At 33.2% G+C, this 62,550-nt stretch overlaps 2 protein-coding genes across 2 annotated transcripts; one reads left to right on the top strand and one right to left on the bottom strand.

Annotated features, from left to right (window-relative positions):
* Window positions 1-3,267: 3,267 nt before the first annotated feature.
* On the bottom strand, window positions 3,268-8,866 carry LOC132729614 (uncharacterized). The gene is made up of 3 exons (XM_060715419.1): window positions 8,851-8,866; window positions 4,067-4,273; window positions 3,268-3,497 (listed from the first exon to the last, which is right to left on the bottom strand). The coding sequence occupies exons 1-3, from the start codon at window positions 8,864-8,866 to the stop codon at window positions 3,268-3,270; spliced, it is 453 nt and encodes a 150-aa protein (XP_060571402.1).
* A 2,461-nt stretch (window positions 8,867-11,327) lies between these two features.
* On the top strand, window positions 11,328-47,400 carry LOC132729615 (phosphopentomutase-like). Its single transcript, XM_060715420.1, has 18 exons — window positions 11,328-11,445; window positions 15,706-15,805; window positions 16,661-16,728; window positions 23,040-23,128; window positions 23,669-23,702; window positions 24,083-24,205; window positions 26,303-26,326; window positions 26,783-26,952; window positions 27,624-27,747; window positions 28,816-28,881; window positions 37,876-37,970; window positions 39,952-40,046; window positions 40,361-40,443; window positions 41,031-41,254; window positions 41,935-42,037; window positions 42,890-42,976; window positions 45,835-45,968; window positions 46,452-47,400. Exons 1-18 carry the CDS (start codon window positions 11,380-11,382, stop codon window positions 46,555-46,557), a joined length of 1,791 nt encoding a protein of 596 aa, XP_060571403.1. The 5' UTR covers window positions 11,328-11,379; the 3' UTR covers window positions 46,558-47,400.
* The last annotated feature ends 15,150 nt before the right edge of the window (window positions 47,401-62,550 follow it).

Here is a 62,550-nt window from a genome sequence, read left to right as displayed (position 1 = left end):
TTAATCAAGGTAGACAACTCTTATCGGCCATTTTGATGCCAGGAAATAAACAAAGTAGTAAATTAATCATTTCTTGAAGTATAAACCTTCTTAGTGTGCCTTATATAGTCCTAGAGCCTCAGAATGTCCTATATTATGGTCTTAATTCCTTCATTTACCAGAAAATTATCTAAACAAATAAATTCAGCAAATATGAATGGCTTAGGCAAGTTCAGGAATCCTGGCAGGTAAGTTTTAAGCATTAATGACTGAACAATATTACCTCACTTGTCAATAAATTATGCTAGTTTGATGTTCAAATTGTCATAAAACATATTTTGTTTTCAACTGATATATTCATTACAAAGTCCTGAAAGTAAATTATTTGATAAACATCCTAAGTCCCTTACAATATACAGTGCGGACAAACAAATTTCGATAACTTTATTTGACCTTTTGTGACATCCTCCTTCATTTTGGGCAAGCTAAATCAACTTAACATGAACATCATTTGTTCCAAGTTATATCAAAATCCCGCCATTTATGTACATTTGTAGAAGTAATACTCAAATAATTTGTTATTTGACCTTTGACCCTGAAGTAAGACGTAACCTTTGCCACATACACCTGAATGTTTTCGTGCGCCACTCCGCCTAACTATGGAAAACATTTGTCCCAAGTTATATTTAAATTCCGCCACGCATGTAGACATAAGTTTTGCGCTGATCCTTAAGTATGACCTTACCTCCATCATGGTGAACATTTGTACCAAATCATATTGTAATCCTTCAACGAATGAGCAAGATATAGACCGGACAAAAACCGCTCAGCCGGTGCCAGGGGCGTGAGGGATGATACACTTTTTTATTATCCCTTATGTACAGGCTCAATCAAACCGAGTCTGCAATTTTCATGTAATGTTGCTGTTTTAAATGCTTCCCACTGATCACTTTTTTCCTGATATTGATACATTCATAAGGTCATTGACTTCAAACCACTTGCCCCTCACCGCTGTGGGTTGGAATCCCGACAGGGACTTTGGAATCTGTCTTGTGAGGAAGCTATCCAGCTAGCTTAACTGAACGTCAGTGGTTCTACTCAGATACCCGTTCGTGCCTGAAATAATGCAAGGAAGGGCACCTGAACGTCACGATATGACCTTTACTGTGTTGATGTGACGTAAAAACCCAAAACAAGCAAACAAAAAATTATGTCTATGAAATTCGTTGTTTGTATAAGACCCAAATATATTGTTGTGATTAATTTTAACAATTTTGAAAGCCATAATTGTTCGTGTCAGATATTGTTTTGCTCACAATCATAATGTTATATGACATATGAGTTTAAATCTGAAGGTATTATGTCCATGAAATATGTTGTTTGTTTAAGACCAAAATATATTTTTGAGATTCATTTTTACAATTTTGAAAGCCATTATTGGTCTAGTCTGTTTTTGCATAACACATAACGCTATTGTTAGTATTTATTGTTATTAATAGTGATTTGTCTAAGTGGATGTCGAAGTATGTATGTTAATCCATGCCAGTTCATGTTTGAATGAAACTTTTTGTCCAGATAGAAGATTTCAAACTGTAACTTTTCTGATTTTTATCTTTTACAACAATATTATATTTCCCATTTATGGTGCTCAGAAATACTGCAACATGTGCTGAATAATAGCTATTGTCAAACATTGTTTATATGCTCCCCGAAAAATTTCGGCGGACCATATAGTCATTGGGTTGTCTGTCCGTCTGTCTGTACGTTCATACGAACCTGAATTCGTGTCCAGCCCATAACTTTGTTATTTCAAGTTGGATTTTAAAACTATTTCACAGAAATGCTCACCATATTGAGACGACCTGTCGCCCGCAACATTTGGGTCGCTACCTTGAAGGTCAAGGGTCACACCATGACCTTGAACAAAATCATGTCCTGCCCATAACTTCGTTATTTGAAGTCGGATTTTAAAGCTATTTAAAAAGTAATGATCACCATATTGAGACGATGTGTCGTGCGCAGCATTTGGGTCGTTACCTTGAAGGTCAAGGTCACAGCATGACCTTAAACAAAAATTGTGCCGGCCCATAACTTGGTTATTTGATGTCGGATTTTACAACTATTTCACAGAAATGATCACCATATTGAGACGATGTGTCGCACACACACCATTTTGGGTCAATACCTTGAAGGTCAAGGTCGCAACATGACATTGAAGCAAAATCGTGTCCGGCCCATAAATTCGTTATTTGAAGTCGGATTTTACAACTATTTCACCGAAATGATCACCATATTGAGACGATATGTCACATGCAACATTTGGGTCATTACCTTGAAGGTCTAGGTCACAGCATGACCTTGAAGCAAAAATGTGTACGGCCCATAACGTCGTTATTTAAAGTGGGATTTTACAACTATTTTGGAATTATCACACTTTGAACTTTGTCTGGGACATAACCCTGAAACTTCAAAAGATATACTTTTCTGTATCTAGGATCACCCCGGTGCAAACCGGCTCTTGTTTTAATTGATTATTAAGTAATATGAACAATTCATGATAGCATCATAACTAAAAGAGTGGAAATTTATGAAAGTCAAATATGTATAGAATCAGTTGCTAATAAAATGTGTGTAAAATTTATCTCTTTTTGGTGGAATTAATTTCTTTATTTTACAAATTTATCAAATTTCATTTTATTCTACTGATATGTTTGTAATATTTCTTTAATTTTCTATTGAAAAAATGTGTTAAACCAATATGTATTTGTTTTCTTATAATTCAGCTAGTTTTTATTATTCCAATGTTTGAAAAAATTGTTCGCCAGAACTTTACCAAAATGTTTGCCAAAATATCGCCATAACATATTTGCTGAAACTGGCAAATATGCAAATGAAGTTTGCCGCAGTGTTACCAAAAGCTTCTGGCGAACATCCGCAAACTTACTATGCAAATGAAGTTTGCTGCAAATTTGCCGCAAACTTTTGGCGAACATCTGCAAACTTTTACCATGCAAATGAGGTTTGCGGTAAATTTGCCGCAAACAGAAGCTACCTCCCCCTATAGTTAGCGGCAAGTTTGCCGCTAACCTCATGAGTTGCGGCAAATTTGCCGCAAACCTCATTTGCATGGTAAATAATTGCTGAAAGCAGTTTGCCGCAAACTCACCGCAATGTTTGCGGCAAACTTGCCGAAATGTTCAACAGAGAGCCTTTTTTTTTTTGGTAAGGGTGTACATTTCAAATAAATGTGTTAAACTAATTGTTCTTCTGTTTTTACAAAAAAATTATCTATAAAATTGTACCTGGAAGGCTTATTGTCAACGTCGGTGTTTCTGCTGCAGCACTAACGGTAAGAGTAGATGTTCCAGAGTCATTGTTATCATAAGACGTTGTATAACACTGTATAGTAATAGAGTAAGTGGTTGCAGTCATACACCCGTTACTGGTAGAACACGCTGTACATGATGGACAACTACCGCAGCTTGTGACCGAGCATGCTGACTTGTAGACTGTGTTCCCTTATAACAAATTATTAAATAAGATACTACTTATAAAGTATGTATGTATGTATGTATGTATGTATGTATGTATGTATGTATGTATGTATGTATGTTTGTTTGATGTAGGTATGTGTTAGTGTGTGTGTGCGTGCGTGTGTGTGCATGCATGCATGTATGTGTCACTTGCTGTGATAACTAGCGTTCAAATGATTACAACATTGGCAAATGCATTTTTCCCACGACTCGCATATGCATTTGCACACAATATAAATAAACAAGAAATGCTTGTCGTATTTAAATTATCTATTGTAAATTAATGAAGTTGAAATCGTGAATTCATGAAGAACTCGTGAATGCCTAACAAATTTGTGTTGATGTTTACACTTAATGCAGTAGTATTACTCCCAAAATGTTATTGATATTATTATATAATCCATCAGAACATATCTTTAAATTAGGTCAATACTAAACGTTTTTGTATTTGTGTTTGATTCTTAAGATATTACATAATATGATATATAAAATACATAATATGTATCGTATATATGTTATTAAACTGTTAAACTGTGAACAAATAAACTGTTTACCTGACAGGTAGAGAAGTCCTGGGGCTGTGTTTGAAGAAACTGTACACGTCTCACATGCTACTGTATGAGAATTTGTTCCAGTCTTCACTCCAAGAAAGTATGTATTAGTAGAGGGGTAACACAAGGCAGAAATACTCCACAAGGTCCTTGCACCGTCGTAATTTTCATTGAGGTACTGCGTCCCGGGGTTGTTAAATGATGCCAACTCTGTAAAAAACAATTGTATTCTTATTTTATGATTTTCATCACAATATATATGTTATGTCTATCTGATGAAAAAACAGTATAATGGCATTAGCGCATTTAAATTGTTATATGTCATTTTTGCGTCAATAGATTACATAATACGAATGTGTACATATACAAAATGACCATATCAATGCTGAACGTTTCGTAAGCAAATCAGAAAGAAAAAATACCTTTTCTTCAACCATTTTGGCAAATTTATTGACAACAGACTAAACAGTTTTACAAGTTATAATGCTGAAAAGGCATCGTCTAAATTAGTCATGATTTTTTATTTAAAACAAGAAGAACATCCTGATATTAAAGTAAACTAAATGGCAAAAAAAAGGACAAACCTGTATATTGAAAAAATAAAAAATGTATTAACAGTAACATCAACATTTTCCTTTACAGTGTTGAAACGAAAAATGAAAAAAAAACAGGTATACTAAACGAAACTAAGGTAAGTTCCTTCTTGAGATTCATCTATCATGAAATCTATTTTGGGGAACGGCATGACTAAGTTCGCTTTTTAACTATTTATCTACTAAGTATAGTATTTCTATTCTATTGTATTAACTGAAACAAATGACATTGTGTGACTTTTGAAATTATAGTAACTGCGCAAATCCGTTGAAGTGTCCTGGTTTACTTTAGAGTGGGTGTATAAAACAAGGTATGTCGTGTTCATTCAGTACAAATACTTTAGCTGTTCCTATTTTTAGAAAATACACTTTCTATACTCAGTTCTTATAATATTACGGATTCTATTATATCACAGTATTTACATGGTCTGCGCCTGCAAGGAAAACGAACACTAGATTATGTGTTTTATTTTCTAAACTGCTCATATCATAGGAAGGTACCATTGCATTTGAGTGTTTTATGTATCTTTTCTTATTTGACCAGTTTTGTTTCCAATAGTTACAAATGCATGAGATAGAATATTTGTTGTACACAGGTTGATATGCAGTTGTGTTAAGTTTGGGGAGAAACGTCAGGATGAAAGAATTATCAGCAATGTAAGAAATATTATAAAATGAAGTGTGTTATATATTGATCCATATATTCAAAATATTAATATACCGTAATCGTAACGTGTTTAAAATTCTGTTGTATTTTTAAAATGTGAAATAAAATTTTTAAAAATCAGTGCAATGTAGTTAATTTCTAAAGAGTGGAACAAAAATGAAATAAAAAAGAAACATAAAATAGAAATTTTTAAGATTCAAATATATGTTAATTCAAATGATCATACAAAAGACCAAGTGAAAAAGGGAGAAAAACAACAACAACAACAACAACAACATAGTAACATGGCAGAGCGAAGGGTTCAAACATATAAGTGCAAATCATTAAAAGTTACTGTGACGTTGATTTACCAAGTGAGTTTCTATACGATGGTACACATTTTTTTAAATTAAACTATATATAGTTGTTGACACTTTCAGTCTCAAATAATATGTAAACTTGCCCTTTATTGGACTTTCCCAAGTACCGTTAAGACCAAATTATCATCACAGGACAATATGGACAATACACGTTTAATTTCTATATATATTCGACTTATTCTACTTGAAAAAGAAAAGGAAATGTGATGGGCTAAAAGAACAAACAATAGATTAAACTTGAGCAGCACGCCAAATATGACACTGGTAAGACTAAATACATGTATTTGCAAGTCTTATCATACCTTTACAAAAGTAAGAAGTGGGCCGAAAAGTTGCGATCATGCAGTCAGGCAGACCTTCATCCGTGTGAAAATTCGCTATCAAAAGAGATACCTTGATTTCAGCTACATCTACCCTTCTTACCGTAAATTACAGCAAAACATATACAATGCATACATAGAGACTTTCTTTTTCTTTCTGAATAAAGTAAGTTTTCACCAAATAAGAAAAGAGTTTATGACAGAGCTTTATTTATACATGTATTCTGTATTGTAATTCTCTTCAATCTCCTACGCAGTGACTCCCTTGATCAGTAAAATCTGCCAAGGGAGGTAATCACTGTAAGGAGTTTAAAGTATCTGGTATTTTATCGCGGCAAAATATGGTAACTGATTTAAATCTACTGTAAGCATGCACTTCAGGTCAATGAAAAAGCTAACATACCAAATTTGGAGTCAATCAAATTAATAGTGACCAAGTTATGCTCTGGACAAGCCTATTCAGTAAGAAAATTAACAAAGGGAAATAACTCAAAAATCATGAAGTGCAGATTACAAGTTATTGTGCACTGCAACTCATCTCAATGAGATCATCCCATGAAGCTTCAAGTCAATATAGCGTTTAAAGTGGAGAAGAATTGGCCCGGGCAAAAAAGAAATAAAGTTAACAAATGTCAATAAAAGTACATGGTACCGGTTCTTGTGCACTGCACTTCTTCTCAATGAGATCTATATGAAGTTTCAAGTCAATAGCTTTTATAATTTATGAGAAATGGCCCAGACAAAAATAAAGTATGAAAATTAACAAAGGGCAATAAATAAAAATATAAGAAAAGCAGAGTACCGGTTCTTGTGCACTGCACTTCTTCTTAATGAGATATGCATTTAAATTATCATTCTATAAAGTTTCAAGTCCATAGCGTTTATACTTTATGAGAATGTCTGGACAAAAATGAAATATGAAAATTAACAAAGGCCAATAACTAAAAACAAACAGGAAGTGCAGAGTACCAGTTTTTTTGCATTGCAATTTTTATCAATAAGATCTATTATCCTATGAAGTTTCGAGTACAATAGTTTTTATAATTAATGAGAAATGCCCTGGACAAAAATAAAGAAAAAAAATAACAAAAGGCAATAACTAAAAAAATAAGAAGTGCAAAGTACCGGTTCTTGTGCACTGCACTTATTCTCAATGAGATCTATCATCCTATGAAGGTCCAATAGCTTTTAAACTTTATGAGAAATGGTCCTGACAAAAATGAAATATAAAAATTAAGGAAGGGCAATAACTTAAAAATTAAGAAGTGCAGAGTACCGGTTTTTGTGCACTGCACTTCTTATCAAGGTATCAGCCATTTGCCAAAAAGCTGAGAAACAGTTAGATTAAGTAAATTCCTCTCTGTATCTACCAGACTTATCAAATTTAAATCTTTTATCAGGTCAAACTTCAATTACTGTCCCATAGTGTGGCATTTCTGTAGTAAAGCTAACACTGACAAACTTGAAGAACTCCAGTACAGGGCCTTAAGTATTGTTTTCAGTGATTTCACATCATCATATGAAAGTCTCCTTGATAAGGTTAAACTATACCCACACTCCATTTAAGTAGGTATCGAGACTTTCAAATGCTTACACAATATATCACCAAAATATATTTAAAACTTGGCCAAGTTTAAGACCTCTGTTTACATTTGCAGGTATGATTATACACTAGAAGTGCCTACAGTACGAACCACAAGGTATGGACAGAACTCCTTTCTTTTTGAGGCTTCCCGGGTGTAGAACACCGCCGACGAAAGTAACACCTATATGTCCCTTTTTTCAAATTGCGGACGAGTTAAAGGACGAGTTGACCACGGGACGGATTTAACATGTTAAAGGTACCGAGTAGACCTAGGGACGAGTTGACTCAAAATCTGTTAAATTTACTCTACTTAACTAGATCTATTAAGAAACCTTTTGTAAAAAAAAATAAAAAAGGAACAAGTAGTAATACATTAATAACTATAAAAATGGGACCAATGACAAGAGATCAGAATAACTTGGGACCAGAATGACCAATTTGGGACCGGAATAATTTGAGACCGGAATGACTTGAGGCCGAACCGATTTGCACCGCTTTTAGGTAGTTACTATGACCTTGACCTGTCAAATAGAATGTCAGACATTTCATTTCCAAGACATTTCACAGCAAGACGGTTCATACCTAGACGTTTTACTCCCTTTTTGTCAATTGTATGGACGTTTCACTCCCAATTTTTAGAGATGTTTACTAGGAAAGTTAACAAATTTTATTTTCATTAATATCAAACAGTGTAAAAGGAAATTCAATTTAATGTTTCGTTTTGTTGATTTCAATGGTACTGTTAATACAAATTATTAGAATATTACTTATTTAATTATGGGTTGAGTGATAAGAGGTGTAAATGAAAGACAAATTTCTGAGATATCACTTTTATTATAAGTGAAAAAAAACATAAGAAAATTCTATTTATAGTAAATTAAAAAAATTAATAGAATAACATAGAAAGAACAACATTTTAGACATATTATAGGTATCAGTTTAAAAATTGAAATCACTACCAGTAAAAGTAATTAATATTATTCAAATAATAAAAAATATCAATATATTAAATATATTGACTATATAATGATTATTTTTTGTAAGTCTTAAACAATGAAATGCGAAACATGTGTATAAAATAAATTATTTTTTAAAATTATTTTCTTCATCAATTTATTAAACAGTAGCCATTAAACAAGCTTAAGTAATTGTGGTGTTTTCCATCGCCTAATTAGTTGTATAGACACTGAGACAATCAACTAACAGTTTGACACCACTAAAAAAAGGTAAAGGTCTTGTTTATTATATAGTGTGGGTACCTACTGAAAGGACCAGCCATTTCTGACTTATGAAACACCTAAAGTTTGCTTGCATACTTTATTTCATTGGTTTGAAAATGTTACCAATCGATATATTATATCAAATTTTTTCAGACAACATGTTTTTATAATTATAATATGATTATTATTACGTTTGATTAGGAAAATAAGATATATCGAGTGCTTTCCGGTCCTGCTAAGGTACATGTACTTTACCGGATAGCAATATAGTTTATCAAAGTAATACATGGAAACTTTATTTTATTGATTTGAAAGTGTTACCAATCGATTTATTGTATCAAAATTTTCCAGACAACATGTTTTTATAATTGTAATATGATTATTATAACGATTATTTAGGAATGTTAAATAAATTGAGAATGCTTTCCGGTTTTGTTAAGTATATGTACCGAATAGCACTCGAATTTTCCCTAAAAAAACGTACAACCTTCATTGTATTGAATTGAAAACGTTACCAAGAGATTTATTAGGAAGAAATCTCTCAGACATTATTTTTTTATAAATAATATTACGAATAAAAAAGTTTAAAATAGATATATCGAGTGCTTTCCGGTCCTGCACATTCCATTATTGCTTTCCGGTCCTGTGAAGTAATAGTAATACATCACCGAAAAGCACTGGTCCTCTTACCTCAGACAAACAGATGGTATATAAATATTTAAAATGTATGTACCTTGTCTAATATATTAAGATATAAAGTTCTATGAGATTCCGTATATATCCGTTACAAACATTTCTTTTCATGAGTGCCGTAATAATCTTCATTAAACAAAATTAATTTTTATATCAAAAGAGTGTGTAGTTAATTGCAATTTCTAATTATCTAATTTAATGTGCATGTAAAGGACAGTGTCTAATTAATGCAACTTTGATGTGCAGGTCGGTACTCTCAATTATCATAATTGTGTACAAATTGATTAAATCATCACCTTTTGTGCTACAATATACAAGGTCTTTAATCAGCAAGGATAAGCACGTGTGATAAACAATACAACAACTACTGTCCTCCACTGATGACCACATTGCTTTTCGGTACACATAGTATGGTAAAAATAAAGACATAACTGAACGAAAATTTATAATTTTTTCTTTATTTTACATGATATAAAAATATAATAATAAAAAATATGGTTCGATGCTTTGAATAACTTATTGGTACTTTTTACACATCCTCTTTCTGTCCTTCACACAACCTATAAAATATTAGAAATATGATGCATTGATCTATGGTATGAGCAATATTGAAAAATCGTGTAACTAATCATAATATTTTTAATTGAAATAAGTTCAACTTAATTAATAAATTTATAACACTTTCACATAATTAATATAAAGGATTAGTGTGATTTATATAAATATTCGAGTGCTATTCGGTAAAGTATATGTACTTTAGCATTACCGGAAAGCAATCAATACAACTTTGTAACAACTTTGAAAATCGCGTTATGAAACATAAAATATTTATAAAAACGTCATGATATACAGATCTTCAACTACTAAATAGATTGGTAACACTTGCAAACCAATAAAATAAAGTTTTCATGTATTAATTGGATAAACAATATTGCTATCCGGTAATGTACATGTATCTTAGCAGGACCGGAAAGCACTCGATATATCAGTTTTCCTAAATACTCGTAATAATTATCATTATATATTTATAAAAACATGTTGTCTGAAAGATTTTGATCTAATAAATCGATTGGTAACACTTTCAAACCAATAAAATAAAGTTTTTATGTATTACTTTGATAAACTATATTGCTATTCAGTAAAGTACATGTATCTTAGCAGGACCGGAAAGCACTCGATATATCTTATTTTCCTAAATAAGAGTAAAAATAATCATATATAATTACAAAAACGGGTTGTCTGAAAGATTTTGATCTAATGAATCGATTGGTAACACTTTCAAACCAATAAAATAAATTTTTCATGTATAAGTTTGATAAACAATATTGCTATCCGGTAATGTACATGTATCCAAACAAGACCGGAAAGCACTCGATATATCTATTTTCCGAAATACTCGTAATAATTATCAATATATATTTAAAAAAATGACTTTTCTGAAAGATTTTGATCTAATAAATCGATTGATAACACTTTCAAACCGATTAATTAACGTTTTCATATGTTTTATGAAAAATTTGAGTGCTTTCCGGTATTTCGGTGCTATCCGGTGCTTTCCGGTTTTTCTATGCACCCTGAAATGATAGAACTTTTAAAAGTATTGAGTTTTAATTAAGTCATTGACAAAAAAGTGAAAGTCCCCTTTTTAATTTATCTTTATTAAATTTAAGATCTTTTTTAGTTCAATTCAATATTTTAGGTCAATTTTAGTATATCATAAGTATCAAAATATTTTTGTATAAAAAGGGAGTGAAACGTCTTCAAGACGTTTCATTCCCATTTGGGAGTGAAATGTCTTGGTGTGAACCGTCTTGGTGTGAACTGTCTCAGTAGTGAAACGTCTGTCTACAGTACCTGTCAAATCGTGCATTTGCTGATAATGGCAGAAGAAATAACAAACGCTGCACTTAAAGAGAAGATTTCTCAGTGGATGTCATGGAGTAAGGTGAGTTTAAATAATTTATTGCAATGTAAATTTAGAGTTGCCATTCGATAAATTTATTTGGAAGTTTGTAGACAGGAAAAAAATAACGATTCGTTCTATATATGATTCGACCCATTAATGATTACAGAAATGATTTCCAGCAATTATTCAGTTATAAATAGTTTAATTGTAGTATGTGTATTAAAACATTGCCATTTGAAAATTTTAAATTTAAAATAGGTTTTCATATAAAATATGATTTGAGTATAACATTTTGCTAGTTTTTAATTATTTTTTTGCATATGTTGCAAGTAATCTTCTGTTTTCATTTATAGTCCTACCATAAGTTACTATGACTAGAAGGTTAGCTTCTAAAACCATCTCTATAACATTTTGCTAGTTTTTAATATATGTTTTTTTTTTTGGCAAATAATTTTCTGTTTTCATTTATAGATCTACATGTAGTCTTTATAATACCAATAATTTACTAGGTTAGCTTCTTAAGATACGATTTCGAGACGTTTCGGCCCCAAGACGTATCGGCCCCAAACTACCCAAGACGTTTCGGCCCCGGACGTTTCGGCCCTTTACCAAATCGGCCCCAGAATAAGTACTGTATTTTAAACTGATATATTGTTAGCATTTCAATAAATAATGAATCAATTAATATATATATTTAATCATTTTGTATAAAAACTAGATAATAATAGTAGTAGGGTTCCAAAAGTAATCAATACAAACAGAACAGAACATTAACTTTATTTGAAAAAATATAATACACAAACAAACAATTATTTACAACATATATAGATAATATTTTATTTGAAAGATTAAGAAGCAAGACACAAAACAATACACGAGACAGACATTAAATTATCATCAACAACTATTTAACAGTGACGAGTTTGATGGAAACGAAAACAATAACAAATGAACTATCGGTGCAATATATTAATTTTTTGGGAAATCCTTTCTAAATTAATATATTCAAAACTGACCTACCTGTATCGCATACCTATATCGGACATTTCATAATATTTACACTTAAAATCCGATTGTAAGTATTAAATCACAGTTAATATCCAGCAAATAATTTCTCTAATTTAATTCTATATGTAATGCAATTATTCCAACAATTATACACACAAACACTTTATTTTTTCAGTTTTTCAATGAGATAATAGCAAACCGTTTTTTTAACATATCAAGCAATATACTAAAGTGGGGCCGAAACGTCTCGCGGAAAAGGGCCGAAACGTCCAGGGGCCGATTTTTCGATAGGGGCCGATTTGGTTTGGGGCCGAAACGTCCTGTTTGCTAAGATACTATCTCTATAAGGAAGGTTATACCATCTTTCAACCGAAATGTTAGATTGGCCAGAGAAACTTTATATTTTACACATAAAATGGTGTGCAACAATGGAAAGTTTTGTAAAGTGATATAGTATAATAGTATAATGGATTGCAGTGGATAATTCTTCGAAGCTTCTGATACGTACGCTCTGTTGGAAAACCAGGAAAGAAGAGACAGGAACGCTGCAATGTCACTGGCGCATCACTTCCAGTTGATGTCAGCCACCACTATTCACGACTTCGAAAACCTAGCTAAACGCCGTTTTCCGGTACTTTCTGTACATAGCTCTGGGGAATTCACCTACATTGTAATAGAGTGTAATAGCGAACTCGATGTTTTCGGCCTTTTTTAAAATTAAATTGAAATAAAACAGTTATTTCTTTATAAGATTTAATAATTGAATATCATTGTATGAATAATTCCATACAAAAAAATAAAATAAATACACAAGTTTACACAGAAAATAACCTTATTTATTGTGGAAGATTCCACTACGTCTGTTTAAATTTTATTGATTTTCATTATAAACAATTTATTTTTTACAAAAGTTTGCAATAGATATTAAAGGAATATTGATAATTTTCAAAAACATCATTTTTTTCACCTTAAACGGTAAATAATAATAGAAAAATAGAAATATCATGTAACTGTGTTATGTACTTCATTTGGTGTAATTCCCCAGAGCTAAATCCGCAACGTACCGGAAAACGGTGTTTTAATAGCTAGGTTTTCGAAAAGGTCTATTGGGATTGACGAGCAGTTACCACTACATTCCTCCCCTTCCTATTTGAGAAGTCTGGCCATCCGATCAGACTGTGAGAATCTGACCCTGCACTCAACTTGTGAGGCTACAGACCTACTTCCTGGTTTCAAACCACTACTGGCACTCTACCTGAACGTATTGGTACAATGTCAAGAGAGTGACCGATATGAATCAATCACCCCAGTCTCCGAAGAGACTTAAACGGGCGCCCCCTCTGGAGACATTGAGAGCACTGGCATTGGCAGAGGCGACTTGAAGGGGTTCACTCCAAGTTTCAGAATGTGCCTTTGCTATCTTGGCTGCAACCCAACCAATCATATGTGGTGTGGATAATTACAAGAAGGGGAGTAATGTAGGGTGCATCTGTTTCCAGTAATAACCAAGACTGATCAACCAGGCATAAGGTCTCCTGGTATTTACCTGACCAACAGGATATGGCAGTGAAACCTATGCAAGTGTTAGGTAAAGTACCTATCAACCTCTTTAAATTGGCTGGTGTCCCTGGTAAAGCAGTGCAATTGAATCAACAGTTAACTGAAGGATGTGCAGTAAGCAGGTGAAGCATTATAAGTTAGAATCGCTTCATCACTTCTGTAACTATAATTTAATTTGATAGTGGAAAATTTTGTTTATATAATTATATCGGTGGTTTTGTATTTGGTATCTTATAGTAAGCCTTAGAGTTTTAAATTATTTGTTTTCAGGCTTGTAGCAGGAGTCCAGAGGCAGATAGGGTTGGGGTGTCCAAACACTGATACTGCCACCTGTGGTATTAACAAGTAGCAAATTCCCTTCAAACTTCGTACAAGTAGCAGATAATTATATGATTTTATGTTTTTTCCCATGTGCACATTTCATTATAGAATTGAACTCTGGTATTAATAGCTGACCTACATGTAGATTTTTTTTCAATGTTCACTGTACTGTGATGTACTCAATATTGTATGTAATTTAGAGTATTTTGGATTTATCTAAAATCTATTAATTACCGATATAATACAGAAATTTTTATTGGTTAATCTGTTGGGTCATTTTTTAGGTATTGGTATTTTTCGGGTCACTGATTTAGTTGTATTCCTACGCGTTGTTATAAATTCAGTCATTTTTTCGCGGTCTTTACAGTTCTTAGACACATATCGGTTGATACAGATCTTTTTTCGCCTCTCCCTCCCAACCCATTTTATTTTTTGTTTGCTTATTTTTATAAAGTCAGTAAGACTTTCTTATCTTTGTTTAATTTTTGTTTAAACTCTAAGTCTACTATCAGCTGACAGAACTAATAACTGACAGAGTAAACTATTTGTTCAGAGACTGGTTGGAGTGATTGAACTCTGACACATAGATTATGCTGACACTTGGTTAATTTTTTTTGGTTTTAACTTTTTTTTTTCAACAAACAAGCACAGTCATTCTCACGCAGTTATAAAGGAGGACAGACTGAGATGATCTTATTTCATTTGGTAAACTTTTAAATGTGTTTATGTTGGCCTCAACTTTATGTTACAAAAACTGCTTTAACTAAATCAAAAGCAAACAATTTACCTGTATGATTACTGTTAGCCTCCAATAATTGTACATATGTTCCATGGTATGCATGTAACCTCCATGATGGGGCATCTTCCCTTAAGTTAGCTATCTCAAAGTGAACGTGGAATCCCTGGCTGGGATGTAGATGCATTATGAAGATTTATTGGAACAACAAAGTAATTTTTGCAAAACTGGAACTATTATAAGTGGTTATTGTCAAATAAAATTTAAAAATTATAAACATTTACAATAATATAATATAAATTAACCATATTATTTCAAAAATCAAAACGTTACTTTGTTTGGTGTTGTTGTCAGATGGTTAACAGTACTGATAGATAATGCCTCTGATTAATAATGTAAGGATTGCTAGACGTCTGGCTTCAAACCCCGTCCAAGTCAAGCCGTTGTTTCCTTTAGCAAGAAACTTACACATATTGCTTGGACTTGTTTGTTCATGGAATGGATTAGAGAGTGTGCCTGTAAGCTTATAACTTCCTAACACAATCAAACTGAAATAAACTCTATATGAACTAAATCAGTTTTTGAAGATTTAAGAGCCTATAGTTTGGGGAAAAGGCATTCAAATGCCAATAATTCTCTGTAAAAAAACTGCTCTAAACCAATTTATATTTCAGAATGAGAAAGACAATGCTGAAATAGATGGACTTGTAAAGAGTAGAAATGAAAAAGAACTTGGATGTCGTCTACTGCAACGTATGGAGTTCGGAACGGCAGGTCAGTAAAATATTTAAATTGTTTTTAACTGTATGACATTGTGTTTATTGTGTATGTGCAGGCTTGTAATTTTTTACCAAGAGCCCTAATTACCTTAAAGGGACCAGGGGCCCTCAGGTAAGGAAATTTCAAATTATTTTGAGAAAAAAAGGGGCAAATTTTGTCTACGATTCCCATATTGTTAAGTATTACATATTCTGTTACACAAAAAGCAAATTTATTAAGATTCTGTAGATGGTCTTTTGCTTTATGCAGTTTTTAAAATAATATTTTTATGCCCCAGGGCATATAGTAATTGAACTGTCCATCTGTACAAACACAGAGGTACAGGCCTTGACAAAAATGGTGGTCCGTTGGTCTGAGACCATCAGATTTTGGTAAGGACCACCTTATTTTACAATCAACTGTGCATGCTTGCATCCAAACTTGTCCATGCCATTATCTTCTGTGTGCATGGAGGAATTCTCAAATAACATAAATTGAGTTTTTTAGGCACAAATGTTCATCATGAGGCTTTGTGACCAGGTCATCAGGTCAAGGGTCAAGGTCACCTATGATGATGCAATGTCAAGATTTTGCCTTGGGTATAACATGTATAAAGAGGATATGTTTTGCACATCTCACCTATGTATATAATTATCTTTCTCCTTGATCTGAAGTTTGATCTGAAGTTTGAATTTAAACATTCTTCCCGTGGGCATGTTTGTAAAGTAAAATATCCATTCTGTTAACTTTAAAATATTTCTCCTTGGCCCTGTTATTGTACTATAGTGCATTGAAAATATGGTCAAATTTAATACTATGTCCTCATGCTTTACTAAAAATTTCTAAATAAGTTATATATTTATTTTTAAGGGCTACGAGCAAGGATGGGAGCTGGTTACAATATGATGAATGATTTAACTGTGATACAGGCTACCCAGGTAGGTGATATTCTGTTTATCACAATGATATATTATATACTATGTTTATCTAAATGATATACTATATGAGCGCCGTCACGACAAAATGACCCTTCGGGCAATTTTCTTCGATTTTTTGGTTTCATAATTTTCATAGAAACCAATTATTACAGATGATTTTACTTTTTATTTGACGAAAAAATCTTGAAAAATATCAAAGATATATATTTTTATGTACATAGACCAATGTGTTGCTTCGACGTCGGCGACGACGTTTGTTTAAACGTTGAACGTTTTTAAGAACGTCGTAGTTTATTGCTGAATTGCTTTGTTTTAAGAATGGATTTTGTAAGAATCAATAAAGACAGTAACTCCACGTGAATTTATTTTACAGTCCTATGAAGTTACAAACTTCAAATTCATAAATATTAAAAGATAACAGAAGAAATCACATAAACGGATCAGCACTAATGTGCCCAGTATATTGGTTAATTTATTACTAACGAAATTTTAAAACTTGCAATATATACATCATTCTTATATCAAATAATATCTAGTTTATTGATAACAAATCTAAGGACTAAACACACAGTCAAAGATAATGCATGTATACATTAAAAATTTGTACATTCAAATCTAAATTGTCATTCTTCCCGTAACGGTGGGCACGTCACATCACGGTACGCCTGACGTACAAAAGGTCGTACATTCTTGTACAGATATTGCTGCCTTGCGCGGGAAAGTCCACCCGGTAGCAAAACTGCAGGGAGAATATCTGCTGGTACTGAAGCATTTCTCTTCAGGATTGTGACCCGCTGCTCTACGTCAGTTGAGCGTTCTTTCACGTATATAGCATCCTTCGTAATACGGAAAGCGTGATAGCGCTGTATACCCCGTAATGGTAAAAAGAAACGCGGCAGAAATGTCTTCCAGTCATACCTGTAATATATGTATTACGTAGTTAATAATATGTCAGTCATAAATTACTTGATATTTTACAATGACAAGCAGGTATTAATACACGTACAAGTAATATGCCAGCATTTATGCCGAGGCCGAATTAAGCTCTCTATTAATTTGTTTTGCTGTTTTATTGTACAAACTTATTTAAATGGGGTGTAAATTTTAGAAATTCAAATATTTGTAATAGAATACCAAGTCCAATTCTGACATCCATCCTCCTTGCGGAAGAGCACGGGGAAATTGCTTGAAGCAGACTTTCTCACGACAGATGCCACCTGCGAAATACTTTCGCAGTCCGTGCGCCTATACAGCTTCTTGATATGTCCAAATCCTCCATCCACAAGACACCTGAAATCGAATAAAAAACTATATATCAAAAATGCTTATTATAGTTTATGTTGATTTTATTTTTATTTATATAGGAACATAATGATTGCAAGTAGATTTGTTCTGGAATAATCGATTTGTTCGACAGTGTTTTAATTTTAATCTAATGGCCAGATTGTCTAAAACACGCACGCTGGTGTGCAAGCACATACATATTTAAACACATAAAAAATAGCAAATGCTCGTTTTGTGCCGAACAGAATTATTGTAGAGGACTGTCATAAACTAAAATACATAAGTTTGCATTATACGAGTATAAAATAAAATAAAACTTAAAAACATAAATTACTTTGTATGACCAGGAATTTCCATCAGGAGTGTTATCTCATCATGGAGCCCCATATGAATTCGCCATGCCACATACGCTAACATAAAGCGATTTTTATTCTGCGCTGTAATAAAAAATATATTTTTATTTCACCATTTGAACTAAAACTTATATATTAAAAATTATGCTTTGTAAAATGTAGCATTTTGAATATAAAACGGAATGTTCAATGCTATACTATTATTTAATTAAAAACACAAATACGGAAAAATACTCACAACCACAGTTGTCGGCGTGCATGACGCAAGCTTTCTCTCCAAATCCCTGGTTTTCGAGGCAATGATGTAGCATACTTATAACTGAGTTTGGCCCGTGAGTTCCTGTACCATCAGCACCTGTTAATTTACATTAATTCTAAGTATATTTCATATTTCGACAACACACATTTAAAATGACATTTTATTTATTATATGTTTATATGAAATTAATATTTTACAATACTGAAAAGCAAAATATCTCTATTATAGACAATGATAGAAAAAAAGCTAAATTTATTTACTTATTTATTTATTTATTTATCTATTTATTTACTTATTTATTTACTTATTTATTTAATTATATTTATTATTATTTATTCATTTATTTATTTATTTATTTATTTATTTATTTATTTATTTATTCTTAACATACCAATTGATTCATCCTCGTCTATAAGGTAATTATATTGTTGTGACACAGAATCAACACGGACGCCAAAAATTTGTATTTTCCTGCCAGTAACAAAATACAAAGGGCCCATTTGATTTCACCATAAATAAACTCATTTTTTAACTGAAGCGCTCAAATCATCTGTCAAATTTGACAGCAGACGCAACATCTTAAAAAAAATTAAAAAATCTAGTTTTGCTATTTAAATCTTTGTATTTTTTGTTTTTTAAATCATAAAAAGATACAAAAATACCTGAAAATCATTCTTCTCAGACATGGTGTCTAAATTCCGCCTACAAAACACGGAAAATCATGATCTAGCGACAACAAGGTACTTGAAAAGCCGTCATAAACTGCGAACAATTTCGCGGACTTTTAACCGGTGTTTGAAAAACTTGTCCGAAGGTACAAATTGTCATGACGGCGCCCATATGCTATGCTTATCACAATGACATACTATATGCTATGTTTATCACAGTGATATATACTATGTTTATCTAAATGATATACTTTGTTTATCACAATGACATACTATATGCTATGTTTATCACAGTGATATATTATATACTATGTTTATCTAAATGATATACTATAATACTATGTTTATCACAATGACATACTGTATGCTATGTTTATCACAGTTATATATTATATACTATATTTATCTAAATGATATACTTTGTTTATCACAATGACTAACTATATGCTATGTTTATCACAGTGATAAATACTATGTTTATCACAATGACATACTATATACTTTGTTTATCACAATGACATACTATATGCTATGTTAATCACAGAAATATATTATATACTATGTTTATCAAAATGATATATAGCTTTACTCCAACGATATGAAGAGCTTTTGTACTCGCCCAGGCCTATGTGTGATTGTCAGCATCACACTTAAGTTTTTGCATGCAAGTTTTTTATCTCAAAACTACTGAATGGAATGGGTTGAAATTTCAACACACTTATTCAATGAGAGCATTGTAGAGCTATTTAAACTCATACCTCATTATTATGGCTGTTGGTTTACTATATACTCAAGCATGCTGTCCCACTGGCGGCTCTTGTTAAAAGAATTATATGATTTTGTGTTAATCACATAAGTGTTTTGTTTAATATGATATCACATTGTTTCTATGTCACCATGATATGATGTCTTATTATTTATTTGTCCCTATGACATGATGCATGATGTCACATTATTTCTGTGTCACATAATCCACATTTATCAGGATGAAATGATGTCACATCAGAAATGCCTAAAGATATCTATATGGTTCTTTCTGACCACATTGTCCCAGAAGTTGAATACAAAATTCCCAAAATAAAGACAGCTTATTTTAGATAAAATTTAACTCACTTCATAGTTAAATCAAACAAAACAAAATTTTATAATTCATAAAAAAGTAATTTAAAAAAAAAATTGTATATCATAGTATATATTATTTATTTTTGTATGAAAAAGCAAAGAAATTTGTAATTGTGTATATCTGTCAATTTGTTAAAATAGACTTGTGGGACACTGGGTAGAGAAATTGTTCACTGATTTATATTTCTACTTCTCAACAACAGAGTTGTGGGTTCAAGCCATACTGGAATTACAACCATGTATATTTATATGACACCTGTACTGGGTTAGTCCAGCACTGGTCACACTAGTACTGGATTAGTCCAGCACTGGTCACACTAGTACTGGGTTAGTCCAGCACTGGTCACACTAGTACTGGGTTAGTCCAGCACTGGTCACACTAGTACTGGGTTAGTCCAGCACTGGTCACACTAGTACTGGGTTAGTTCAGAAGTGGTAAAATAAGATTCAAACTTGTATCACAATTGAGGTATAACAAAAATGAACTTTATTTATTTACCTTTGATTTGAATATATGGTTAATAGAAACGTTTTTAAAACAAACTAATCGATCTATTTCAAATTGATTTAGTCTACCAAACCATTATTCATTATTACCATTGGTAATGAACTGCAATAAAATGCTTCAAATATTTGTATTAAATATAAACTTTGGAAAATTGGAGCTTGCATAATTATTACAATACATAATTCATAATTGTATGCAATTGTCACGGTTTAGAACTGTTCACTATTTAGGGAAGAAGGTATGTAAGCAGCCACATAGCAGTTGATCTGCGTAATGGCATTCTGAGGGTCCTGGGTTTGAGTCCCCGTCAGGCTGCACATTTTTCTCACCCTTTGACACAATTAAGTTGCTTTGGCATAACTTTTATTTTGCCATTAGTTAATGTAAGCTTATTGCTAATGATCTATTGAATTCATCAGAATTCAGTTTAAGTTTAGGGCAACATAAATAAAAAATTTGTTCCTCAGAGATTATCATGTATTTGATAGATGAATTATCACGATCTGTGTGAATTTTTCAGGTTCAATTTCAGTATCAGTTTGGTTTATTTCTAGATCGTATGTTATGGTAGCATTAATAAACCTTGTAAAGAAATATCTAAAAAGTGTTAAGTAAATATTTATTATGAGACATAGAATAAACAAAGATGAAAGAAACCCTTTAATCAATGAAAGAAATCCCTTAATCAATTTCAATGACTTTGATTAAAAATCTTATACGAAAGCAAAATGTTTTCCTTATCAAACTTGTCATTCATTTGACCTAATTGCTGGCGGTGAAAATATCCTATGTAATAACATAACAGTTTTTAGTCGGTGCTGATGCCTTTTATATTTTATAGAATTAAATGTAGAATGATGAATGCAAGTTATATTATATTCATGATGTTATTTTTTTTTCATACAGGCATAACATTTAACATATTTGCATTCCAACAGCCAAAAATATGCAAACAATAAATTAAAGTTTAAAATATGCATTAAATGTGTATTTTAAATGTCAGTATGCTTTAGAAATGTTTTGATAGAGTACAACCCCTGAACTGAGTCTCCCTCCATGCAGCAATGATCTCTTTACAACAATATCAATTTTTTCCAGAGGAGTAATTCACTATAAATGTAGAGCAACATTTCACAGCAACAATTAAAACACTTTTTTAATTCTTAAAAGGTGTTGCTCCTGCATTTCATAAATTTCATAATTATACATATGAACCAAGCAGCATATATTGAAGTATAGTACAAAAAAGTCATAGATGTAATTAACTGAGCTGCTGCAATAAAATTTTATATGTATTATTGTAAAAGACATATATGTATGTTTGTTATTTATAGGAAACATGTTTGTTAATTACAAGAAATAAAATAATACAGGTAAAAAAGATAGTATGACACAGTGTTTTAGTAGCTTTTTAGCTTGAACTGAAAGCGATAAACCTTTGCCATCACTATAGAGCCTGGCCAGCCTGCACTTCCATGCAGTCTGACCAGGCTCTATATTGTTTGAAGCTTGATTTTTAGCTTGATTGTTTTGAAGGAAATGTTGATCTATTACAATAGCTGCACATTGTCTTCATGGTTGTGGCCATCACTGTCATGTTGCAAAAACGTTATTGTAGTTCATTATCAAAATATTTTGAAAAGATATCATCATGAAACTTGGCATAGTCTTGCTCATCATGACAAGATGCAGATGTAAAACAAGTGGTATGATTCTGAAAGCTATATTTTTGAAGTAATACCCCTTTTTAAAGGCACATTATGCTCCGGAGACAGAAAAGTATTTCATTCCTTTGAAAGGAAAGATATGAAATTAATAATGTTTATAATTGTTTCTGAAAATGTTATATGCTAGAAATTAGTAACTTTTTGAAAACTGTAACATAATAAAGATAAAAAATAAAGAGCTCTAGGGAAATAAATATGGAAGTGTTTCTGGGTAAAATGGGCCTTTAACAGATGAGCATTAACACCCCATTCAGTGCTCTTGCTGCATGTATTTCAATATCAATATCCCTTAAACTTTCCATGGACTGACAATCCATAGTCAAAGGATTGAAAGTTCATCAGGTTATGGGCTAATATTATAATCAAATTTTATTTTTCTTGTCATCTCAGGGTCTTTTTAAGCAGACATTGTCAAGCTTTCCTGAGGCAAAAGAAATGGGTGTTTGTGTTGGGTTTGATGGAAGATATAACAGTAAGAGGTAGGTATAATGAGCCTTTGTCATGACAAAACCAACATAATGGGTTTGCTACCAGCATGGATCCTGAGTGAGACTAGCCTGTGCATCTGCACAGTCTGATCAGGATCCATGCTGTTGGCTTACAAACCCTATTACAAGTAGAGAAACTGTTAGCGAACAGCATGGATCCTGATCAGACTGCGTGGATGGGCAGGTTGGTCTGGATCCATGCTGGTCGCAAACCCATTATGTTGGTTTTGTCATGACACGGCTCATATTTTCTGCAGCATATCTCCTAAAAATGTTTCCACCAAATTTTTTCTGTCCTGTTGAATGAATATTTCTGAAATATTTTTTTTCCCATAACCTGATTAATTTGCCAGTTAACAATGTTATTCATATAGAGGTGAAATTGTGTCCATCTTGATTAAACTCATGCAGTTATGAAAAAAAGGTTAACATCTTAGCCATTTAGATGCCTTATTTAAGAGAAATTAAATGTTTTTAGTGAATGTTTATACAATGTACATTGTTATTACAAACAAATTTGTTTATTTTCAGATTTGCTCAACTGACAGCTACAATATTCCTACATGCAGGTGGAAAAATTTTTAAAAATTTTAAAATTTTTTTTATAATTTTTGAATTTAAAAAGAGCTTTTTCTAGAATTTAATTCCCCGATGTAACTGTTTATGCATAGTTCTTTGTATTGTTTATTTAAGGCTTCATTGAAATGTCATTTCATTAGGGTCAGTGAGTTTAGTCATATATATCATTTGTTTTATTTAGTCTACCTAATTGTTGATTAAATTTGCCACAGCTTGGTCGGATAAATCACATACAATCTGTTGAATTTCAGAAATGGACTTGCCCAATTTTTAGTTTTGAAATCAAAAAGAATTCTTTATCCCAGAAGTATAGTATACCCATCTTGTTGGAAAACAGATAATACTGTTAGTGGGTTATGTACGCAGCAAAATGTTTACAATATTTGTTGTTGTTTTTTTTTCCAGGCATACTGTACGAGACATTATAAATGTGCATGTGGTGTTATGGTAACTGCCTCACATAATCCTAAAGAAGATAATGGTTATAAGGTAAATATCACACTGTGATAAAATTACAAATACACATTTGTTTTAGAAATAAAAATTAATTATCCCTTGGTTAATTTGTCAGAGGAGTGAATACTCAGATGTTGTATGTCATTTCAATAGTACAAATTTTAATATTCACTTGATATATTTTGATGAAATTCAGTTTGCCTGTAAGCTTGAGCATTATATTAGTTTAGGGAAAATATATTGTTAAAGTTAATAACTGTGGATGTGCCACATACTATAAAATATTTGTGAGATATTAAATTTTGCTAATTTCACAAATTGCAGATTTTAACTTAAATGTTTTTGAATATTACGGTATCATGTAAATTTAACAGGATAGCATAGCAATTTTAAGAATATTTTACCCCACCAGTTAGTTGGAAATGTTGATTTCACAAATATAACTGATTTTACAGCAGATTTGTCAAGTTTTTCAAGAGTTATTGCCCCTTGATAAAAAACAAAACAGAATATATGATCCTCAGTGACAAGGAGAACAGTTGGATTTTTCCTTTGATAAAAATTGTTACAGAAATGTTGTCTGATATATTAAGAATATCCCAAGTATTTTGTGACATTTAAGTGCTTGAAAATGAAATATTTGATGGGGGTATTGTTTTATTAGCTCACTTGTCACAAAATGACAGGGTGAGCTTTTGTGATCGCTTTTCGTCCGGTGTCCGTCGTCCGTCCGTAAACTTTTACTTTAAATGACATCTCCTCATAAACCACCAAGCCATTTTCATCCAAACTTCACAGGAATGTTCCTTTGGTGGTCACCTTTAAAAATTGTTCAAAGAATTTAATTCCATGCAGAACTCTGGTTGCCATGGCAACCGAAAGAAAAAACTTTAAATATCTTCTTTTAAAAAACCCAAAGAGCTAGAGCTTAGATATTTGGCATAAAACATCTTCTAGTGAGTGTCTACCAAGTTTGTTCAAATAAATGCCCTGGGGTCAAAATTGGCCCCGCTCCAGGGGGTCATTGGTTTTCCCTTATATGCATATAGTAAAAACTTAAGAAATCTTCTTTTAAAGAACTCAAAGAGCTAGAGCTAAGATATTTAGCATGAAACATGTTCTAATGAGTGTCTACCAAGTTTGTTCAAATAAAAGCCCTGGGGTCAATATTGGCCCCGCCCCGGGGGTCATTGATTTTCCTTATATGTGTATAGCAAAAACTTAAAAAAATTTCTTTGAAAAAACGAAAATAGCTACAGTTTAGATATTAGGCATGAAACATCTTCTAGTGAGTGTCTACAAAGTTTGTTCAAATAAAAGCCCTAGGGTCAAAGTTGGCCCCGCCCCGGGGTCATTGATTTTCCTTATATGTGTATAGTAAAAACTTAAAAATCTTCTTTGAAAAAACCCAAATAGCTACTGTTTAGATATTAAGCATGAAACATCTTCTACTAAGTGTCTACAAAGTTTGTACAAATAAAAGCCCTGGGGTCAAAACTGGCCCCACCCCAGGGGTGTCATTGTTTTTAACTATGTGTGTATAGTAAAAAATTAAAAAATCTTCTCTTAAAAAACCCAATGAGCTAGAGCTTAGATGTTAAGCATGAAACATCTTCTTATAGGTGTCTACCAAGTTTGTTCAAATAAAAGCCCTTGGGTTAAAATAAGCCCTGCCGGGGGGGAGGTGGGGGTGGAGGAGGTCATTGTTTTTCATTATATATGTATAGTAAAAACTTAACATCATGAAACATCTTCTAATGGGTGTCTTCCAAGTTTGTTCAAATAAAAGCCCTTGGGTTTAAACTGGCCTCGCTCCGGGGGCCTATATACAGGTGAGCGACCTCAGGGCCATCATGGCCCTCTTGTTTAATTAGCTCGGTTGTTGTTGTTTTTGAGGTGTATTTTTCCCCCACAGTTCTGCTAGTGTGGCATTGTGCATAAATGCACATTGAAATAACTAGTAACTTAAACACATGATAATATTTAATAAATCTAAAGGACAACTATTTTATATAAAGATTATATAAAGTTTTCTTCATAATTTTATTATAGGGCAATCATGAAAATACATTAAAATTATTATACATTGTAATCTGATTATTTTTATATATCAGACTCATTTATTTTCAGGTATATTGGTCAAATGGAGCACAAGTAAGTCTCAATAATATGTTTATATTCAATTCAATACTTAATGTAATGCCACACAGTTTAATAATTGACTATTTCTGGTTTCATGATGCTTAAACTACTCATTGGTGATAAAAGTTAACCATATCACTCCATTAAAATAACATTTTATTAATTTCACTTTTCAACCCATTGTTGTGATGAAATGTGTCTAAAGTTGAGAGGTTGTAGATTATTCAAAGTAAAGAAAATAGCTTTTCATGCCCTGAAAAATACAAGTTACTTGTATTTTATAATTGACATGATACTGCACAGTAGCCAGTTGTAACCTGGCCACAACCTTACCTTCAGGAAATAGTTAGGAATTTATTTTGTAACAGCAAACTTATTGAAAACGGTTGGCCACACTCTGAATTTCCATCATTCTTTTTTGTCTAAAACTTGATGAAATAATTTTCGTTTTGTATGATCTTGTTACAGATAGTGTCCCCAGTTGATAAGCACATATCTAAATGTATAATTGAGAATCTCGAGCCATGGCCAAACTCGTGGGATGTCGACTTTACAGACACCAGTCCTCTGAGAATAGATCCGTATGATGATATACACACCAAATATCAGGAAGATGTGAAAAAACTTTGCTATTACAAGTTAGTTAATGACATTTGCTGTCATACTTTTGCTTATTTAGTTAAACTTTTTGTGATTTACCATGACTTTTGGTCATTTAGGTAAACTTTTTGTAATTTACTGGGATCATGGTTAGTTAGTTACCTAAACCTTCTGTAATTTACCATGTGTCACTTTAGTGCAGTAATGGAATATGTTCTTCTAAATTTTATAGGAGTGTATAAGTTATTGCACTAAGATGACGCATGATGATGATTGTTGGTTATTATGATAAACTTTTGGTAAATACAATAAACTTTTGGTGAATAACCTTGTCATTTTCTTTCTGTATTTCCATAAAAATATGAACATAACAAAGGGGCCTCAGTGGCTGAGTGGTTAATTTATTAATCAGAGGTCATTAACTCCAAACCACAGTTTGCCCTTCAACACTGTGGGCTCGAAGCCCAACAGGGACTTTGGAATCTTTCATGTGAGGAAACAATCCCAATAGCTTAATATGGAACGTCGGTGGTTCTACTATGGTGCCTGTGCATGCCTGAAATAATGCACAGAAATGCACCTAAGGTCTTCCTCCAACAGTAAAGTTGGACAGATGCCATATGACCTAAACTGTGTTGGTGCTATGTAAAACCAAAGCAAATAACGAACAGAGGATTAATCTTGCATGTATACTATTTTCAAATGATAGGGCAGAGAATGGTCAGTCCAATGTAAAGTTTACATACACAGCCATGCACGGAGTCGGGTATATTTTCTCGGATAAGTCCGTGCAACAGTTTGGATTTCCTCCACTGATTCCAGTGCAAGAACAGGTAAAAATCATCCTTGTTTGTTTTATAAATTGTTTATCTATTTGGAGCATGCATGTGATTAAGAACTCTTACTTCAAATAATTTTCGCCTAAGTTTAAACACAAGTTTGGCAAAAGTTGGTACAGTTATAATGTTAGCAAAAATGCTTTTAACTAGACAGAGTAGTGCTCAAACCTTTGATCACTGTATCCAGTTGGCCACCAAAACCATTTTCACCATTACTGAGGACCGCCTTCGTGGTCGAGGGGTTAGAGTCGATGATTTCTAATCCAGTAACCTCTCTGGCGTGGGTTCGATCCCCGGGAGATGCTTTGGTAGTTTAGCGCGGAGGAAGGTAGTCTAGTACTGGTGTAACTCTTCAGGAACGATGGTTAGGAAACTACCCACCTATATGACTGAAATACTGTTGGAAAAAGGCGTTAAAATGAAACAAACAAACAAACAAACCATTACTGAGGTAAGACAGAATCCTGCTGTCTGGAAGATAGTCGTTAAAGCTAACTTGGCCAAGTGGTTTGTGTATTGGACTAGTAATCTAAGGGTTGCTGTCTGCTTGGTTTCAAACTCTGTCAGGAGCGAGCGGTTGATTCTTTGAGCAAGAAACTTAACACTCATTGCTCATTACTGGCTCATTACAGGAATGGATTTGAGAGTGTCTTTAAGCTTTAAGCTTCATACACAATCGAAATAAAACAACATTTGTATAAACCTTAAAGCTATTATAGGGAAATTTATTGTTGCATAGTGATGTCAGTTCAACTGAAATATAGTGCACAAAAGGGCACTATATGTTCCTATAAGACTTGAGGATAAAATAAGATTTAGTGATTTTGCTGTCACTAAGTAGCCAACCTAGCTTAAGTACAAACAAGTTTATCAGCTGTACTTTTGTTGTAGTTTGTGTAATTCCATTGTTAAAGTACATGTTAGAAGAATATAACAATTCTATCCAGAACAGGGTTTGATAAAATACTGGAAATGGTAGGTTAAGTGCGCTTCCACAATGGAAATGTATGAAAGTTTGTTTTGGATATTATTACTAAAAATATATAATATGCATATTTTTAGATACTACCAGATCCTGACTTCCCAACAGTAAAATACCCCAATCCAGAAGAAGGAAAAGGGGCCCTGGTAAATATGATTGTTTTTAGTCCCCTACCGGTTTACCGGAGGGGACTTTAGGTTTACCCTCCGTCCGTCTGTCCGTCCGTCTGTCCGTCCGTCAGTCCGTCCGTCCACAAAACTGGATCCCGCGATAACGCAAAAAGTACTGAAAATATTTTAATGAAACTTGATATATGGATAGATGGCAGTATGGAGATTATGCACGTCTTTTTTTTTTCTTCCTATGTTGAAAATTCTGGTTGCTATGGCAACAAATAGACTGAAAATATGGCAAATTTTACACATAACCTGGATCCCGTGATAACGCAAAAAGTACTGAAAAATATTTTTATGAAACTTGATAAATGGATAGATGGCAGTATGGAGATTATGCACGTTTTTTTCTTTTTTTCCTATGCTGAAAATTCTTGTTGCTATGGCAACAAATAGACTGAAAATATGGCAAATTTTACACATAACCTGGATCCAGTGATAACGCAAAAAGTACTGAAAATATTTTTATGAAACTTGACATATGGGTAGATGGCAGTATGGAAATTATGCACATCCTTTTCTTATCTTCCTGTTTTGAAAATTCTGGTTGCTATGGCAACAAATAGACTGAATTTCAAGATTTCTAATTCTAGTTTTTAAGTTTTTTCACTATTATAAAGTTCTTTATTTCTTAAGGTATTTTCTTCAAACTTTAAATGTAAGTTGCTAGTCATCAACCACATCAATATGTGACAAAGTTTACAACTCTAGCACAAAATTTATCAGAATTACCTCCCTTGAACTTAAAATTTTCATGAAAAAAAACATTGTTGTTTTTTTTTTTAATAACTTCTTTTTTTCTGAAAACGTATCTACATCAAACTTCATAATAAATTTCTTATTATCACTCAACATTTGTGAGTGTTCAATACTCTAGCAAGACTATTTTTCCAGAATTATGCCCCTTTTGAACTTAGACTTTTTTTTGAGAAATTAGTAATTTTTACTTCCAACTTCTTAAATCATGATAGGATTTTCTTCAAACTCCCACATCATAATAATATGACAAGGTTTATAAATCTAGCATCCATATTTCCAGAATTATCTCCTCCTTAAACTTTTAATTTTTCCTATTCGTTCTTTTAACTTTCATTTTACTTCAAATTCAAAATAAACATTCAATATTCATACCTTCATTACTAATTATGCCCCCATTTTGAAAAAAAGGGGGTATATTGCTTTGCACTTGTCGGTCCGTCGGTCCGTCGGTCCGTAGACCAAATGGTTTCCGAGTGATAACTAAAGAACCCTTAGGCCTAGGAACTTCAAACTTGGTATGGTGATTGGTCATGACCAGTAGATGACTCCTATTGATTTTGGGGTCAAGGGGTCAAAGGTCAAGGTCACATTGACCTTGAAAGCAAAAACGGTTTCCGATCAATAACTAAAGAACCTTAAGGCCTAGGAACTTCAAACTTGGTATGGTGATTGGTCATGACCAGTAGATGACCCCTATTGATTTTGGGGTCAAGGGGTCAAAGGTCAAGGTCAATTGACCTTGAAAGCAAAAACGGTTTCCGATCAATAACTAAAGAACCTTAAGGCCTAGGAACTTCAAACTTGGTATGGTGATTGGTCATGACCAGTAGATGACCCCTATTGATTTTGGGGTCAAGGGGTCAAAGGTCAAGGTCACATTGACCTTGAAAGCAAAAACGGTTTCCGATCAATAACTAAAGAACCTTAAGCCCTAGGAACTTCAAACTTGGTATGGTGATTGGTCATGACCGGTAGATGACCCCTATTGATTTTGGGGTCAAGGTGTCAAAGGTCAAGGTCACATTGACCTTGAAAGCAAAAACGGTTTCCGATCAATAACTAAAGAACCTTAAGGCCTAGGAACTTCAAACTTGGTATGGTGATTGGTCATGATCAGTAGATGACCCCTATTGATTTTAGGATCAAGGGGTCAAAGGTCAAGGTCACATTGACCTTTTAATTATAAACGGTTTCTGATCAATAACAAAAGAACCCTTAGGCCTAGGAACTTCAAACTTGGTATGGTGATTGGTTATGACCAATCAGATGACCCCTATTGATTTTGGTGTTAAGGGTCAAAGGTCAAGGTCACATTGACCTTGTAGGTAAAAACGGTTTCCGATCAATAATGAAAGAACCCTTAGGCCTAGGGACTTCAAACTTGAGATGGTGATTGGTCATGATCAGCAGATGACCCCTATTGATTTTGGGGTCTAGGGGTCAAAGGTCAAGGTCACATTGACCTCTTAGGTAAAAACGGTTTCCGATCAATAACTAAAGAACCCTTAGGCCTAGGAACTTCAAACTTGGTATGGTGATTGGTCATGACCAGCAGATGACCCCTATTGATTTTGGGGTTAAGGGGTTAAAGGGCAAGGTCACATTGACCTTGTAGGTAAAAATGCTTTCCGATCAATAACTTAAGAACCCTTATGCCTAGGAACTTCAAACTTGGTATGGTGATTGGTCATGACCAGCAGATGACCTATTGATTTTGGGATCAAGGGGTCAAAGGTCAAGGTCACATTGACCTTGTAGGTAAAAACGGTTTCCGATCAATTAACTAAAAACGCTTAGGCCTAGGAACTTCAAACTTTGTGTGATGATTGGTCATGACCAGCAGATGACCCCTTTTGAGTTTTAGGTGAAGGGGTCAAAGGTCAAGGTCACATTGACCTTTTAAGTAAAAACGGTTTCTGATCAATAACTCAAGAACGCTTAGGCCTAGGAACTTCAAAACTTGGTATGGTGATTTGTCATGACCAGCAGATTACTCCTATTGATTTTGGGATCAAGGGGTCAAAGGTCAAGGTCACAATGACCTTGTAAGTAAAAACGGTTTCTGATCAATAACTAAAGAACGCTTTGGCCTAGAAACTTCAAACTTGGCATGGTGATTGGTCATGACCAGCAGATGACCCCTATTGATTTTGGGGTCAAGGGGTCAAAGGTCAAGGTCACATTGACCTTGTAGGTAAAAACGGTTTCTGATCAATTTACTAAAACGCCTAGGCCTAGGAACTTCAAACTTTGTATGATGATTGGTCGTGACCAGCAGATGACCCCTATTGAGTTTTGGGTCAAGGGGTCAAAGGTCAAGGTCATGACCAGTAGATACTTTATAACCCTTATTAATTGTTTGATCACTGGGTCAGAAGTCATGCATAATAACCTTATCACATGACTAATTGGCTGCTGATAGGGGGCATACATGTTTTACAAACATATCTTGTTGTTCTTTGTTACACTCACATCATGTATGACATTGTTATCTCCTTTTTTTTGGCCGGGTTGCACTGGTGCAAATCCGGGTTATAGTATGGTGAATGTTGGGCGGCGGGCGGGCGGCGCGTCCGGGCGGCGGGCGGGCGGGAAAAAAAACTTTCGTAACAGTTTTTTCAGCAACTACTTATCACAGCCTCTTGATATTTGGCATACAGCATTGACACATGGTCCCATACTGTGGGATTTGATTTCAGGTCTGTCGCTCATCCACTTCCTGTTTATCCACTTAGTTAAATTAGTTAGATTTTTTGACATTAATGGTCAATGGTAGGAAATTTTCGTAACAGTTTTCTCAGCAACTACTTATCACAGCCTCTTGATATTTGGCATACAGCATTGACACATGGTCCCATACCGTGGGATTTGATTTCAGGTCTGTGGCTCATCCACTTCCTGTTTATCCACTTAGTTAAATTAGTTAGATTTTTCGACATTAATGGTCAATGGTAGGAAATTTTCGTAACAGTTTCTCAGCAACTACTTATCACAGCCTCTTGATATTTGGCATACAGCATTGACACATGGTCCCATACCGTGGGATTTGATTTCAGGTCTGTCGCTCATCCACTTCCTGTTTATCCACTTAGTTAAATTAGTTAGATGTTTTGACATTAATGGTCAATGGTAGGAAATTTTCGTAACAGTTTTCTCAGCAACTACTTATCACAGTCTCTTGATATTTGGCATACAGCATTGACACATGGTCCCATACCGTAGGATTTGATTTCAGGTCTGTCGCTCATCCACTTCCTGTTTAGCGACTTAGTTAAATTTTTGACATCACTGGTCATTGGTAGGAAATTTTCGTAACAGTTTTTTTCAGCAACTACTTATCACAGCCTCTTGATATTGGCATACAGCATTGACACATTGTCCCATACCGTGGGATTTGATTTCAGGTCTGTCGCTCATCCACTTCCTGTTTATCCACTTAGTTAAATTAGTTAGATTTTTCGACATTAATGGTCAATGCTAGGAAATTTATGTAACAGTTTTCTCAGCAACTACTTATCACAGTCTCTTGATATTTTGGCATACAGCATTGACACATGGTCCCATACCGTGGGATTTGATATCAGGTCTGTCGCTCATCCACTTCCTGTTTATCCACTTAGTTAAATTAGTTAGATTTTTCGACATTAATGGTCAATGGTAGGAAATTTTCGTAACAGTTTTCTCAGCAACTACTTATCAACAGTCTCTTGATATTTGGCATACAGCATTGACACATGGTCCCATACCGTGGGATTTGATTTCAGGTCTGTCGCTCATCCACTTCCTGTTTATTCACTTAGTTAAATTAGTTAGATTTTTTGACATTAATGGTCAATGGTAGGAAATTTTCGTAACAGTTTTCTCAGCAACTACTTATCACAGCCTCTTGATATTTGGCATAAAGCATTGACACATGGTCCCATACTGTGGGATTTGATTTCAGGTCTGTCGCTCATCCACTTCCTGTTTATCCACTTAGTTAAATTAGTTAGATTTTTCGACATTAATGGTCAATGCTAGGAAATTTATGTAACAGTTTTCTCAGCAACTACTTATCACAGTCTCTTGATATTTGGCATACAGCATTGACACATTGTCCCATACCGTTGGATTTGATTTCAGGTCTGTCGCTCATCCACTTCCTGTTTATCCACTTAATTAAATTAGTTAGATTTTTTGACATTAATGGTCAATGGTAGGAAATTTTCGTAACAGTTTTCTCAGCAACTACTTATCACAGCCTCTTGATATTTGGCATACAGCATTGACACATGGTCCCATACCGTGGGATTTGATTTCAGGTCTGTCGCTCATCCACTTCCTGTTTATCCACTTAGTTAAATTAGTTAGATTTTTTGACATTAATGGTCAATGGTAGGAAATTTTCGTAACAGTTTTTCTCAGCAACTACTTATCACAGCCTCTTGATATTTGGCATACAGCATTAACACATGGTCCCATACTGTGGGATTCGAATTAGGTGTGTAGCTAATCCACTTCCTGTTTACCTACTGAATTAAATTTTCGACATTAATAGGTCAATTGAAAAATTTTTCTGTAACATCACAGCCTCATGATATTTTGTATACATATGCAACCCGGCCTTTTCTGTCTTTGACCCATTTTTAGCTCGACTTTTTTTTTTGAAAAAAAAATAGAGGTATTGCTACAGTCAGGTCGGCGTTGCCGTTGCCGTTGCCGTTGCCGTTGCCGTCCGAAAACTTGTACCTGGATCATAACTTTTTTATTTCTTTGTGTATTGTCTTCATACTTGGCCACAACAACCCTTGGGACAAGACCTTTCAGTAGACCACACTAACCTTGACCTTCATCCATAAATGACCTTGACCTTCAAGGTTAAAAGTCCAATTTTTGCTTGTTCATGCTGTTATTGGCTGTAACTTTGTTATTTTTTGAATGGATTGTCTTCAAACTAGAACATAATAATCTTTAAGGATATCCCTTAAAAATAACCAGCCAGACCTTGACCTTCACTCATAAATGACCTTGACTTTGAAGGTCAAATTATTGAAATTTTTCATTTTTTTTTGGCTTTTATTGGCTGTAAGTTTGTTTATTTTTGAATGGATTGTCCTGAAACTTGAACATAATAATCTTCAAAGATTACTGTTAAAGATATACCGGAAGACCTTGACCTTCACACATTAATGACATTGTCTTTGAAGGTCAAATTATTGAAATTTTCATTGTTTTGGCGGTCACTGACTGTAACTTTGCTATTATTGAAGGGATCAACTTCATATTATTAGAGAACATTCTTAAGGACCAGACCTTGTTGTTTATCAAACCCAACTTTGCTTGGGCTCTTAAATGACCTTGACCTTGAAGGTTAAATTACTGAATTTTCTCAGATTTGTGCAGTAAATGACCATATTTAAATATTTTATTGGTGTGTGTGTGTCTATATATATATATTTACAACAACAACAACAATAACTAAAATTGTGTCATTGTTTCTATTTATAGAATTGCGTCATTGTTTCTATTTATAGAATTGCGTCATTGTTTCTATTTAGAGAAATTGGGTCATTGTTTTTTTTGGGTTTTTTTTATAGAAATGCGTCATTGTTTCTATTTTTAGAGATTGCATCATTTTTTCTATTTTTTAGAAATTGCATCATAATTTCTATTTTTAGAAATTGCATCATTTTTTTCTATTTTTAGATATTGCGTCATAATTTCTATTTTTAGTATTTTTAGAGATTGCATCATTTTTTCTATTTTTAGAAATTGTGTCATAATTTCTATTTTTAGAAATTGCGTCATAATTTCTATTTTTTAGAAATTGCGTCATTGGTGCTATTTTTAGATATTGCGTCATTTTTTCTATTTTTAGAAATTGCGTCATAATTTCTATTTTTAGTATTTTTAGAGATTGCATCATTTTTTCTATTTTTAGAAAATTGCGTCATAATTTCTATTTTTAGAAATTGCATCATTGGTGCTATTTTTAGAAACTGTGTCATAATTTCTATTTTTATAAATTGCGTCGTAATTCTTTTTTTAGAAATTGCGTCATTGTGCTATTTTTAGATATTGCGTCATTTTTTCTATTTTTAGAAATTGCGTCATAATTTCTATTTTTAGTATTTTTAGAGATTGCATCATTTTTGCTATTTTTAGAAATTGCGTCATAATTTCTGTTTTTAGAAATTGCATCATTGGTGCTATTTTTAGAATTTGCGTCATTGTTGCTATTTTTAGAAAATGCGTCATTGTTTCTAATTTTTTAGAGATTGTGTCATTTTTTCTATTTTTAGAAATTGCGTCATAATTTCTATTTTTAGAAAATTGCGTCATAATTTCTATTTTTAGAAATTGCGTCATTTTTTCTATTTTTAGAAATTGCGTCATTTTTTCTATTTTTAGAAATTGCGTCATAATTTCTATTTTTAGAAATTGCGTCATTGGTGCTATTTTTAGAAATTGCGTCATTTTTTCTATTTTTAGAAATTGCGTCATAATTTCTATTTTTAGAAATTGCGTCATTGGTGCTATTTTTAGAAATTGCGTCATTTTTTCTATTTTTAGAAATTGCGTCATAATTTCTATTTTTAGAAATTGCGTCATTTTTTCTATTTTTTGAAATTGCGTCATTGGTGCTATTTTTAGAAATTGCATCATTTTTTAGAAATTGCGTCATAATTTCTATTTTTAGAATTGCGTCATAATTTCTATTTTTAGAAATTGCGTCATTGGTGCTATTTTTAGAAATTGCGTCATTTTTTTACTTTTAGAAATTGCGTCATAATTTCTATTTTTAGATATTGCGTCATAATTTCTATTTTAGTATATCTAGAAATTGCGTCATTTTTTTCTTTTTTTAGAAATTGCTTCATTTTTTCTATTTTTAGAAATTGCGTCAATTTTTCTATTTTTAGAAATTGCATCATTGTTGCTATTTTTAGAAATTGCATCACTTTTTTATTTTTAGAAATTATGTCATTTTTTTGTATTTTTAGAAATTGCGTCATTTTTTCTATATTGAGAAATTGCGTCATGTTGCTATTTTAAGAAATTGCGTACTGTTGCTATTTTTAGAAATATGCTTAATGTTTCTATTCATATATATACAAAATATATAAAGAAAACTAATGTGACAAGACAGACAAACTAAATTTATAAAAAGGAAACGTTAATATATGTTCAAACCTTTCTATGTTTGCGTTTAGAAAAAGTAAAAAGTCGAGCGTTGCCCCCGCCCGGCGGTGGCTCTTGTTAAATTTTGCTTTTAAAAATGTTATATTTTATAACAGGGATGTTTAAAAAATAACTTTAGAGTGTCCTTCAGTCCGTCTGTCTGTCTGTACATAAAAACTGTTCACTGTGATCACTTTTAAAGAACTTTTTCAACAAATTTACTTAAAATAGAGACATAAGTGAATGGCCAATGGCCCTTCAGAATGTTGCTTGGGCTCTTACCGGTAGGGGACTTATGGATTGCTTGCAATACTATGATAATTGCTTGTTTTTTAAAGTTTATCTCATTAACAAATGTGCCCTACACTGCATACATAGGCATTAATTATCAGGCTGAATATCTGAGTGGTTTATATTTTGAATATGTGAAACTTCAGTGTTTATTATCCATCTGAAATAAGCTAACTGCCAAAGATTAAATTTATTTATTGTTAGTTTAATTGTATACAACAGAGACAACTTGCATTCCTGTCCGCTTTTGAGACTAACAAGTTTCTGGTGTGAGATGAAGAATCATGTATTGCTTGAACCCAAAACCTTTTAATTGAGAGGCAGACACCTTAACAGTTGGACTACCGTTTTAGAAGATAAGATTATCAACTGTCATTGAATGATTTCTTACACGTTTAATGATGAAAATTTACCCTTTTAGCATCACCATAAAATTTTGTATAGTTATTTTTTACCTATACTGAAAGACTTTTATTGTGGGTTTCAAAGATTGTCATTTAGATGCAATAACAATATAATTATACATTTGCTCCATGTCTCATATTTTAACAAGTATTAACTACACAAACTATCAATTTAAACCCTTTCAATGAATATTTGTTACAGGAATTACATGGAATAATATCTAATAGCGATATCTTATAATAATGGAATGATCTATTAAAATGAATACCCAATCATTTATATTATAGTATTTACGGTAATAAATACATGTATATGGTATTTTACGGTAATAAATTATGCTGTAATTATCAGGTGTTATCTATGAAAACTGCTGACAATGCTGGTAGTAAAGTTATACTTGCAAACGACCCTGATGCTGATCGACTAGCTCTAGCAGAAAATGATGGGTAATTTGTTAACATTCTTACTTGTAAAAAAAAATGTGGCCTTTTTTTTCTGAAGAGGGCAAAAATATTTGTAAGTGCGCAATACATGCATTGATAGTAATATTTTGTGAGAGGATCTTTACACAATATTCGTATAAAACAAACACTGGTGCATAGAAAGTAGGTGAAGGAGACCTCTTTATAAAATTTGGCAATGATCAATCTTGTTTACTTATTGCCAGTATAAAAAATTTATGTCAATGTCTGTTGCCAGTATAAAAAAATTAACATAAAAAAGTAAACAATATTATACAGTTTGAGGATAAAATGTTACAGGAATAGGTTGATATTCTCTTGTTTGCCTGTTGCCAGTATAAAAAAATTAACATAAAAAATATACAATATTATACAGGATAAGAAGCTTACATAGGTTATAGATATAGGTGACTGACTGTATCCTTGAGAAATGGAAAAAAAGGTGTTCTTTAAAAGATTTCTCAATCACAAGAAGATAAGCTGTAGTAGTCTTTTATCACATGTTACAGATATAATAAACTGTTGTGTTCGCAAAATATTTATTGATGCATTTACATTTATTTTTCCAATATTCTTTTTGTTTTGAAACTTTTATTGTTTCTGGTGGATGTAATGCCTCCATTTATTTACTGACATTTATCTTAGATACAGTGTAACTTCCGAAAACCGAACACCCATGGGACTTGTAAAAAAGTTCGGATTTCAGAGGTTTCCGGAATTCAGAGGTTTATGATAATGTGGAAAAGACTAAGCCACTTTATATCACTAAATGTCAAGGAAGATGTGGCCATTACTGTAGTATCATATATGATTTTTTTAATCAAGATAAAGATGTGCATGAAAAGAATACATTTTTATCTTACCTGCAAATGCTAGTTAATTAATTATTACATAAAATGCAATAAAATCCCTAAAGACGTTTGATGCATACATTGTCCAATTAATTGTCATTTAATCGCTAATAAACACTTCCAATTAACTGACCGCCGTAAATTACTTTGATTAACCGCATTACTTGAAACATACCATTTCACAGTTTGTGATTTTGACGCGTGTCAAATTACACTATCACCGCTAATTTAAGTAAACAATCGATAGGGAGATTAAATCTTCCTGCAGGGTAAAAATTCTCGTTTTACAATGTATTTCACACCTTTGGATATTTCCGGTTTTTGGAGGTAAAATTGCATTGATTTGACTCTAATTTTACGAAAATATCGTCCGGAATTCAGAATTTAGAAGTTCCGGAATTCAGAAGTATTATCTTAATAGAAAATAGAAGGGAAAAAATCGGGACGGAAAAAAATGTTCGGTTTTTAGAAGTTTCCGGATTTCAGAAGTTCCGGAATTCGGAAGTTACACTGTATTTCATATGTAGGTATCTCATCAGGCATTGACTATAACCATGATACCTTTTACTAGGTGTGACAGCTACTTATTATGTGGTATTTGAGGTCACTAGGGTTAAATGACATTGAGGCTAAATTAGATTTTACTACTTTTTTATAGGACCTTCATTTTTTGACTCATTATCTATGGTAATGCCTTGCTTGAAACTTGAGACTTTTAAAAGGTTTTTGGTTGATTGGGTTATTGTCGTTCAGGCTGAAATACCTAGTGGTTTGCATAATTTATGTACATAAGGTTCTGAAGAATATTAGGTAACTGTAACTGCTTCTTTGATGCTTCAGCATCTTATTCATACAAGATTATGCATAACCACTTATACCTCACCACTGAGGGTTTGAATCCTGTCAAGGACTTTGGATTCTTTCATGTGAGGAAGCTGTCTTGCTAGGTTAAAGATTGTTGATAGTGCAACTTAGGTGACCATTCATTCCTGAAATAATGCACGGAAAGGCACCTGAGGTCTTTCTTCACTAGTAAAGCTGGAATGTTGCGATATGTCCCATACTGTATTGGTGTGACATAAAAAAACGAACCAAGCAACTGTATTACATTTCAGTGAGGAGTGGACAATATTTACAGGGAATGAGATAGGAGCTCTGTTAGGCTGGTGGTCTTGGTTTGCTTTCAGACAAAAACATCCCAATGTCCCTGGTAAGTCTATTGTTACCATAGATATTTATTTGTTTATTAGACTTACCCAATCCTAATCTTTTTTAGAAAAAAGTTAAAGATTTTTATGCCTTTGTCGTTATCATAAGTGCAATATGGAGAGAATAAGGTCTACAGTTCAACGGACCTTGAGTTCAAGCCCTGGGCATAGAACAGCACATGTGTTTCTGTGAATAATTTATTAATAAACGTTTCAAATGAAAAAGTAAAATTAAATCAAGATACCTTAGCTTTTTAGTTTGTTTTCTTTAACTAAAATGAAATGTCAATTATGTAATAAATTAATATATTTACAGCACAAGATTGTTACATGTTGGCCAGCACTGTGTCCTCTAAAATTTTGCAGACAATGGCTAAAACAGAAGGCTTCAATTTTGAGGTAAGCAATAATTGATAGTTTTTGAATATCCCTAAAATCATAAAAGAGTGAAATACACAAATGTAGATATTAAAAAAAAAAAAAAAATGTGAAAAATCTTGATTTTTCTGTCTTTAGATTTTTAAATGCTTTTAAACAAAGAGTAAAAAATAAATCCTGTGGAAGTATGTTTTTGCATTTGCCAAAAAAAATTTACACTTTGTTTTAAAGCATTTTACCCTGATTTGTGCTTTCTGTAAATATTGATTTAAGTATGTCAAATTTCCAAATATAGACAAAGTAAGATCCTTAATATTGTTATATAGCAAACCAGAGTTAGGAGTTGGGATTGCAAAGGATAATAATGATGAGAATTACATGTAGTTCTTGTTAGCTTATAGGTATTTAATCAAACATGTATTTCATTTAAAATTATATACCATCAGCAACTATAGATTTGCATGTACATGTTTTATGCTGAAAAGAACTTGGCCTCAATCATCTTTCCTGTTTCGGCACCATATGACGTAAACTGTGTTTTGGTGCACTGTAAAACCAAACAAAACAAAACATTACCAATCAAACTTCTGTGTGTATTTCTCATTCAGGAAACTTTGACTGGTTTTAAATGGATGGGTAACAGAAGTGATTCCTTGTTGAAAGAAGGGAAAACAGTTCTGTTTGCGTTCGAGGAGGCGATTGGTTACATGTGTGGATCAACGGTGTTGGATAAAGATGGCGTGTCAGCCGCAGCAGTCAGTGCAGAGATGGCAGCATACCTGTACAGAAACAACAGTACATTGAAGAAAAAACTCACAGACATTTATAAGCAGTAATTATTATTTTCTTGATAGATAAGAGGATATTGAATGAGTGTAAGTTTGATACTGAATTTATTGGACAAGTTGAATAAAATTATATTATGCCAGCCTCTGGCAAGCATAATATTTCATTATTCAACGAGTTCAATAAATTCAGTATCAAAGTTACACAAATTAAATATTTTATTTATCACATACCTTAAAATAAAGACCGTTTGAAGTGAAAAAGAACCATTTTCCAATGACTCGCCTATAGTATAACACTTACATTTAGCGCGTCTTAACGCTTTGTTCGTATTATGAAAATGATGTCACATCAAAATATATGCACGGCCGTGTAATACCATTTTAAAGGAGTCGCAAAAACGAAATGGGTATATGATAAAAATATTTACATTATTCAGAGTACTACAAAATCATTAATATTCGTAGGTTTCTAATGTTTGTGGTTTTCGTTATAGGTTAATCTTATATACATTGTAGGTTAATCTAGACCTATATTAAAATGAAACATGAATCTTTGAGAACTATTACAGTCCCTTCATGTCATAAAATCTCAGTTGAATCCCTTTGAGCACAGGTATTTAATTTTTTTTGTGAAAAGTGATTGTTTTTGTGTGGACTATTATGTACATATGTATGCATTGGTGAAGAATGAAAATTAAGTTTTAAATTTTGTCTTATTTTTCAGTTATGGACACCATATCTCAAGTAATTCCTACTACATCTGTCATGATCCAGAAACTATTAAAAGAATGTTTGATGAGATTAGAAACTACAACAATACTGGCAAGGTGAGACTGTGTATTAATGATGTTCTTTGTTGTTAGTTATAGCTTAGACTTGTTTTTTTTTTAATAATGGGGAACCATTCTATGTTCTTTCTGTTGTTTTGGTATTTATTGTCATGACTCATTGACTAAAGAGAGGAAGGTATCCGTTTAGCTCTGAGGAATGTTGATGGCTGATATTCAAGTGTATGTCATCTTGTACCTGAAATAATGCATAGAAGCAGAATTCAACATTTAAACATGAAATTGTGAAATTTGTCAGATCTGTTAATTGGGCATTTATCATAATCTTTTTGAAATGACAACTAGATATGTAAGACTTATTATCAAACTTTTAATTTGATTGTTGCTGATGTTATGCCATCTTTCAAAACATTGTGAAAGTCAATAATAATATTCTATAAGCTAACAAAAGTTATTAAAAATCGATTTTTAATATAAGATGTTTTCAGATTTTATTAAATGCAAGTTTTTTAAGATCAAAAATTATGTAGCAAGCCAAACCTGAGATTAAAGACCATCCAAGGGGAATGCAGAAATGTCCTTTATAGACAAGAGGTCTTTTTTTTTGGAGGGTTTTCTTTTATAATCAATGACGGTTTATCAAAGAGTGATCTTTATGTTGTGATTGTCTTCAAAACAGGTTTGACTGTAAACAACAGCATACATTGTATGTAGCCTTATTAGCTGGTACAGTCAAATGTGAATTAAGCGACCGCGCAAGGCAAACACCAAAAATGTAAAAAAAATTCCGACTGACCTTGCAAAGGCCTTTCTTTATTATAACTACCACCCTGAAGTAGAGTTTTTCATTTTATGCTAAGAATGTATCATAAATGTTGGCATCTTTTACAGTACCCAGACAGCTGCGGATGTTATAAAATCAAGCATGTTAGAGATCTTACCGTAGGCTTTGATAACAGTCAACCAGATAACAAACCTGTGAGTGTAAACTGATCCTTACTTTTAACGCTTTAGGCCGCTTTAGTGGCAGTTATGAAAATTATCCTATTTGGCTATAATAAAGCCAGGTCAGTTTGCATATTTGTTCAATAGGATCAAGACTTATTCTGTAAGCTTCTTTATAAAGTATTTCACGTATTTGATACGGAAATCTCCAAAACTATTTATGGACTGTCTTAGATTCAGAGCAGGGCAAGGTCATAATACACTGTCTTGGGGGTTTGTCGGGGTGGGGGATATACATATTATTGATTATCACTGGGTTCTATGTATCAACACAAACCTTTATTTACCTTCAAACTGTTGTATTTCTTAAATGGATTAGTGAAACTTCAATTTTTTTGACTGTCCATGAGCAATTTTTATTTGTTTGGGTCATCAGACCAAACAAATAATGGTAGCGAAATTTCAGAGTCTAATGTTGTTAATTGCAAATGCCAAAAGTAGTCCACTTTTTTGAAGCAGTTACTTCCCTTTATATGTAACACTAACGCCGAAAAATTCAGGGGAGATCACTGCGTAAGATGGTCAAAGACAGGCACATCTATATTCAAGCAATATAATTCCCGAATGGTCGAATATTTCTAATATTGTTTTATTGTATTTTCTGATCGAAAATAAGGAAATACAAAGCGGACATTCAATTTCTGACACAGAAGTTTATGACAAACCTAACAACAAGTAGTTCTCAAAACAGTTTTAAACTAGCGATTTAAAAGAAAGAAATATTTTTATTTTGTTACAAGTATCCAACAATTTACAACGCATTAAAAGTTTAAAAATAGCGTTGGCTTATAGAATTGTCAATAAATGCACAATCACAAATTACGCGGATGAATATGATTTTATCAATGATTGAAAATACTATTTTTAGCGATGTTGATTACCGAATACTACACAAACCAAGTAGTGGAATATATAGATTCTACATGTCGGACTGTTTGGGCGAGAAGATTTGCTAAATTATTTACTTCAATTTTAAACAACAGGTTTATCCTGAACAAAATACAGTAAAAACTCTGAAAACCGGACCCTGTGCGGACTTGACCAAAAGTCCGGTTTTCAGAGGATTCCGGTTTTCAGAGGTTTTATACATTCATTGATAATTATGATGTGTTTGAACAATGACTTTGTTCAATCATTTTGTATTTACTTTTCAACCCTTTTGTCTAAGTCATATTTTAAGTTCTTTGTGCAATAAATGTCTTAAGTAATTTTTATTATGCAAATTCATGAATATAATTCAGAAAATCAGAAATTAAAACACCACATTGTCTGAAATATATCATAATATCTTTTTCATTAGCTTTGAAATATGTTATTAATGGTATTTATTTAGTATTACTATTTTTGCCTATAATTGATATCAAAACAAAGATAACTTCATGATCAACATTTAAAGCAAAACAGGAATCATTTTAAAAACAGTTTCTGAACTCTTTTAGACCTTTTATATTAAAAAAGTCATAACACATTAAAAACATTTTTGAAAATTAAAATCTACATGAGGAAAAACACAAATATGATGAAAGAGCTATAATTTAATTGACAATAAGAAATTAACATACACTGACAAGTTTTTTCACACCTGCATAGATAAAAGGAGATGACCATTACCTGGTATTTGAACATGTCACCTGTTGAGATTATGTTTAGATCTACATTAAAATAAACAGAAAGTTGACACTTTAAATTGCTGTCCGGTTTTCAGAGGATTTTTAATGCATGTTTAGCATTAGAAACCATAGAAAATCGTCCGGTTTTCGGAATTCAGAGGTTCCGGTATTCAGAGGATTTTTTTTCAATGAACATATAGGGAGAAAATACGGGACTTTTAAAATGGTCCGGTTTTCAGAGGATTCCGGTTTTCAGAGGGTCCGGTTTTCAGAGTTTTTACTGTACCTCGAAATTAATAAGGATTACAAACCCGAAATGCAATGGATGTTCTAAATTTAGAATGACTTGATGTTATTCAGTCGTTATTTGTATAACTTCTCCGTGGTACAGGGGTAACGCGCTCGCTTGGGGAGTGAGAGGTCTGGAGTTCAAATCCCAGTTGAGGAAACTTTTTTTTTTTTATTCTTTTTTAAGTAGCCATGATATGCAAGGATAAAGTGTGGCTGTCGTAAAAAATGAACATAAATGATTTATTGATGCAACTCTAGTTATGTAGAATTCCGTATGTATCAAACTCTGGTGCCTAGCAAAATGAATTATAATACATAAAAATAAACTTATACAGGAAAATACATACAGATATACAGTATGATTTAGATTGCAAAGATCAGAAAATACCACAGAACTTGCAGCCCTTTGATTCTTTATAAATATACATGCTTATAGTAAGCTCCAGGATGTTAAACAACAGTTAAAGTCGTTACAAGCTCTAATTTAGATCTTCAGGCTGTTCACATATAAATTCACCGTGGCTGAAGGGTTTTCACGCTCGCGCAGGAAGCGAGAGGCCTGGAGTTCAAATCCCAGTAAAGTCAACTCATTTTTTTTTCAAATTGTTTAAGTCAAATAAACATTGGATTGAATATCAGTGTTGCAATCAGTCTTATAGCCACAATTATAACGCTGGAAAGCATTGGTGAGACCCAAACAAATTCAGCGCCTTCTGTGCTTTGATATCAGGATAAAATTTGAAAGTTGGTCTGCCGACAGTTTACTATAACTGTACAGATGTGCAAACTGGCCTGAATCTATGATTCTGTTGGCGATGGCTAATCACTTTTACTTCCAATAAGATAAAAGTTTAAACTGAGTAAAATAATTGGATATTTTGTTTTTGTTTTTTTTAGTACAATGTGCTAAAAGTTATAATTGTTTTTCAGATGTTGCCGGTCAGTGCATCTAGTCAGATGATTACTTTCACGTTTGAGAATGGTTGTGTAGCAACAATAAGAACCAGCGGTACAGAACCTAAAATCAAGTACTACACCGAACACAAACCAGATCCTAGTCACGGGTAAGTAATGCTTAAAGTTCTTGCTCTTGTTTGAAATGATGTATCAAAGGTCTTCATCTATACTTAACGGTCAGGGAAATGATGGCCTACTGGTAAAGGTGCCTGTCTCTCAACCATTAGTAAATGTAGGTTTGACACCTACTTTTGTCACTACCATGTTTCCTTTATATGATGTAAGCAGGGCTTGAACTTAATACTAGCATTTTTGCAAAATGCCAGTAAAAATTTTCATAGAGGTAAAGAAAGTAAAGCACAAACTTTTGCTAAGTGCTTGAAATGTAAATAAGAAATTGATGTTTAAAGCAGTATGCCTTTAGATTTATGCTAATATTCATAAAAATGTATTCAAAAGTAAAATGCTGTGAAGTGAACAAAGGAAGTAATTTACACATAGCAAACATGTTGGTGTTGAGTTAAAAGGTTAAAATACATGTTGTTACCATATCAGTGAATTTATCAGATAATTTATTTTCATATTCACAGACTGGATGGGGAAGCTGCACAAAAAGAACTGGATGATATGGTGAATTGTATTATCAAATATTTCTACAAACCTGAGGACAACAATCTCACAGCTAGATCATCATAAAGTACATGTAGTCTTGAATATTGTTCTTTATCCTTTACAATGTTAATGTTTAATAATGACTTGTATATTGTATATTCTATCAGTGTTAAAGCAGGCCAGCCTGTTGGGGGGGGGGGGGGGGTAAAACCTTTTAAAGTTGTTGAGTGATCAATTTTAGCTTTGTGTTTTTGTTTTGTTTTGTTTTTTTCATACCCCCAAAACGAAGTTTGGGGGGTGGGTATATAGGAGTCACTCTGTGGTCGGTTGGTTGGTCGGTCGGTCCAGACATCTGTTGCATTTTCCTTGTCCGGAGCATAACTTTAAGACTAATGGTTGGAATTCTAAACAACTTCATACATTGATCAAGCACATTAAGAGGAAGTGCAGTGCAAGAGCTAGAGCTTAGATATTTGGCATGAAACATCTTCTAGTGAGTGTCTACCAAGATTGTTCAAATAAAAGCCCTGGGGTCAAAATTGGCCCCATCCCAGGGGGTCATTGATTTTCCCTATATGTATATAGTAAAAACTTAAAAAAATCTTCTTTTAAAGAACTCAAAGAGCTAGAGCTAAGATATTTAGCATGAAACATGTTCTAATGGGTGTCTACCAAGTTTGTTCAAATAAAAGCCCTGGGGTCAAAATTGGCTCCGCCCCAGGGGGTCATTGATTTTCCCTATATGTATATAGTAAAAACTTAAAAAATCTTCTTTTAAAGAACTCAAAGAGCTAGAGCTAAGATATTTAGCATGAAACATGTTCTAATGGATGTCTACCAAGTTTGTTCAAATAAAAGCCCAGGGGTCAAAATTGGCCCCGCCTCAGGGGGTCATTGATTTTCTCTATATGTATATAGTGAAAACTTAAAAAATCTTCTTTAACTATATGTGTAAAGTAAAAACTTAAAAAAAAATCTTCTTTTAAAAAGCCCAATGAGCTAGAGCTTAGATGTTTAGCATGAAACATCTTCTTATGGGTGTCTACCAAGTTTGTGCAAATAAAAGCCCTTGGGTTAAATTGGCCCTGCAACGTTGGGGTGGGGGTTGGGGGGGGGGCCTATATACAGGTGAGCGCCCTCAGGGCCATCATGGCCCTCTTGTTTGTCTTTTTATGGCTCCATTTTAAGGTGGGTGTTGAGGTAGATTTGTCATATTTTAATCGGGGAGGGGGGGGGGTATAAGGAATGTGGGATCTATTTTAAGATTAAAGTCCATTCATGTGTTGAATGAGAAAGTTTATATTGTTTATATGAAACAAATAAGTAAATAAATTCAAAATACCTCAACATGGGGCATTCCCCTTGGTGAAATTGAGTTACTATAAATAAAATATAATACAGTACCTCACTAGGCAAATAGGGTATCTTTTACAGATAAGCATTATTTATTACTCATTTTCTTTCTAAATAGGCATTACTGAAGAACATTTTTGGCCTAGTCGTTCTTGTGTTGATTGTTGAATGTTAACATACTTCAAACATGTTCCTGTACATTTAATGCTACAATGCTATTTTGACTGGAGCATTTAAATGCTATAATATTGTTGCTATCATACAAAAATGCAATTTTTAACATAAAAAAGGGTACATATATGAACTTTGATATGTAAAAATTGGTGAACATTGTGAATGAAGAATTTTCAATTTGGTGACTGTGAATTATAACATTGCAACAACATGAAGCCAAATAACAAAAACACTGTTTTGTTCAGTAACAGTTATCACTGTATTCTGTCGAGTCATAATAACATATAATGCTGAGTTACAGTTATCAATGTGTTTTTCAATAGAAACAATTAACTTTGTATTCTGTGAAGTAACAATTATTATCAATGTATCCAGTTGAGTAATACTTATCAATGTATCATTTTGAGTATCATTGTATCCTGTTGAGTAAAAAATATCATTTTTATCTTGTTAAGTATTTATTAATGTATCCCATTGAGTGAAAATTATAAATGTATCCTGTTGAATTACAATAACCATTTTATCTTGTTTAGAAAAAATTACCAATGTATCCTGTTGCATAAAAACTATTAATGACTACTGTCAAGTAACAATAACTCTTTATGTCATGTGATAACCTGCTGTGAAATTTATTTTAGGTGCCTGGTTTTCTGTATATATCGGTTACTTTCATTGCTTACTGTTTGAAATATAAATCACACCCCACTTATGGAATGAAATGCTTCAGCCTTGACAAGATAATATGAGCTGCGTCACGACAAAACCAACATAATGCGTTTGCAACCAGCATGGATCCAGACCAGCCTGCGCATTGGCGCAGTCTGATCAGGATCCATACTGTTCGCTTACCAACTCTATTACAAGTAGAGAAACTGATAGCGAACAGCGTGGATCCTGATCAGACTGCGTGGATGCGCAGGCTGGTCTGGATCCATGCTGGTCGCAAACGCATTACCTTGGTTTTGTTGTGACACGGCTCATATCAACTTCAGGTATAGGTTCAGTTTACATTTTATGCCTACAGTGGCCATTCCGTCTATCACAATTATTTGGATGTACCGGTAATGTTTATGTACAGTCTTCAATACATGCTGTCAAGTTACAATAATGTGTTCTGTCCACTGTAAAATTTCTTTTTAAAACTTTTTTTTCATGTTGTTGTTGTTTATGTTTTTGTTTTTGAATATCCAAGAATAGCAAGAGTTATATTCCAAGCATTGTAATAGATTTATTTGAATGGTAAACAGAAAAGCCAATAACGCTGTTCCAGATTTTGTTTTTTATAGAGTATTTAAAATGTGAAGGTGTGTTTTTATTATTGTTATCTTGTTGATATTTAAAATTATGTAAATGTATATAGTAAATGTACTCAAAAAATGATGTAAATATCACATTTCTATAAACAGCCATTCCATTGGTGTTTGTAAATGAGCCGCGTCATGACAAAACCAACGTAATGCGTTTGAGACCAGCATGTAGAGAAACTGATAGCGAACAGCATGGATCCTGATCAGACTGCGCGGCGGCGCAGGCTGGTCTGGATCTATGCTGGTCGCAAACGCACTATGTTGGTTTTGTCGTGACGCGGCTCAAAATGTTTATTATGCATTCTAAGATATACTGTTGAAATACTGCTATGCGGAAAAATTGAAAATATCAATTCAATTTGACTTTTGTTTTAAGTCGTTGAATTTTTAAACGTTTTCATTAGGCAGCTGTGTTAATTGTTAACATATATAATGCAAGATTTTAGAAAAAAAATTAAGAGAATTGTTTTGAACACTTTTGATGTATATATTACTAGTTACAAGGCAAAATTACTGCTGTTTGAAGTTATTATTTCTGAAACGTGTTCAGACTTTCTCTTAGATCGCAGTGTTCACAAGAATCTCTTTGGTCGTACTGTTCACAAAAGCCTGTTTTTTGTTGGGTTTGTTTTCATCTTTGACCCATGTTGTTGTTCTTGTCATGTTATAATAAATACATTTTGTGTACAGATTTTAAATTGTAAATTTTTATAAGATTAAAGAATTATTACAAGTTTCCCTCAGCATTCTAGTGACAAATATCATAGTCTTCGTTGTTTTATATTCTACATGTTCTTTATGCACTTTTATGTTATGTCTTATTTTATTGGCTAGAAAATAAATCAATAAAAAGTATGTGTTTTAGTTATACATAATAAATGTGTACCAAAGTACAATTTCATGAAGAACTGTGCAAGCATATATAAACCCATACCTTTCTGGAACCAAAATTGATTAATCTTTCAGTCCTCGAATGTAGCCAGTCACACAAATCTCAAAAAAAAATATTTCCTGTTACATCAAAAAACTTGATAGTGATGGCATGGCCGAGTGGTTAACATGTTTAACTAGTAATCTACTGAATCCCTAGCTGCATGGGTTCAAACCCAGTCAGGGGCAAGTCGTTGCTTCCTTGAGCAAGAAACTAAACTAATTGCTCAGTACTAGTTGGTTCCAGGAACAAATTTGAAGTGTGTCTATAATCTTAAAGCTTCGTACACAATCAAACTAAAATAAATTCTGTATAAACCAAAGGCCCAACTAGGTGGCTTTGTTTACTTTTACTATTACAGTTTAACAGTCCCTGCCTGTACCTTTTCTATTTGGAACAATTCTGATCACTTGTTTTTCAAGATATTGATGACAAAAAGAGTATAAAATATAACAAAAACAAAACCTGGTCATTGTATATTATTTTTATTATCAATAAACATGAAAAATATGAAAGAAAATATGATATCTGATGTCATGGTAACCCATGTGAATAAAAACGTGACTGTATTTTGAGGGCATAATTACATAGCGACACAATTTTATTCGTAAATTCAACAAATCAAAAATCTAACCTTCCATTTCCTCATAAACAGAAGTGATAGAACAGTTCTGTTGTTAACATAAGTATATACATGTAATTATATTTATAATAAAGCAACCTTTTTAAGTCAATAATTATATTTTTAATAAAGCAACCTTAAGTGTAAAATTATATTTGTATGAAAGCAACCTTTAGTACAAAATCTATTTCTAGCATTTATTAATGTTATCTATATATCACTTATCAGGCATTTTTATATGAATTAAGTCTCACATGTACATCACAAAATGCATTATCGGACCCGTAAACAATTTGATTGTTCATTGTAGACAATATAATTTTAAATGATAAATTTTTCTTCCTGATGTCCCTTAAAGTGACAATGGGTAGGTCCAAACATGACGCATGGACAAGTCTATTTTCAACATTTATGGGAAATGAAGATGTACAGAATTCGTTACTTAGATAATTATATGTAATCTCTATGCAAATTAAAAAAAAAATTAATTTTTCCCAGAGCTGTGATCAAGCTGAAGAAGACCAGGACAGGACACAATAAATTCATATTACATTTTAACAAATTTTGAGTTACACATAAATGAAGTTTACAGTACACTATCTTGTACACTATAAAGCAAGTCATTACAAACAAGGTGTTGCAAAATATCATTAAAATAAGGTGTTTTAAAGTGGCTGTATTTTTTAGGGACTGTGCATTTAATGCCTTAAACTTCACCAAACAACAATGAACATAAAAAATACATTGTCCAACCATTTTATCTAGACTGAACTTTAAAAATCATTAAATTTTAAACAATGTTGCAATAACCTTGCTCAATACAAGCCAAGATATATACAAGCCAATTTCAATAAATCAGTCTAAATATTTTATATGTACACCTTATTATATTCAAAGTTCCGTGATTAATAAATACATTAAATAATGATTGTATCATAGTTTGGAGACCTTTCTGTTGAAAATGTGTCAGGGTTAAATCGTTTACATATACATGCACAGTGCGTTAACTGGAGTGCGGGTATTAGTTACCCGCACTCCAGAGCATGCCCATTGATTGGCTCATTTTTGCTGGGGTTTACATATTGTGACGGCAGTGAAAGTGAAATCGACAGAAATGTCATATTTAGATGCTCGTTCATTGGTTCATTTTTGCCGGGGTTTCATATTGTAACAACAGGGAACGTGTTTTTATGTTTGAGTATGATACAAAAGAGAAAGAACACCAAAACACTCGGTAATCTGATTAATACTCAGGGGCTACGCCCCCTCGTACAAATCAGATATCCTCGTGTTTCGGTGCTCTTTCTATTACATAAAACATTTAAAGCCCATGCATTATAAAGAATACCTGTACAAATATGCACTATGAAATGTAACACTTTGGAAGCATCAATGTTATTATTAAATATATCCTTATTTAAAAATGTACTTTAAAAACATGTACAACTAATATCTTTATATATCACAGAATGAATTATAAGTAACTCAAATATCTTGCATTCACAACATTAAAAAAATTACTAAAATAAAATCAAATATTCACACATTAAACATAGTATGGACCCAAATTTACTGAGGATTAAAAAAAATCAAATGTCATCTGTTTAAAATTAACAGATATTTAAATGTTTTAAATGAACAAAACAATCTATAATCGCTATGAATTTCTTTACTTTTAAATATACATCTAAACTAATAACTCAAATTTCTTATCTTTTAAAGGGGGCGGGCAAGGGTAGCAGGGTGGGTTTAAAATGTACCATATAATGCCAAAATAAATACAACTGTTATGAACATGTAAATAATATACATGTACTTCATTTAATTTGAAAATTAAAAATTCCCTGATTTTATAAAAAAAAATGCTCAATTGCAAACATAATTTAAGATATATGGAACAAAAATGCATGTCTGTTTTCACTGTGGAGAACATTCACAACACCTGAACTATGTGACAGTAAATGTATGTGCTTTCTTTGTGGTAAGGACATAAATCACAACACCTGAATCATGTGACAGAAAATGCATGTGTCTTTATTGTGGAGAAAAAAAAACAACCTGAACCATGTGATGTGACAGAAAATTCTGGGTAAAAAATAAATCACAAAACTTATTAAACAACCAACTTTAAAATTACAATATATTCAATGAAATAATATCAGTTTTAAATTTTAATATTAAAATGTTGCAAGCCTGTATATAGTACCATGTCAGCCTGAGATTTTGACTATGACAAAATTCCAACAAAACCATTACAGTAGAGCCGCGTCATGACAAAACCAACGTAATGGGTTTGCGACTAGCATGGATCCAGACCAGCCTGCACCTCTGAGCAGGATCCATGCTGTTCGCTTACTAACCCTATTACAAGTAGAGAAACTGATAGCGAACAGCATGTCTGAGCAGGATCCATGCTGTTCGCTTACAAACCCTATTACAACTAGAGAAACTGATAGCGAACAGCATGGATCCTGATCAGACTGCGCGGAGGCGCACGCTGGTATATATCACTCGTAGTACTCAATATATGTTATTAAAGTTATATAAGAAATAACCAAATCAAGGGGCAGAGCTCACTTTGTTGACGCAAGCGTTAAACGAACCGAAAAAAAAATTCAGCTGATAAAAAGATTTTCACAACTTACAGATTAGGCCCTGACAAAATAGTAAAAAACAACATTTGTGCTGCATTTCCTTACATCATGAACTAATTAACTCAAAGATCTATAATCATACAAAATCTACAAGTACTTTGATTATTTCTATTTTAATATACAAGTTCCATATTATTGCTTGTATATACATGTATATAGGTATATTGAGCAAGCTTTGTTAGAAATATTTATCATAGTTATAACATTCAAACATAAATTTTTTATGACACACTCATTTTAAGAGACACTATGATGGTGACTATAAAATAATGACATTTAAAGGGGGCATGCTGCCAGGTTAATTTTTAGGATTCTTTTAATTTTGTTTACGATATGGGAATGATAAGTTTTAAAAATATGAAAATGTCTGATGTCTGATTCAGAATTTAAATTTCATATGAATCAGAATTTAATCCATTTGATAAACCTATTTACATAAGCCACACACCAAAGTGTAAAGAAACAGTTTATTTTTATCAAAACATATAAGCATTTTACTGGCCTCTTTGTGAATTACAATGAAAATAAATTTAGATTATAATAATTGGCAATGTTATGATTAAAAACCAATAAAGTATCAAAATTTGGAATCATGCCCACCTCCTGTCCCACCCCAACCCCCTCCCCTTTCCCAGTAAAATGGTGAGATCTATGAATGTAACAAGCATGTTGCTATTATACAAGCATGAAGTTATAATAATATCATCAAAATGAATGAACAAGTGTATACTGAGCCGTTTCAAAGGCGCCGAAAGGTCGTCTTTATTTTTCAGATGGGATTTCGCAAACTTTCAGTTCGAACGAAAATGAAGAAGCATAACTCATTGTATTAGACCTATCTATTATCAATTATAGATTGTCATAACTAAATAATCGATGACTCCTAGCATCTTTTAGATGCATAGTCTCACTATACGGATTTCACAGGACTTTTGATCTTCAATGACATTTCACAAACAAATATATGTAAAGGGAGACAGTTTCCACGATCATCACATTGCAGAAGTAAAAAGCATACCTGCTTGTTATGCAATCGACCCCAGATCGTCTTACGTGTATTTTTGCAGTACTGAAATATTACCTCACACTTATCTATTTTGACTTTCATTTCGTATGAATCGCAAGGGTAAGGCGCAAAAGGGTATGGCGAAAAAATTACATAGATGATATTTGTTTGTGTCAGTGAAATATCGATTTTATTTCAGAAGTGAGCACCAAAAATTGACGAGTGAATATAACTTATTTTTGGTGTTCACAAGTGAAGTAAAATCGATATTTCACTAAAACCAATTTCTTTCTATATTGCAATGAAAAGAAAACACAGCAACGTTATCTAGAATGATAAACATTGCGCCAAAAAATCATGAAAATGACGTCACTAACGTTTGGATCCCGCGAACGCTATATGTGGCAATTATGTTATACGTTGAACTGGTAAAACAGTGAGAATTCACAGTTTGAAACTGTGGATTATCAGTTTTATTTCACTGAGAAAAGTCTATAAAGAGAGGATGTTTGTTTGTTCCAGTGAAATGTCGATTTTATTTCACGAGTGTGCACAAAATTTTTACGACTTTTGGTGTTCACGAGTAAAATGAAATCAATATTTCAATGAAATAAATAAATTTTCTTTTTTATGTCGTATCTTTCCATTTCGTCTTTAAAAAGAATCCAAAGGAACGATGAAATGCTTAAAATGGCACCAATGTTGATCACAAAAAGAGGGCCATGATGGCTTTGAATCGCTCACTTGTGTCACCTTGTCATCATAGCCCAATATATTCTTGAATTATCATCAGGAAGTTTATTTTGCACAATTATGCATCATTGACCTCTGGGATTGGTAGGGTCATTTCAACCCAGGGGATCAATTTTAAAGTAGTTTGGTAGATGTCAATCAGATACTACTACATGCAAAAAATCTAAGCCATACTTGTTCTGGTTCAGGAATAAAAATATCTTTAAAGGTTTTTTTTTACACTATTTTGATCTATTGACCACGGAGACCGGATCATTTTGACCCCGGGAATAATGATTTGAAGTATTTTGGAAGATGTCCACCAGGTGATGATATGTGCCAAACATCTAAACCGCAGCTGTTCTGGTTACACTGAAGAATATTTTTAGGGTTATTTGGGTTAGGGTATTTTGACCTTGGGGTCATATATGGATTAAAATATTTTGGTGTAGTTCTACCAGGTGATGCTACATGCAAAATATGTAAGCCCTAGCTATTGCGGTTCTGACGAAGATTTGTGAAGAAAAAGTTTACGTACAGACGCACGCACGCACGCACACACGGACGTAAAACGATCCTGTCACTTTGTGTGAGGTAAAATGACGTCACAAACGTTTTGATCCCGTCACAGGTCGTTAAACATAGAAACTTGGAACCAAAAGCGAAAAACAGTGAAAGAATAAAATTGGTTCTTTCACAGTTTAAAATTGTGTGTGGATTATCACTTTTATTTCTCTGTGAGAACTCTATAATTCACTGGACAGTGGTAAACATAAAATGTTAAATTGATGTGTAAAATAGCGTCACTTGTACAGTAAATTTATAAGTGTACCCTTATATATGTAACGTATAAGGCACACAAACCCCGTCGGTGAAATGCTAGCTCACAACCGAGAATGGTTTATGCCCTTATATACTGCACTTTTGCCTATTTGCAAATCTAACGGCTTTAGTTTGTGCATATTAATTAGCAACGACATCCCAACGATGCTTCCGTAAAGTCTCGTCCCGAGACTTGGCCTGGGAAATCCCTGGGTAAGGCGACTCCAGTCCGGCAGTTGACATCACCCCACAGTGGCCACCAATTGTAGCATTTCAGGCACACAAACCCCGTCGGTAAAAAGCTAGCTCACCACCGAGAGTGGTTTATGCCCTTGTATACTGCACTTTTGCCTATTTGCAAATCCAACGGCTTTAGTTTGTGCAAATTAAATAACAACGACACCCCAACGTTGCTACACATATATGAGGGAACATCAAGTCGGTTTGAGTTTCAAGAGTGTGTGTGGGGGGGGGGCAAATGGTACTCCAGTTATCAAGCAGAAATTGTATCAGCAATTCTTCCCCTTGTCACCTTGACCGTTAACCCAGTTGCAAAATAAAATATCAAAAATCATCAAATAATAAAACCAATAATTATCTGAAATTCAAAGAAATTGAATCAAATGGTACTTCAGAGTGGAAACAGTTCTCACATTTTAGACCCTGGTGACCAAACAGACCTTCCTCTAACTCTAGACCAATCATACTACGAAATTTCAAGACTCTAGGTTAAACGGTACTCAAGTTATTAAGCCGAAACGGTTTTAACATGTGATCTTGATCTTTGACAGAGTAACCCCAAAACGGTCATGATTTTCCTCTGAGACCTATCATTGTGACCTTGACCTGATTGACCCAAAAACAAATCAAAAGCTAGTTCTTAACATGACCACCCTATGACTTAAATATGGATGTCCAATAAGAATTTAAAAATATTTGGCTGACACGCAGAACACTCCATTACATGACCGATAAGAACAAAAGAATGATAGGTATCCGAACTCGTTTTTTGTCTACGTCGTTTTAAGTTGACAAGCCAACTTTTCTGTCAGATTCAATGAAAATTCTTCAAAACAGGGTACTTAACTTAAACTAATTTTCCTACAGAAGCTTTTGAAACCAAAAAGATAACTATTTTAAGTGTGACTGTATCCAAAACTTTTGTCGTAATGGCTAAATCATTAAAAAACTTAGTTTGCAACTAAGATTACTCAACCCACTTTTTTTACAATAAGCCTTATATACATCCGCTATAAATAGGACGTTTTTAATAATGATTCCCAATAAGGTTTTTTTTTTGCTTCATTTCTGATGCAGCTATACATCAATCATACTTTAAAAATATATTATAAAGAAGGTTCGTCACCAATCTTTCTGAGAAGATATTTAAGATTTTTATTTTTTAAAAGCATTCCCGTGTTTTTGCTTTAAATGGCAAATTAGACATATTTTGTTTAAAATGGTAAATAAGACATATTTTGCTATCAAAATCAGACGTTATATCCATTATTTGGCAAATAATAGTTAAAAATTGACCCGCCCCACTCTGGTTACCCGCCCCACTCTTTTACCATTGTTTAAAATGCTTTTGTCGTTAAAAACAAATAAAGGCCGTTAATATGTACTTTTACCATCTGTATGTACAACAGTTACTTATACCTGCAAACTGTCTTAGTATGATCGATTAACAAGCAGAACAATTTTTTACGACATATGTCATAAAGTGCGAAACCGCTAGTTATTGACCCCTTTCTATTTTCATCAACAATGAACTTGACCTTTTTATCAAAGCTGGTTCTTCACAAGACCTACCTATGATTAAAATTTGATAGCAATAGCTCATTCCCAAGCTAGTTATCAAACAGAAAGCAATTTACTATATATATATATTATATATGTTTAAAAAAAATGGCCATAACAAAAAATGACGGAATCTTGACAGCTTTTTACGGACACCACCCCCTTATGTATGACATTTTATGTACACACTTCTGTATAGATTGAATGACACGAAGCAAACTACTAGTACTTTCAAGTATATGGCTAAGAACGGTCGGAAAGACAGACGAATGATAAAAGCCAAAACAATATTCCTCTTCCGTTTTCACCGGCGGAGGATAACAAATGGTTGATGGTGTGCCCGTGAGCGCTTCCCTGAAGCGTTTTGACCCCGGGGATCATGATTGGACGGTTTTTTTTTTTTTTTTTTTTTTTTTTTGTAGAGGTCCACCAGATGCTTCTTGCCAAAATTTTAAGCCTTATATCTATTGTGGTTCTGAAGAAGATTTTTAAAAAAATAGCTTACGGACGTACGCACGGACAATTTCAAAAATATTTCAATTTTCAATGGGTAAAATCTGCACTTTTTTCATCCGTTTTTCAAAATTCTTTCAGTTATCACGGTAGGTACCCGGATAATGGAGATCGCGGATAATGAAAGAGTATAATGGCAGATCGCCAGTTCAGCAAAAATGCATGGAGAGGTTAGTATTTGTCTGGATGTCGTGTTATAGCGATCGCATACATAACCTTTTGCGAAAGATAACAATCAAGCGATGTCATATCCTTACTCTGATACCCATACCTTCGGAATTGGCCGCCAGATAAAGTGGAAGAAGGAAAATGATTACGCAACATCCCAAATTTCTACAAAAAAAAAACTACATATCATACCCATTTATAATATATTCAAACATGTTTTTTGTACACGACACTGCTGTTATCAAAGCCCTAACATCGGCAATTAATACGCTATCCCACATGATCCAGTAGCATGAATATTTTCCTTAACAAACGCATTTTTTATGAGGCACCTGAAACAATTTGGATAATGGGAATTCTTTCAGCTGATAATGAGAAATTCAAATATTTAGCAAATGGATAATAGTGGAATTTTCGTTTTGCTCTTAATTTTAAATGCCTAGATAATATTTATTTATTTAAATAATTATATTTTGTAGTCCTTTTGCTATCCACTATGATTATAACAAAACATCTGTATCTTTTCATTGTATTTTTGACCTTTCAGTCGTTGCTTTTATCAAATTATAAGCGTTTCTGCAATTCAGTTGAACGAAGCGAGGTTATTTTGTTATTTTGCGTCCTTGCACTGAAAACGTATCTGTCATAAAACCATGATTAATGTATTGTCTTTGTTGATGCCATCATTTCTTGTTCGGGGTATAATCTACAGAATGTTTATGTCTTCAATCAGTGTCAGTGTGTAACCCTTTGATGGTTAGAGCTCCGATTAAAAAAAGGGTATTGAATGGACACAAACCGTTTCGGTCGGAAATACAATTATGTTTGTATAGCGGACGTATAATACATAGCTTACGAATGCTTTAAAGGCACAGATGAATATAAATAATATCAAACAAACTCACATGAAAACGAAAGACATTTCCGATATAATTATAGATAGAAAACATTATTAGCGCGGCAATTAAAAACGCTACAACCACATGCCACATTTCATTAAAGGGAAGAAACTATATTAATTGCGCGACATTTTGAAAAGCAAATCATTCAGTCACCAGGTACTCTTTCGTTGTGATAAAGTAATGGCATTGTTCAATTATTCAAACTTTGAAATTGAAAAACACTATGAACTTACTCAGATCTCTTCAAGTTAGGAAAGGGGATTGACGTTACGAAAAATATTGAATGTTGTGAAGAAATTAGAAAAGCAGCCCATTCACAGATGATTGATAGAAATTAAAATAGGAAATCACCACCATGTTATGCTAATTTTACCAAGTCTTTACGCATTTTAACTTAGATTGATTCTTGTGACTCGAATTTCACGGACAACGAAGTTCACGGTAAACGAAGTTATCTGATCGGTAATAATATCGCCCCCATCGGAAAACACGTTTTAGAATAGATGGCGGTATTCCAAAAGCAGGTGCGTGAATTATTAAATCACGTGATGCAACTTAAACGATGATGGCTACTGCATTGATACTGTTTTGAACAAGAACTACCCAATCGACAAAGTACGTCACTCTCAAAATCGTTGTTATGTATAACGGTTGGCTCCCATTAAGAGTATACCTATCTTAGACCATAAAAGTTATAGTAATTAACTAATGTATTTATTACCACCATACAGACAAATACAGCTTCGCTTAACCCGGGATTAAGAGGCTCTGGTGGTTAGTTTTAGTTGATGCGATTGGAACAGAAAGAAATTATGATAACGTACTGGGTCATTTATTTTGTCAGTAGGGCTGGTGGCATTGTTTCATAAAGTTAGCAGTTGGCGGAAAGAGATGGATGATGCAAAAAAAGCAGACTAAGTAGTAGATCTATTCGGGTTAGAATAAAGGAAACTATACCATTATCCACTCATCAATTTCCATTATCCATTGAATTTTTCTAGGCGAATCCCCATTATCCAATTTTTTAGGTGCCCAACATCAAATACGTTTATACAGAAAAATATTCATACTTCTGGCTAAAGTGGGGTGGCGTTTTTAAGGTCGATGTTTTGGGCTTTGATAACAGTTTCGTGTTTAAAAAAAGTAGTGATATATTTTTCATGAACGTAATCATGTAGATTTTTGTAAAAATCTGTGATGTTGCGAAATAATTTTCCAGTTTTCCACTTTATCTGGCGGCCAATTCCAAATGTATAGGTATCAGAGTAAGGATATGACATCGCTGGATTGTTATCCGTCGCAAAATGTTATGTATGCGATCACTATATCACGATATTCAGGCAAATACTAACCTCTCCATGCTCCCTTCTCCGAACTGGCAATCTGCCATTATACTCACAATCTTTCATTATCCGTGATCTCCATTATCCGGGTACCTACCGTGGTTATGTGTTTGTCTTGACAGTGTCTTTAAACATAGATGAAGTAATATTTTGATTTGCCTTATCCTTTAAATGCCCGTATGAAAACAGGAATGCTGCCAGATCTACATGGAATATGCGGATTCCTTAAATTCGCTCCTTTCCTTTACCTTTAAAACTTCTTTATTTACACAGGTTTTAGTTACAAGCGGTGGTATTATGTCACATCCGATTTAGAGAGACGAATACATACGTGCTATGCTTACTATTAACAAAGAGCGGAACTTTGATTGTGGTAGCACTTGGAATTATAAATCTACTAACAGAGACGTATATAACATCCTAGTCTCTGCTACTAATGAGATATCATAAACCAGATAACCAGAGTAGAATTGAATGTCTAAATGTATCTATGAACATACTTATTTACGTTTCCTTTCAAGTAGCAACATTTCAAATCAGTGATATGTCTAATGCCTAGAAAACCATTTTCCAGTAACATGCTTAAAATATTCACTTGGTACCCTAAATTAGTTCTTTTAAAAGTATTTCATGACTTGAAACATTACTCTGTGTCTACACCCTCAATTTCTTATCCACAGAACTAATGATTTTGGCCAATATTATCACTTAGTAGGTGGTATTGGTAGTTTATCCTCCGGATCACGGCAGAAGCCACATTGAATTCACTAGAGCACAGTTCAATCACCGCATCATTCCTGGGCAAGCTGTCAATCAGTTAACCAGTACTAGCTGCCATCACTTTCGCAAGGAACTGCAACTGCTGTACATGTCTAAGCAGTGGTACAGTGCGAATGATCGTTGAAATGATTTCATGATCAATCATAACGAAAGTGACCAGCGCCGCCCGGGAAATCGAACCCTGGTCGCTCGATTCACAGTCCTAAGCTCTACCTATTGAGACCTATTATCAGTAGTATCTGTTCTGTGCATTTATATATATTCCCGCTGTCCAACATGAAGCCAAAACATGTCAAATAACTAGATATTGCCACAATCAATATCAAAAATCATAATTTAAACGAAAAACTTCCGGAAATAAGGTGTTTTTCGTTTAAATTATGATTTTTGATATTGATTGTGGCAATATCTAGTTATTTGACATGTTTTGGCTTCATGTTGGACAGCGGGAATATATATAAATGCACAGAACAGATACTACTGATAATAGGTGTCAATAGGTAGAGCTTAGGACTGTGAATCGAGCGACCAGGGTTCGATTTCCCGGGCGGCGCTGGGTCACACGAAATACCGGAAACCACCAAAAATACCGGAAACTACAGGAAACACCGGAAACACCGGAAAATACCGGAAACCCCTCAAAATATAAACGCTTAAAGGAACAAAGTGATCCCTCTGAAGCATTAATCTCAACAAAATTACATGAAATTGCAGACTTGGATTGACTATGACGAACACGATAATGTAGCCATTATTCGGTCAGACCATTATGATATAATTGGTTGTGCAAGTTATTCAGTTATTACACCTTGCATTTTATTGCATATTGAAGAATTAAAGTGTACATGCATACATACGTAAATAATCATTAATAGCGTGAGATTTAGACGATAAATAGGATCAAGAAATTTCAAGTCGAAGATAAGTGAAATTTGAACCTCCCTAAACCAAAAATTAAAATATGAAAACC

Source organism: Ruditapes philippinarum, unplaced genomic scaffold, assembly GCF_026571515.1.
Source record: "Ruditapes philippinarum isolate M1 unplaced genomic scaffold, ASM2657151v2 ctg6593_1_1_1_1, whole genome shotgun sequence".
NCBI lineage: Eukaryota > Metazoa > Mollusca > Bivalvia > Venerida > Veneridae > Ruditapes > Ruditapes philippinarum.
Note: the sequence above shows the minus strand (reverse complement) of the source record. Positions and strands in the feature narration are given on the sequence as shown.

Coding starts and splice junctions, on each gene's coding strand:
- LOC132729614 (XM_060715419.1), bottom strand. Junction 3,498..4,066: donor AGGACTTCTCTACCTGTCAG/GTAAACAGTTTA, acceptor ATTTGTTATAAG/GGAACACAGTCTACAAGTCA.
- LOC132729615 (XM_060715420.1), top strand. CDS start 11,380: ATGGCAGAAGAAATAACAAACGCTGCACTTAAAGAGAAGATTTCTCAG. Junction 41,255..41,934: donor CTCACAGACATTTATAAGCA/GTAATTATTATT, acceptor CTTATTTTTCAG/TTATGGACACCATATCTCAA. Junction 42,038..42,889: donor ACTACAACAATACTGGCAAG/GTGAGACTGTGT, acceptor CATCTTTTACAG/TACCCAGACAGCTGCGGATG.